This window comes from Helianthus annuus, chromosome 12 (assembly GCF_002127325.2).
Source record: "Helianthus annuus cultivar XRQ/B chromosome 12, HanXRQr2.0-SUNRISE, whole genome shotgun sequence".
Taxonomy (NCBI): domain Eukaryota; kingdom Viridiplantae; phylum Streptophyta; class Magnoliopsida; order Asterales; family Asteraceae; genus Helianthus; species Helianthus annuus.
Window position 1 is genome coordinate 76,124,132 of NC_035444.2, and position 72,089 is coordinate 76,196,220.

General features: G+C 38.0%; 1 protein-coding gene and 1 long non-coding RNA gene across 12 annotated transcripts; one reads left to right on the forward strand and one right to left on the reverse strand.

Annotated features, from left to right (window-relative positions):
* The first annotated feature begins 1,785 nt into the window (after positions 1-1,785).
* On the forward strand, positions 1,786-6,219 carry LOC110895318. 11 transcript variants are annotated; one of them, XR_004874239.1, is made up of 11 exons: positions 1,786-1,927; positions 2,035-2,369; positions 2,470-2,740; positions 2,830-2,930; positions 3,050-3,199; positions 3,301-4,062; positions 4,225-4,244; positions 4,610-4,789; positions 4,895-4,972; positions 5,419-5,567; positions 5,978-6,219. It is a non-coding gene; the product is annotated as an uncharacterized LOC110895318 (long non-coding RNA). The 11 variants fall into 11 exon arrangements; XR_004874238.1 differs by having other exon boundaries at positions 2,022-2,369; positions 3,301-4,244; XR_004874232.1 differs by having other exon boundaries at positions 2,448-2,740; positions 3,301-4,244.
* A 20,717-nt stretch (positions 6,220-26,936) lies between these two features.
* Positions 26,937-30,283, reverse strand: LOC110895317 (cytokinin riboside 5'-monophosphate phosphoribohydrolase LOG5). Its single transcript, XM_022142603.2, has 7 exons — positions 30,104-30,283; positions 29,443-29,540; positions 29,289-29,319; positions 29,115-29,214; positions 28,961-29,031; positions 28,413-28,556; positions 26,937-27,323 (listed from the first exon to the last, which is right to left on the reverse strand). Exons 1-7 carry the CDS (start codon positions 30,221-30,223, stop codon positions 27,222-27,224), a joined length of 666 nt encoding a protein of 221 aa, XP_021998295.1. The 5' UTR covers positions 30,224-30,283; the 3' UTR covers positions 26,937-27,221.
* Between the last annotated feature and the right edge of the window lie 41,806 nt (positions 30,284-72,089).

Consider the following 72,089-nt stretch of genomic DNA (forward strand, 5'->3'; position numbering starts at 1 on the left):
TTTAATATTGTTAATTTTATATGCTATGTATATTTATTACTATCCTAGTATTTTTCTTATTTTTAACTCTTTTAATGCTTATAATTAATTTAGGATATAAATTTTGTTCAATGCTAGCTAGGGGTGTGCACGGTTCGGTTCGGTTCGGTTTTTGGGCAAAACTAAAACCGAAACCGAAATGTCGGTTTTTGGTTTTTGAAAACCGTTCGGTTTTGGTTTTTTTCGGTTTCGGGTTTTTCGGTTTTTACACCGGTTCGGTTTGGTTTTTTGGTTATTTCGGTTTTTGAAACAAAATTATGTAAGATTAAAAAATAAAGGGTAAATTACTTTTTGAGTCCCTGTGTTTTATGGCTTTTAACTAGTTGAGTCCAAAAGCAAAAAGTTTAACAACCTGAGTCCCCATAAGCATTTTCTTTAACCATTTGAGTCCAAATTTCTAACTCCATCTACCAAGTCTGTTAACTAACAGGGTAATTTGGTCATTTACACACAAAGTACAAGTCTTATTTGCACAAAAATATAAGGAACAATTCTTTAATGCATAAACTTTTAATATATAATATATATAAAAATAATTACATATATCTAATAAAACACACACACCAGCACACACACCTACACTTCAACTTCACCATCACCACCACTCCACCACCACACCTGCCACTACTATCATGACCCATCCTCACTACACACCATCACCATTAAAACACCGCATCTGAACCATCTCCGAACCACCATCCTGATCCAAACCCTCAAAACCACATTCAATTCCCAAATAACATATTCATTCAATTCCCAAATAACTTCTTCAAAAGAGTGGCAGCGTTGATGACGCTAGGGTTCCAGCGAATGAATCTGTGTGTGTATGTGAGAATCGAACCTGCAACAACTTCTTATGTGTGTGTGTGTGTGACAATCGAACCTGCAACAACTTCTTCAAAAGAGTGGCGTAGAATTGAACCCCAAATCAGCAAACATCACCGTGAATCGAACCTGCAACAACATCGATGTGTGGCGACGTTGATGACGCTAGGGTTCCGGCGAATGATGTGTGGCGGCGTTGATGAACATCGCCCCCCAAATCAGCTCTGAAAACAAGTAAGCAAATCCACTTAAACTCACCTGCAAATCAAATATCAAACACAATGCCTAAATCTTTGCAATAAAAATCAAATCTTTCATACAAGAAATAGAAAAACAGAACCATTCTAAAACCCTAATCAATTTTGTATTTAACGGTGACATAATTTGATTCAACGTTGGAATTTTGGGTTGAAATGAATATGGATGAAAGATGAATATATGAAGATCTGGTATAAATGAGAGAGATTATAAGAGAGAGAAAGAGATAACAAAAAATAAATTTGTTTTTATTTATTTTTTAATTATAGGGGTAATTTGGTCATTTAACACATTTTAACAAAATAATTCTAACAGTGTTAGATAATTGGACTCAAATGGTTAAAGAAAATGCTTATGGGGGACTCAGGTCGTTAAACTTTTTGCTTTTGGACTCAACTAGTTAAAAGTCATAAAACACAGGGACTCAAAAAGTAATTTACCCAAAAATAAAAGATATAATTTCAAATTTAAAGATCTTTCTTATATATTTACATCTAAGTTATTATATTTAGCCTTTTTAATTAATAATCTATATATATATAATAAAGCAAACCATTGGAGGACACATGTCACCCTATGGTTGATGCCAAATAATCAGCCACATCAGCATACACGTGGCATAGCTAAAAATCAAGGATTGGGAAGCTTATTTGGTACGTTTCTTAATCTCTCTCTCTTTAGATCTCTCAATCGTTCCTCTTCTATAACAAAACCCTAGATCAAAATTCGTCTGCCTCTTTAGGTCTCTCAACCGTCTGCGACAATTTTCAATCGATCTTCAAATCACAATCCTCTACAATTGACGGTAATTTTTGCTTTCGTTGATCTTCTTATAGTTTGATTCTGTGTTAATCGTTTTCTGTATTATGATTTCTTACAACCAATTTTCATGTTTCGAGTTCTTCGATTCAGATTTAAATCTTTTATTAGGGTTTTCACCTCTTCGCCACAATCCAATCGGAAGATTTTTACTCCGTCACCGGAACATGAACGGAATGGATTCCGGTGTGAAGGTACTGAAGCCGGAAGAGATGAGTGCGAAAGAAGATTGGAAGAGATGAGTGCGAAAGAAGATTGGTTTTAGAACTAGGGTTTAATGTGGTTTTGAGTTTTTTTTTAATTCCGTTAAGTTTGTTTCAGAATAATCTCTGATTCGGTTTTTGATGCTACAGAGTTTTATATTTTCTGGTATTATGGATAACCTATGTTTGATGATTCGATTCGTATTCTGATGTTAATTGTTCCAGGTATATTCTTAAAGGGATATTTGTAATGTTGCTTATTCCTGTCATGTGTTTGTCTTTCTTATTTAATAAAGTTAACAGTTTGGTTGATTTGTTTTGGAAGATGGTTCCAGAGATCACATTTGGAAACCATACGCGGGTTGCATTAGATGTTGGATGTGTGGTGGCAAGTTTTCGTGCTAATTTGTTTTCAAGAAACGTACTCACTATGTCTGTAGCTCCAAAAGATGTAAATGAGAACCAGATTCAATTTGCACTAGAACGTGGTGTGCCTGCAATGGTTGCAACATTTGCAACAAGGAGACTCTTATACCCGAGCCAAGCTTTTGACTTAATTCATTGCTCAAGATGTAGAGTCAACTCGACTCGTGATGGTAAGTGACATGTTATTTAGCTACTTGTAATTCGTATTTGGGCAACACTCTAATTTTCCTTAAATCTTTTTACACGTATCATGATGAAGATGAGATTTTGCTACTTGAGGTCAACAGATTCCTAAGAGCAGGAGGGTATTTTGCCTGGGCAGCACAACAAGTTTACAAGCACGAACCACTGCTCGAAGAAGTTAGATATTCCAAACCCTAAACGTTACCATCCTCCTGTCTTTCTTTTTCCATCATACATACAAACCTTTTAAAGCCTGACTTCACTAAAGTTTCACTTTTATTTCTTTTTCTTTTTAGAGCGATGAACGAAAATGGTCAGGAATTGGAATTCGGGTCCGTCCATGTTGGTGGGTTTGTACAGTGGAGATGGTGGTGATATGTTACGGTGGTTAGTGGTGATGGTTTCCGGTGATGTGGTTACTGTTGTTGATGTGGTTCAAGAATAAGGTTAGTTTTGAGATCATAAGTAGATGAATTGGATCAGGGGGTTTAGTCTTATTTAGATCAAGCTTTTGTCATATTAATCTTACAGACCATTGTTTTTGCAGGTATGATGTTTCTAGAGCTTTGTGATTTCCTTTTGCTTTTGTTGAGGTATATATATAGAGATATGTGTGTGTGTGTGTTTTCTGGCTGCTTTACTTTTGATTTTTTTTTTGAGAAAAATGGGTTGTTTGACTATAAAAGTCAAATGTTGATTTGGTTCTATATGTTTTATTTGAATGGTGTTATTTGATACCAGATGAGGAATTAGGTGATAGAAATGCATCAAATGATGTTCAATCAGTCTTCAATAGTGTTTCATTAGTTATATTTCAGGGGGTATTTCATTATTTTGTTTATATGTCATGGGTATTCCATTATTTTGTTTTTAGGTGATATAGATTTTCGCTTTAGTTTCTGATTCTTGGAACCGAATTGTAGCAATCAGTTAGATAGCTTATTAACATGCATAATTTACATATACTTCTTTCATGTCAGCAGATATAATAATCTTGATAACATGTATATTTTCCCATAGTTCTTTCATTTGTAGAAGGACAATCTGTTGCTATTACTATAGTCGTTTCAGTCAAAGGAGTCTTGCCAGCTCTATCTTCTTTTGGGTGTGATCATTTTGGAAATTCATCCTATAGATGGATATTTGGATCATTTGCTATCCCTGCTACAAGTTTTCATCTTTTTTTTCTATTTTTATTAACTAAACAAATTATCTGGTGTAGAATTCTTTTTTGGAAGTTTGTGCATTAGGATTTCACGATTTCACTGAAACTACTTGTGAACTCTTTTAATTTCTTAACAGCATACAGGTAAATTATCTAGAGGCGTATACAGCGCAAATATTATATTCTTTTACCTTTTTTGTGATTGATTATTGTAAAGCATGACACTCTTTCTTTTGGTATATCTCTCAACCACGATGGATCTTTTTTGTGTGCATATGGAGCGCACGTTCATTGCTATCAAGTCAGATGGTGTGCAAAGAGGACTGGTAATTTAACCTCTGTTATTTATATGCATCTTGATAGACTTTTTGTGTTCTTGACACGGGTTACTGCAAATTTACAACAAAGGAAAACTTTGCACAAGCTGCAAGTGCACAAGCTGCCATTTATTGTATTCGAAGATGCAACATTTTTCCTTTTAGGACTATTTGAATTTAATCTATAGATTTTTAAATGATTTAATATATGTTTTAGTGGTGAATACCACAATTTTACGAGCTATGATATGTTTGTTGATTAAAGCTAGAGAACAAGTTTGTTTAGTCAAAGATTCAATTTTTCAAGTGGTTTTGCTTTTGTGATCATATTTAACTCATTTGCTACTTTTAACCCGTTTTACTTGAATATGCAGGTGGATACTGAAATGTCATGCTTGAAACAAGGTGATAATGGAGATTGGTAGAATTTTTTTCCAAGTTGTGGGAATGGATGAAACTTTAAAGGGAGACATACTGATATAAAGCACAGGAAAGGAATCATTGCGATGGGGTAAACACATGTCACCCGTATCTAAATCATATAGAAGGCCCAGGTACTTATTAGCTTATATATTTTCATGTGTATATTTGATTGTGTGTGTATATATTGTAACATGGTTAATTCCTAAATTTTCTGACTGAGTATTCCCGGTGTGCAGCTGGTACTCCGTATGAAAATGGCATTTTTCACATGAAACTGATCTTGTCCTATGAGTTTCCCCAGTCACTTCCTAAAGGTTTGTTAAAAATGTTAGATATGAAATCCATATTCTTACTATTTCTATTCTAACTTTGGTTTGTTGAAAAACCCCGTAAGAATTACACGAATCAAAAATAATTATTAAAGAGGTCTGGGGTTTTAGAAAACTAATAGTTCTATTTTAGAATTAAATTTACTTGTAGATTGTTACCTTTATGCTTTTAATCAATTATTTAAGCATGAATGTTTGTACTTTGAACGTTATATTTACTTTCTTTGTTAGATATCATGTTGTCTTTTGAAATTCGCCATGGCATCTTCGTTTCATAGCTTTCTTTCTTTTGAGCTAAACTGTTGTGTACAATTGTAACAATTATACCCAGCAAGTTTCGATATGAATGTGCCAATTTACTTAAAATAATTATTGTATAGTTAGTTAGCCCAACAATTTGGTGGTTAATTTTTTTTATTTTGTTGATACAGTGTCGGAAGGGTGGAGGCAAATCACAGCAAAACGAGCAGATGATGGATCTCACAGTTGAAATTGAAGGCAATATTGAGACTTTAGAAGAGGCTCTGGATAAATTGACATGTACCGAGATAGTGGATGGTGAAAACAAGTATAAATGAAGGTAGATTAGTTCAGAACTTACTTTATTAAATGCTTGATGCACGATAAATGCTATTTTGTATTGATTTTGTTATTATATAATGCCTTTTCAGGTGCACTTTTAGTATCAAGTTGGTTACAAATGATAACACATGTTGATTTTAATAAGTATTGAAAATTCAGCCTTTCACCTATTGGAGTTGCCTTTGTACTTTTGCAGTGAAAATTTGGTCCAAAATATAATTTTGGTTTGAAAGTAGTTTTTATATCACAGAGGAAAGTCATGGTAAATATAGTTATTTATCGACTACCACTGAACAATTTTTTTTTAACCCGCACTACCCCTCAACTTCTCTTCAAGATTCATAATATGATTATTATTGTATCCTACTAAGATTTTAGTTGTACCTAACTTGCTCTGATTTTGTGAAGCTAAGGGACGATATTCAAGAGTACGTACGTATATTGGTGGTGTGTGTCGGACTGCAGGTGGGTTAGGCTGTGAACTTCTCAAATGTAGTATACAAGGAAGTTTTTTTCGGCATTTGAATAGTTTTTTTGTTTTTTTTTCTTCCAATGTATGCGTTTGTACAAAATATTATATTTCAAAGTAAATAATATGGTTTTGGATGAAGCCGCGCATCGCGCGGGCATTAACCTAGTGTTTACATAAACCTAATCTTCTAATATATTTTTATGTTTCTCTAAAGTTTTTATTAAGACATTTTCTTTTATAATACTTTGAAGATTATTTAATTTTAATATTAAATTTTGTTATTTGTTGTAGGCAATAAATAAATCATCTCAATTATAAACAAACATGTTAATGTTTTTATTATAAATACTTAATATTCAAGAATAAAATTAATAATTTCTAGTAGCATGGGTTAAACACTTAAACAACTTAAACTTAAACGTAAAAATATATGTTTTTTTCGTTTCGGTTCGGTTTGGTTTCTTTCGGTTATTGAAAATAGTTACCCAAAAACCGAACCGAAATTTTCACTTATTAAAAATCCGAAATCCGAACTGTCGGTTTTTGTTTCGGTTCGGTTTTTCGGTTCGGTTTTTTCAGTTATTTCGGTTATTTCGGTTTTCTGCTCACCCTTAAATTGCTAACACACACTTTACATAGTCATGTTGTTTCTTTTTCAAGAGAAAGTAGACACAATCCAACTTATATAAAACTTTGAACCTAGATGTACAATTCCTTTTCAGTTTAAAATTAGATTAATTTGACATCTGATAATTGTAATTGCGATGGAAAATTTATTCGTGTCATTTTTAGAACCGGGTCAAAAATATGTCTTTAAACATAATTAGTTTATTAATCAAAGCTTTTTAGTATCTTACTACTTCGGTAGGTGACGGTTTTATATGGTTTTATTTTTGTTTGTTAAAAGTTTTTTTTTTCAAGTTTGCTTCAACTTTTCTTAACATTCCTTTTTACAACGTGGTTTTTTCATCATTTCTAAAATACTATCGCGACATGTTTTTTTTATCTACGTTTCGATGTTTAGAATCAAGTAATCGCAACGCGCGGTAATTAACGGTAGGTTAAAAAATTAAAATTAAATGATTAAAAAAAAACATATTTGGTATATTAAAAAAACAAATATAAAACTTAATTACTATTTAGTAATCTATTTTTTCAAGTTTAACCTTGGATAAATAGTCATTTTGAGAACAAGTAAATACTAAATAATAACCAGTTTTGTAAGTGTTTCATTTAAGTCTTTTGGTTAAAAAATTATAAAAAAAGTTACCATTTTTGTAAGTGTTTCATTTACGCCTTTTGGTTAAAAAAATATAGAAAACAAGTTACAATAATGGAACCGATCATTTAACGGATTTTTGCAACTGTTATGTAATAACTAGGACCTATTAGTAATGTATAGAAAAGAATGGGAGAATGAAAGATAGATTTCTTATTGATGTATATGTATGAAATACAAAGCCTCTATTTATAGGCTCAGCATTAACATAAGAGTAAATACAATGAGGAGTTAAGGATGTGGAGAGTCACTATAAATGATATATTCATAACACTCCCCCTTGACGATCCACATAATGAAATAGTACAGTATTCTTGTAATACGCTTGGTGATGCTGGCTCATTAAAAACCATGCTAGGAAAACTCAGTTGGACAAAACCTCAGCTAAGGGAAAAAGAGTGCAGCGCGTATTTTCTCCTCCTGATGCTTTTGGATCAGGTTTGTTGTCTCATTAAAAACCTTACTAAGAAAACCCAATGGGACAAAACTTAGTCAAGGGAAAAAGAGTGCAACTTGAATAAGTCTCCCCCTCATTTTAACATGTATTCCTTAGTGACGTGTGTCCATCTTCCTTGAAAGTCGAATAAAGCGTTTGTAGCGAATGATTTGTCGCTTGATCCCTTAATGTGCAATCATTTATGTTGAGCAATGTTGTATAATCTTCTAACGAGACTTTAGGTGCCTCCTTCCAAAAATTATCATATGTCTACGACTGTGTTTCGTTACATTCCTGCATCTACAATACTAACCAAACTTGTTTTGATGGGTTAGTAAAATATAATCAAATATCGTTTATACCTGAAATGTTTCTTTGAACCCATTCCAATGTCTCTTCGCTTGACAAAGGTTATATCATGACAATAAGCTCAAGTGAAAGATATTATAACTATACATAGGTAGCAAAACATAGTAATGCATTTATGCATTTAACGATGGTACTTCTAAAATGAGAATATCTACTTTGATAAGAGATGATAATAGGCATTTCTTATAACAAATGACTTAACAACCTTTAACGTACATTAAGGTTCAACTATGCCCATACTAAAATATCAAACATCATCTTCTAGATGTAATTGGGGGATTGGTAAAATATAATTACATATATACTCGAACTGCAGTTCGAGTAATAATTAGACCGTGCCAAGGTCATTCAAAAATTCTCCCTTTAAAAGCTCGACAATTTCTCTCGATGATGCCTAGACATCATCACTGTAAACTGCGATTATAGTGAACTTTTAAAAGTAGAACGTTGATAAAACATGGCTAATTTAATCAAACTTATATCCCTCTTTATGCAAATATCACGAATTGTATAACACTCAATCTAACTATTTTAGTCCATACATATTCTATGAACTTGATATAGTACGTTCTTGAGGTTTTGACATCATTAATGCTTCTAGCATTATCAATCCATGAGGGAGTTCTTTCCATCTTATCCAAATATGCATGTGTTTTCACTCTTTAGAAGTTTTGCTACATAAATTTGCCCATTTAACACATTGATATTTATATCATATGCAAAAATACCATAAACACTTGCTTTTATCTCCAAAACCCATATTGTACCATGCGTGTACACTATTTATTGAGATATCACAATCACCGGGTACAAGTTTTCTATGTATGTTTCTTGGTGGACAAGTATTACATCGTTAAGATGTTTCAATTAACCTTTTAAGCACTCAATTGCTTTAGAAACTCATCACGAGTTCCAATTATATCCGACATGTAAAATAATCATAACCTATTCAAATCCGAATATGTATAAAACCATCACATTGTTCTTGAGAACTTACTTTACATGACTTACATAATTTAATCCTTCGGGACTTTCATGTAAACTTTAAGTATCAAGTGATACACAACATTCATAAAACGCATATCAATTCTCTCTTTATATTACCAGACTAATAAAATATTGGAAAGTCAATGCATCCACCACTAGAGAATAAAGTTTCCTCATAATCAATCATAGGTCTTTGTGAAAATTCTTGTGCCACCAATTTTGACTTATATCACTTAATTTGATTTTCACATGATTCGCGTAAAAGACAAATTTGTATCCAACATATTTTACAACTTCAGTTGTATGGACCGTTGGTCCATAAACTTTCCATTTCATTAGAGAACTAAATTCTGCCTTATTTGCGTCTTTCTATTTTGGCCAATCATTTCTTAATATTCATTCATAGGCAGATCTTAAATCTTGATCCTCATCATCAATTTAAGCGCTACATTATATACAAAAGCATAACGACGTCGATTTTTATTTCGATTCCATACATATCTTAGACATGATATAACTTATCGAGATCTATTTATTTTCAGGTACCTGAGGTTCTTCTTGAACCATCATGTCTATTGTCTCTTCAGGAGATCTTATTACTATAACCTCGACTTGACCATCTTAATTAGTTGCTCCAATTTTCGAGGAATTTTATTATTGGAATCAACTAGTTTTTCACGCTTTAGGCGCGCAATAGACTCATTATAAAAATATGTGGTTGTCCTCTTGTGACACAAATATAACTGGAGCATAAGCAGTTGATTATGTGACTTACTTAGTCACTCTATTTAGGTCAGTGAACTTGTCTGGTAATTTGTTCTTTAATATTGGTAAATGAATTATACTTTAAATTTCTAGTTATAGTTTATAATCTGAGGATCAATATGACATGATAATTCATTTCACTTTTCACTTTCCAACTGCTTGTTATCTCCCCCTAATGTTGGGAACATTCATTCAGTAAAGTGAAAACCAATGAGCCATAAACGAATTTCTCACTAATGGCTTTAAGTATTTAATCATAGACGATTATTTATACCCAACATATTCTCAAACTATTTAGAAGTCACATCTTTATGCGGTGTGGTGGATGAGTTTCAATATATGTCGCACAACCAAAATCTTTGATGAGACATCTTTGGTTCCTGACCAAAAACCAACTGTATGGGGAGAACTATAACTTATTGGCTTGATGTGAATTGATGGTACTATATATAAAATTACATGTACCTAAATGAACTTTTACTCCTCTCATGATCATTGACTTTGTAAGCAATAATAATTTGGATTAATATGCTTGCTATCAAATTAGCTAAGCCACAATCACACAAGCTTCAAGTTGTGGATTTGATAACCATTTAGACGACGCATCGATTTTTAAAACACTAAATGGTATCATGTTTGTATATTTATTTCCATTATCATTTCCAGAATATTTAGGGATTCACACCCTACTTTTGTTGATCAATACTTAACTTCACTTGAGAGCAAACATGACATGTATAATTATTAAGACGAATCTTCTGTTTCTTCAATACTTTTCACATCATCATTCATGACTCGGTGTGGTCTAATCGGTCTTGCCAACTAACTAAATAATTATGATCCATAAACTTTTGGATTATGATCGCATATGTACTACTTGCATGTGTGTAATACATAATATAAGATACGAGAGAATGTATTATAACTTCAAAGTTTAAACCATCATGTTATATGGTCATTCCTTAGTTTTCCACTTTTGGTGGTCGATCTCAATATTAAAATGGTTGTCAACATGAGGATTATTACAATTTCCTCAGTTACCATGATCATGAGCTTTATAACGATCATTGTATAGTCATTGCACTATTAACATGGTTGATCTTATCACATGACCATCATAACAATTTCTTCAATTACCATCATCAAGAACTTTACACCAATTATTATATCATCACATTCTATTCAAGTAATAGATTATTCCCATACAACATTCATGGTGGCATCATTACAATTTTCTTAGTTATGTATATGATCATAACCTTTGAATTGATCATTATATCATCATATTCATATCAGGGAATGGATTAGAACCATAGAACTTTCATGCTTGTTGCTCAATGGATTATGATATATATTTTTCTCATCACATTCTCTTCAAGGAATGGGATAGAGTTACACAACTTTCATGGTGACTGTTTCAAACCATATATATCAAGAGCGCATTTGAGGTTTGACAAGTGGAAATTGTTTTATTCCACATGTATAACTAATCTTTTCACCATATAACATCATATTATAAATAAATCTTGATCACTATTCAATCATGTTTATAATGTGTGATCATATACACAACTTTAATTTAGCTGCTTCATTGAAGACTGTCTATATACATAAACAATGGCATGTTAATGTACAAAGTCAAATTGTACAATATATAATTGATATAAGATGCCTTCTCATCAAATACAATATAATAAAATACATATAATTCATGACTGAATATTAAAATATATCAAGAACACTATTAAAAAAGGTTTATGGTAATATGTAAAGGTGATGATTATACAATGCATCACTTTATATTATGTCACTATAAGAAATGACTTATGACACAACCTTATGAAATTAGATTTTTTCATCACTTGTAAGAAATATATAATTTTTTTTATTTAACATATCATCTAAATAAATTAAAGCATATAAAAGACGCAATAAATTGCTATAGTGATAACCTATTATTATAGGTTATGCTCTAATTTATTGACATCGTGTGCATTAGCTTTCAAATTAGTGGTGTTCCATAAAGGACAAAGTTGATATATGATGAAAGCCACAATAAAATCATACATCTTGATTAATAGTAAGATAACATTTATAAAGAAAGATGAGTAAATCAATATATGATTTTTTTACTACTAAAATATAGCTATAATTTGTCATCAAACAGATTAAAAATTATATGATAATATGTCATGTAATGTCATATAAAACATCAAATTTCTTATTCTTATATATCAAATAAGAACACTTTAAACATACACTTATCGTATTGTATTTCTAGTTAAATTGTTACGAACAATCACATTAAAATTTATATGTCAAATACAAGTATTACACATCAGAAATGAATGTACATGAACATAGTAAATACTAAACAGACTTTTTCATAGTATAATAATCTGTCAACTATTGTATACTAAAAATTCATCTCCATCAAACATTATTATGAAATACGATCAATGCATACATAACATATCTGAACAGTATAAACTATAAAGCCAATAAGTAAATCATCATCTCTTAAATTAAATTGTAAATCACCTAATTTTCTATAAAAATAGTATTATTGTGACTATCCATGTTTCTAACTCCATATAATTTAGTGTTATGAATATTGTGACTATTCATGTTCATAACTACATATCATTTAAGATTGTAATTAAATGGATATTAAAGATCATTTAAAGTAATAAGAATTAATCAAATTTCTAACGTAAAAATGAATTAAAATTAATAAAGAATGAATTAAACTACATGATGGGAAAAATGATATTTAATGATTTTAATTTCTAAGCATTAACCAACATGATGGAAACATGATATTTAATGATTTTAATTTTTAAGCATTAACCAACATCATATATATTAATAACAATAAAAGGCTATTTAACTACTAACCATAAAATATAATAAAAACAATTTATCCCACAAGTAATAGGTCGATTACAATTCAAAACCCAAAACTGATATACACCTTAATTTATTAGCCTTTACAAAGTTGCATAAACATGTATCCACTACGGCATATCATGGCATACCACATTCCCAATCTAAATAATTTCACATTTAATACATACCACACATAACTACATCTTCAAGGAGTTAGTTCACATACAAGTAGAATTATATTATTAAAATCTTTAGAGTAGTTTCAAAATGACCAACTGTGGAGATTTAAATATATATTGCATATTTGGGACAACTAAATTAAAGCATAAATTCACTAGATACTGTAACTTTTCAAACCGTTAATGAAACATACCTATTCAATTTAGTGTACCAAAACTTCCCTTGAAGTCCAATAAAATATTTAATGATAAAAGAGAGATAACCAAGAGGGATAAGAAATTAGTTACAATATTGTAAATAATCAATTAGAGAAACTAGAAAGATTTTTTTTCGTGATCGAAAACCATTGTGTTTCTAGTTTACTTTTGTTTTCTTTTCTTCACATCTCAATGTTTTTCATAGGTGTTTGTTTGTGAAAGAAAACTATTCAGATACGTTAACACATAGGAAAGTAAATAAAGAAGTAAAAATATTATGATCCTGGTTAAATAAGGATGATGTCAATGTTGCTCATGATGATTTTAATCTTAAATCATAATCAATAAAAAAATATCAAGAAAAGCGTAAGTTAATTTTCAAGTTTTATCATACCAACAATCGATAAGAAAAGAGGAAATAAAATTAAAACAATTAAGGGTTTTCATACCAGAGCAACAATTTTATCTTTTATCTCTTTCGCCAACGTTGATACGACATGGTGTCTTGTGTTGATACAATCCAACTTCAAAAGCAATTTGTGCTGGTAACGTGTTATGTAATAACTAGGACCTATTAGCAATGTATAGAAAAGAATGGGAGAATGAGAGATAGATTTCTTATTGATGTATATGTATGAAATACAAAGCCTCTATTTATAGGCTCAACATTAACATAAGAGTAAATACAATGAGGAGTTAAGGATGTTGAGAGTCACTATAAATGATATATTCATAACATAACTTTATTAAAACAAAAGTAAAATTAGATTATTAGATGATTGCGATAAATCTCCACCAACTGTCATATCAGATTTCAAATCTCATTTATATAGAGTTAAGTTCACGTAAAATTTACAAAGTGCCTTATCGTACAAAACGTATGAACGACATGAAAAAGCCAACAAATCGCGGTAACATTTTCGTAATTATTTACTCGTAGAATAATTATCAAAATTACTCTACAAATGATCTTGTAGAGTAATTTTGTAAAATGTTCCTGTAGGGTAATTTTGATCTTGTAGAGTAAGTGGAGTTAAACATTAATTTGGACGACGAGGATGAGGAAGTAGAGTTGGCCCGACCCCCCGATAGAAGAAGTGAGAAAAAAGGGAAGGGAAGAGTCGTTTTCGGCATATTTCGAATGAAGCAAGATTTCGAAGAGATGAACCGACGCCTACAAGACATACGCGACCTCGATCATAGGTGTTTGGAGGCAATGCAAGAAAGAAACACCGAAAACAAAAAGTTTGTCGTACTACAAGAATCGAGGCAAATGGAGAAAGATATAGAATTTTTGTCTAAACCGATCGATCACTTTGTAGGAGACGCGTTGATCATAGCGGAAATGCGTCGGCAACAAATTCGTGACAAATACGGACTTTAGATTTTATGTTTACTAGATTTTTGTTGTTTTTTTATTTTTAGTAATGTAATTTTTTATTTAATGAGATATTATTATTTTTAATTTTAAAAGGAAAACAAAAAAAATAATAATTGAGTAATCATTGGATGTGACATTATTAGGCATTATTGTCACACCCCCAATTTACCACCTAGGGCGTGTCCCTAATGGAGGTGTAACGATTCAACAGAGAGCCACCAATCATATCAAACACAAGTTATAATGTAATAAAATACCCAATTGAAAGAAATGTATCGTTTGAAAGTTAAACCAAAACCAAAGTATTGAGCGGAAGCATAAATGTATAAGTATGTAAATGTATCAAAACCAAATTAAAATCACTGTTTATTATAACCACAACCACTCCAGCAGCATCAGACAGCAAGCTCCCAAGTTCCTTCAATAATTACCTACAAGCATGTAAACAAGTGTGTCAGACTACGCTGGTGAGTTCAAGGTTTGTGTTTGTTTACCAAGTTGTGTTACCGATCAAGTGAGTAAAACAGTTTGCAAAATGATGTGTTGTTTGTTGTTATGATGTTTGACGTTTTGATGTTGCTCATGTTAGATACCCTAGGGAGTGTGCCCATAAGTATCCGGGGAGTGGGTACCCCTTAACGACCGTTTGCTATGTTGCCTTCGTTAGATACCCTAGGGAGAGTGCCCATATGTATCCGAGGAGTGTGCCTCTAACAACCATAGCCATACCCAGATAATTAGTTCACGCCTGTCCTTACGGCCCGGTGTGAGGTTTCCCACCTAATAGCGCTATCAACTAATCACCCCCATTGCCCTCCAGGCAATAACCAAAACCGATTAAGTTATTTACCCAATGTTTCCCTTCCAAATGTTTACCAGTTGTCCCAAACCACCGGGACGCATGCTTGAGAAAATGCAATGAACTCACCTTGGTTTGCTCGGTATAGATTAGTTACGTGTTTACCGTTGACCGACCAACCCTAGCATGGTTATCATTATTTATCAGTTTGTAGTTCCAAATCATACATCCTCTATATGCTATACAAATAACAATACATATGGCTAGCACATTCATTCATTCATGCAATACAACCTTTTAACATACATCATAGAATCCTAGAATAAACATGTAACTCACCCACTGTTCATCGACCACCCACTAATCCATGCAACTGTTCTTAATCATGCAATTATGTTTCACCAAAAGTCACAGCCCAATTCAATTTACCAATCCATATAACTCATTATGCGGCTCAATAACACTCCTCGGCTCAACATCATTGTGTAATTGGCCCGTTATGTTTTTGTTTAATGCGCGGCCCTCTAACTAAAACAAACTGAGGTATGTGGGATCTTCCTACTTAATCACGATCACAAATACTACCCAACCATATTACCCGGTCCAGCCCATATGTATTTCACTAGTACCCACAAGTGGGCTGTGGCCCGTTCGCCCCATACAAGCCCAGCCCAAAGGGACTGTACGGCTGCCCCCTTATCTAAACAGTGAGGTGGGCTCAACAAATTTTGGGGCGGCTTGCTAGGTGTATGGCTCAATAAACATGTGAATCCAACAGAATGTATATGTTACATATTAAAATCCATCGGCCCAAGCTAATATATTGTTATGTGAACTCAATTAATATATTTAAAATACATCGGCCCAACTAATCGTACAGCCCATTTTAAGTGTGTGACAGCCTGACCCCATGCAGCCCATTACTCTCGCAGTCAACCCAACCGTAACAATTCAAATAATCTACACAATTTCCTAGTTTATCATCATATGCACCAAGTTGGTTAATTACTCACAATCCCTAAGGGCCCTAATCCTTATCTTGTCATCAGTTTCAAGGGTTATCTTTTATCATTACTACTTATATCACTTTAGTTGACCACATAATTTATTTCAATAATTATATTACAAATCTATGTATAGTGAGTTCCCTATTACGAATCCATATCAAACGTCAAATGTCAGCCCACTAAGTCAATGGTTGCGGCCCAAGTTTTAATCTGTGATTACAGGAAGTTGTGATTCAGTTAACGTGCACCGAACAACATAGTCAATAAGATGCCAGGTGTCCTTTACCCAATGAGCACCCCATTTAATATTTTACCTATCTCATTGATCATTAATCTTCATTATCACTATATCATAAACATTATCAATATACAAGCATGCTCGATGTGTTCCAACTCAAGGTGTGGCCCTATTTCAAATACACAGTGTGCGGCTCATTTATTACCCGTCAACAAGTTGTTTCTTTCATGCAGGATATTACATTGCTTCATAGATTTTCATCCCAAATCAGACCGACTCGCGTTTACGTACGCATATCAAGTATCACTCGTGACAATCCTATAGTAACACACAAGTCGTAGGATTTCAAACATGTGCATAATCATAAATCAATTATCACAGCATACAAAATTATCAAAACACCTATCATTATGTCAAGATTATTGAAATCCATTATGTCGAGCACATCGCGGTTTGTCTAACGATTTACACGATCTCATACTAACCCCCAAGAATCCTATGATTATGCAAAAACTAACACATATAATATCATGTACAACCCTAATCGCTAGTAACGATCACGTATTGACACAACTGTGCATGGCAAGAGAGTTTGATTCGAACATAGCAAGATTACACTAACCGAGAGGATTAGGATGCAGGATGAACTCGAAGCAGAAGCCTCACGGAAGAGGAACGTTGCCGTCGCCAATCACAGGAGAGGTAGGGTTTCCACTCTCGTACGTAATTTATGGAGGAAGGTAGGGTTTGTTTGAGTTTGTGTTCTAAGTTTAATCCAAACAGGAAGCACATTACGTATACAAATAATGTGATATTTGGGCGGTTTGCATTATCAGCCGAAGTGGGCTCAAGCCCACTCACTTGGGCGCCACAATAATTTGCAAGCATAGTAGAGTTTAGGCTTGTATAATCAGCCAAGTGATAACCCAATTCCAAACGGTTAAACATATACTAGGCCCACTCAATGGTTAAACATGTATTAGGCCCAGTTCCAAGGTTTTCGAATACGGGTGATTGGTTTGGGCCTACGAGTGTGCGTGTGTGTGCGTTGGCCCAATTATACGAATATGTAAACTAACAGAGTTATAACCACGCAGCCCGTTGGAGAAAAACTATTAACGAGAAACTAAGATCACGGGATTAATGTTACAAACTTTGAAAGTTCGGGTTGTCACAATTATACTATTACACTCATTTTAAACAAATACCCCATAATGCACCAATGCTGACTAGACCGTCAGATGTCACTTCATGTCTAAAAATAGGGCATTTGTTTCAAGCTCCGCTACACATGTTCTAATCTCCACCTCAAAAACCATATCATCACCTAGTTCAACAATCAGTTTACTTTTTATCATAATTTAATTTGTTATATTTCACATGTATTTAAATAATCAAGTATAATTTAAATTATATTAAAATAAAACTTGAAAATAAAAAAAAACATTCATAATAGAGTAAACTACCAAAAAGATTTGATCACTTTTACCACTTTAGTTCAAAACTCAAACCTTTTGAATCTCGGCCCTTGTGGTTTTAATTTTGTTGCCATTTTCATTCAAAAGCAAAATTTGGTCAGATTTTTCAGTTAACATTCAGTTTTTTTTCCTCCCTTTTAATGAAGGGCAAAATGGTAAGATTTTTTTAATTTGTTATAATAAAACATTAAAAGACCATTTTACCCTTCATTAAAAGGGAGAAAAAAAATAAAAAAGCTAGATGTTAACTGAAAAATCTGACTAGATTTTGATTTTAGATTAAAATGACAACAAAATTGAAAACACAGGGACCCAGATTCAAAAGATTTGAATTTTAGATTAAAGTCAATGTTTTATAACCAGACTGGACATCGAATCAGACGTCTTGTCGGGCCACAAGTCGGACCGGTCAAACCGGAATAAGAACGGGAAGATGTAATTTTAGGACCGTCATGCACATAAAATACTTAAATAGTCCACTTTTATTTATGAAACTCAAATTTAGCCCATAACCAAGTTTACTATTTAATTTATGGCCCATTTAAATATATTTCTTGTAAGTTTCAAGAATTCCATTTAACATGGACTTCAAATGAAATTAATTACTTTAGACTTTTTCTTCTCCGCCATTAAGAAACATCTTTTCATGTCCATTTCATCATTTTCATCTGCATTTCAAAAATCTGCCTATAACCCTAAAATCATTTTCACCGCCGGACAAATTAACATCCACCTAGGCTCTCGTGTTTTGAATGGGAACGGTGAATGGATCTCAGATTTGAACGGGTCCTCGCAACCTGTTGTTTCAAAGCTGACGGTAGATATACCGTCACCGAACCGGTACCCCTCCGACCACCCACGGCGGCAACATCAACCACATCATCTTCTCTTCAGATTTACTTAATTATTAGACAAAAACTTCAACCGGTCCGACCATTACCGGCCACCGAATTTCCGGCCGAACCTCCGGCTAGCGGCCCGACCTCCGGTTCAGTGCAGAAACGGCCCAAACATGCTGGCCGACCCGTTATAGCTAGCGATCCCCGGTCTGACCGCCCGGTCTGATCCGGGTCTGAAAACATTGACTAAAGTAGTAAAAGTGACTAAAACTCAGAGACTATTTTAACAGTTTCCTTTTCGTAATATAAAAATACAAACTTACATCAACTAAAAATAAAAAGCATACATAAACCAATAGAGAAAATAAAAAATTACTTTCGACGATAATTATTATTTGACCAATCCGAATCTGACTCGGTCTTCTCATAAATCACAACGTGCATGATCCCTTTTATTATAATACCAACAGGGTCCATTATAATGTGGATTTTCCTTTTCCCTAACTCTTTACCACCTTTGATGTTACTGGTCGTGTAAAAACTGTCACGATTCACTTTTCATTTAATATTTCACAAATATGACTTTTTGCATTGTGTTCTCTTTTTTTTTTCCAAATTCTTTTCTGCCCTTCATGTTACCGGCTGTGTAAAAAATGTAACTCACACGTCTAAATTAGGAACTAAGATTTACATTGGAGCCTTATTCTATATAAAATAGAGAGAAGAATAGAGGAAACAACAAAAATATCACTACATTGGAATCTTTATATTAGAGAAAATATATAGAAAATAAGACGCAACTCTATATTTAGAGGTTTATATTTAACTCTTTATATTTTTATTTCTAGTATGTAGGAAAGAGAAAAATTTAATCCAATAAATGTTTGTGGATAGGAAATAATACAAATAGAGAGTCTAATGTGAGTTATTTTTTAAAACTAACAAAATTTAAAGAAAATTTTGTTTTTATATAGACGGAGATGGAGGCTCTGTAAATGCTCTAATCGTAAAATACACTTTTATTTAGAGTAAATTACAAGTTTTGTCCTTTATGTTTACACCAATTGTAGGCGATGTCCTTTAGCGCAAAAGTTGACGAGTTATGTACTTAGTGTTTCAAAATCCTGCACGTCATGTCATTTAGCCCTAGTCTAGTTAGATTTTTTGGTTAAGTATGATTATGTGCCTTGCACATGAGGACATTCTTGTCATTTCACCTTCTGAGGGTCTATTTTGTAAAGATCTCTTATTCAAGGACTATTTTGAACAATACTAAATAATAAAAAAGATATAAAAACTCCTTTTTTCACCACCCACCATCTCCCTCACTACCTTCTGCCACCATCTTCTACAACCGTCTTCTACCACCAACTTGCTACCACCACCCAACAAGAACCACCTACCACCTTCTACCACCATCTTCTACCACCCACCTGCTATCACAACCCAAGAAGCATCCTACCATCTGACCCAGAACAAGCCGCTTCACCTTGTGTCCCCTCTCCGACCCTCAGACATGTTGCCACCACATGATTTTCCGGCGACTATTACAGTTGCCATACCAGCATATATTGACTAGATGAAACTCAATTTCAACAAGAACTATGCATTCTGACTCGATTTCAACTCAGACCCAGACTCAACCCAACTCCATTGCAGCCGTTCGATTGGAAGTCCTTCTCTTTCTCTCTAGATTCTCTTTCTAAACCCGAAAATCACTCTCACTCCACCATCAACTGTTTGGTTCACTTCATGAAGATCTCGTTATCCGGTAATTTAATTGATACCCTCACACTACTAGAAAACTGGGTTTTTGCAACCACCTTTACGGTCGCAAAACAGTCGCAATTGCCGTGTTGCGACTGTTTTGCGACTGAAAGTGTAGTCGGAAAAACACACGTCGTAATTGCCCTATTGCAACCAATTTGCAACCGCTGCTACATTTTTTGCGACCTGTTTTGCAACCTTAAGCACGGTCGCAAATTCTGTGACCGTTATGATTCAATGACATTTTTTTTGTATTTTTGCGACTATTTTGCGCCCGCTTAAACCATTGTTTATTTGCAACCGTTTCGCGACCACCTGCCATTTACAAACTTGCGACCGCCGTTTTGCGGTCGCAAAATTTATGGTTTTTTTCTAATTTTCAGCTAGTTTCTTTTTTAAACCTGCTAATAATGTCCATATTTTCAAAAGTTACGCATTTATTGAGTTTGCAAAATATTTAATAACATTCCACTTGAGTTACATATTCAAACATCCAATACTCGAGTTATCCTAGCATAATTCAATCATTTTTCGGGCTTTACCATCAACATCATTCTTTGCCTGTTTATATTACCAAAACACAACACGATCAATAGTGACCATCATGTTTAGATGGATCATAGAAGAGGTTGTAGTGCACATGAGAACTCCCCCTGAAGCACGCATATCATCTAAATACATCTACAAGCATCCACGTGCGTCTAATACACCATGTTGTTCTCTTTCCTTCTCACTGAAATTTAACAAACACAAGTTCTACGGTTAATAACTATTGGTGTAGCCAGAATATAGTTGAGACTTAGGGGAGGTAGTTCCTAACACAAAATAAATGGGTTAGGGTTGAGGCTAAGGGAAACGGGTCATAACCTGCCAACCTTTGTGATAAATGGATCATGCCTAGGTTGACCTAACTAGACCCGTCTCCAGGGGTACGAATCGATAGGCTTGATCTAATTTTGTAACCCGAATCGACCTATTCTAGCAAACATTTGAGTCTGCACGAGAGAGAGAGAGAGAAAGAGAGAGAGAGAGAGAGAGAGGGATAGAGATACCTAAAACAGCTAAGCTTCAGGATCTTGAACTGAGACTAGGGGTCGGATCTGGATCTATGTTTGTGCTGAAAAAGAAACAAAGAAGTCTTATGCGCAAAGAACCAAACAGCGAGTGTTACATTTGATAACCAAATAACATCAAACTAAACCCGTGGATTAACCTACAACATATATTATATGTGGTAAAATTGCCTAGCCTTAGACTGCAGGTCATTTGCAGATGATATACGTATGTGCTTTAGATGGCTAGCTAGTGCTCTTTCTTTCCCAATATTCACCAACTAACAAATAAAGAAGTAACGACCTATAAGACAATAATCACAGTATAATATAATGAAAGATATGCAAGATAACAAGCAACATTTATTAAAAACTATATTGTATAAACAAATGATGTAGGATTGTAGGAAGACTGGTGGCATCATAAACAGCCCATGTGCGCAGGAATAATGCATGATATGTGGAATGTCGGCCACTTAAATTCTAGCACCATGATGATAACCTTTGATCTGTGTATTGTTGTTACAAAACTAAAGTGGCAGATTTATCCCCAAAGTGTTATGCTCATTTAATGATTTGATAAATAGTCCTTTTGTTATTAGAAACAAAAAGATGTTTAAAAATTAATTATCTTTGGTTGTATGATCTTTTAAAGATTTGATAAGTAGAAAATAAACCTTTTGTTTATTTAAAAAAATGTTCCAAATTGTCAACATTAATTATGCTGAGATGATGATTGTGTGAGCATTTACCTGTAGTTACAATGAGCACCAGTCCTGAGCACCAGCCATGTTCGAGTCCCGTTCGAGTCGCCCTGTTCAAGATTTCATCTTTAATACGCGATACATACATAGTTTACATGACTAAAACTCAAAAAGTTAAAACAAAACTGACCGGGATCAGCTTGGGTCAAATGAAACCACCACTCCAGCAACCTTGGGAATCATCTGAACAAAACAAAAGCCTGATGTCAGAATTTCAAGATTCTTAACCGCAGTATGTATCAAGAAATCTAAAACAAAGAGTTCAATGCATGCGGAGATACCTACGACAAGGCCGAACTTGAAATTCCCACTGTGTACCAACAAAGTGGAGTTTTATATGGTTGCAAATGAGAAAAGGGGAGTCAGGTTCAGGTCAAAACTGGACTGAATTAACTGCCCGGGCATAACCTCACCATGGAACCTCCTTCTTGACTTCCGGATTGCTGAAGATCTTGACATCAGCACACCTCTTGTTAGTCGAGATTGGCTCACCGTCCGGAGTGTAAGCATCACACATCACCTGAAACACATTCATTTTATGAAATCTGGTCAGATAGTTAAGAACACCAAGCTATGATTTTAAGTATCGTAATTGATTGCTGAACAGACAGGATCTCTAAACATTTAACACGTTGCACAAAAAGACTTTCTAAAATATATACACAGGATTTCACCATAGACGCAAGCTGAGGTCAAGATTGATTGGATTTGACACATCAAACTGTTTGTTAGTAATCAACCCAAAAATATAAAGTTAAATGACACAAAACAAACAAAGTAATAATTCAATTGTAGATTATTTAACATATTGAAAAAGGATGGATTGAAGTAGAGATAATGAATCACTTACGCCAAGCATCACATAAACAGGCCCATATGCAGTCCCTATGAAGTGAAACTCATGATCAATATTGTGGCCTTCTTTAATAAGCTACAATGATCAATTAGTTATTCTTAGAATCAAATGTCAACACCAACCTAATCAGTCTCTAGAAGATGCAAGAGAAGCTATATGTTTCAGCATATTGACGAAAAACTGAAAACTACATTGATTTTTTTATCAGCAAAACAGAGATCAAATTCACTGAAAACATAAACGTGACTTCAAAATGAGATGAACATGCTTTTCACATACAATTACAACATTCTATATGTGTTCAACTATGAGAACATCAACAAATCAGTGCTAGAATGTCAATCGCTAAATAAAAATAGATTTAAAAATCAGAAAACAATAAACGAAACGAGCATTAGAAATACCTAGTGGCTACATTATATACGTATAACATAACCGATTTAGCACTGTTAGTGCATTAATGTCTATCGCCTCCGTCAATTCAAAACCGAAGCTGAAACTGTTTAATTCTAGGCTTTACATTGTAATATCTTATTAGTAAAGGCAAGGTGGCATTCTTGTAAATAAGGAAAGATTCCTTATTGCCTTGGCCTATAAATAGGAGGCTTATGCCTTAGTTTAAGAACTTTTTGCCATTTTGGAGATTTAGAGCTTTGGAGCTAGAGAGAGAAGCTAGAGAGAGAAAGTAGAGAGAGAAAGGCAAAAGGTGATTCGTGTTGCTTGTACACTTTCATACGTTTCTATAGAATCACAGATTGAGTACGTCTCGTGTGTTTCGGTCATTCACGTTCACGGATTCCGCACGTCGAACGTGTCATACGTAATCGTTTCGGAGTCAAACCAAGAGGGAGTCTGTATTTGCTGAAAGCGTGATAAATCTTCAAGAAGACCCAAAGAGAAAAAGATTGACAAGTCGCTACGAGCTTGACTACGGATTGACTACGGCAATATCCAAGGGGGAGTCTGTTAGTGCATTAATGTCTATCGCCTCCGTCAATTCAAAACCGTAGCTGAAACTGTTTAATTCTAAGCTTTACATTGTAATATCTTATTAGTAAAGGCAAGGTGGCATTCTTGTAAATAAGGAAAGATTCCTTATTGCCTTGGCCTATAAATAGGAGGCTTATGCCTTAGTTTAAGAACTTTTTGCCATTTTGGAGATTTAGAGCTTTGTAGCTAGAGAGAGAAGCTATAGAGAGAAAGTAGAGAGAGAAAGGCAAAATGTGATTCATGTTGCTTGTACACTTTCATACGTTTCTATAGAATCACAGATTGAGTACGTCTCGTGTGTTTCGGTCATTCACGTTCACGGATTCCGCACGTCGAACGTGTCATACGCATCGTTTCGGAGTCAAACCGGTCCTAACAAGCACAAATTCCTCCATCAATTAAGAAAAACAACAACAAACATTTAAGAAATTTATAATTCAGATCCAGAACTATATGTTTTAACCTCTTGAAAGAAAAATGACAACTATATTAATTTCTAGCAATAAAACAGATATCAATTTCATCGAAAACATAGATGTGACTTCAAATCGAGATAAACACGTTCTTCACTTACAATTACAATACTGTATACGTATTCGACTATGATAACATCAACAAATCAGTGCTGAAACATCTATCGCTAAACAAAAACAGTTTTAAAAACGATTATTTATGATATCTACTGGCTACAGTAGGTCTACATAGCATAATATAACCGATTTAACAAAAAATTCATGTGAGAATCAGTCAATCAACATAATAAATCAATTCGAACCTTGTACAACGCTTCTGGAGCTTCGCAGACAATTCGTTCGCCAAGACGGCCGAACTTAGACCTCAATCTCACAAAACCAGACGAATTATTGATGTTTAACTTTGAGCCTCTGGATTCCGGCATAAAGTTCCGACGATTGGAGTTAGCGAAGCCACTGGAAATCTGGTGCCGGGAGGAACGGTTAGGGTTTCGATGTAATTGAGTTTTATTTGACGATTAGGGGAGGAGTGTGGGTGTGTGAAAAAGAAAACACGTGGGTTTGTTTCTAACCAATTTAATTGAGTTTTATTTAATTACCAATTAGTCCCTCAAGTTACATATTGGTTCTATTTACACCTAAAAATTTCTTATCTTGGATTGTCCAAGTTAAGTTTAGCAGGTTTGGATAGAAGTGCAACTATTTCACACAAATACTTGATGGACTCTTATCGTGAATACTAGGTGAAGATCCCACAAAAATAATATATGTAGGCCACTAACTAATTTTATTTATAACTTGAACAGTTATATCAGTTTGACATACTTGAATAAAAAATATTAATGAATATTAGGTATATGCTTCAAAATTACCACCGTGATTCCATTAATTGTGTTGACAAAAAATTGTAAAAAAAATATTTTATAAATTTCTCGTATTTGTGACTGTCTTAGACGGTCGTAACTTTTTCTTCGTTTATAAATTTCTCAAAAGCGGTCGCAACTTTTTACTTTATTAGTTTTCGTGTATCTGCGACCGTTTTCCGACCACTATTCATTGATTTGCGACGGGTAAAATGCGGTCACCAAATTTGTGACCGAATCTAGGTTGGTCTTTAATTTTGCGACTGTTTTGATTTTGGTCGCAAACCAGTCGCTAGTTTTGCGACCGCTTTATGTGGGTCGCAAATTTTGATCGCAATTGCCTAGTTTTCTAGTAGTGTCAACTTTGACTTTGCGAATTTTTGTTGTTTAGTTAACCTTTCTGAACCACTCATTGAACCGAATGGTTATTTGGGTGAATTTGCACGGAGGCGCACCGACCACCAAAGCTTGGAGCAGGGTCGCCAAAGGTTTTGTTGAAAATGGTGAGCATTTTGAGGGTTTGGGTGCTATTTTTGAGTGGGGATTTTAGTAAGATTTTGTTTAATGTATGTTTGAGTGAGGATCGATAATATTTTTTTATTCAAGTTTGACCTACTTGAATAAAAAAATATTAATGAATATTAGGTATATGCTTCAAAATTACCACCGTGATTCCATTAATTGTGTTGACAAAAAACTGTAAAAAAATATTTTATAAATTTCTCGTATTTGCGACTGTCTTAGACGGTCGCAACTTTTTCTTCGTTTATAAATTTCTCGTATTTGCAACCGCTTTTGACGGTCGCAACTTTTTATTTTATTAGTTTTCGTGTATCTGCGACCGTTTTCCGGCCACTATTCATTGATTTGTGACGGGTAAAATGCGGTCACAAAATTTGTGACTGTTTTGCGACCGAATCTAGGTTGGTCTTTAATTTTGCGACTGTCTTGATTTTGGTCGCAAACCAGTCGCTAGTTTTGTGACCGCTTTATGTGTGTCCCAAATTTTGATCACAAACCAGTCGCTAGTTTTGGAACATTAAGCACAAAACTTGTCGACTTTTGCATTAAAGAACAACGCTTACAATTTGATGTAAACATAAAAGACAAAACTTGTAATTTACTCCATTTATTTAACATTTCACAAATAGGACTTTATGCATTGGATTTTCTTATTTCCAAACTCTTTTCCACCTTTAATTTGATGTTACCGGTCATGTAAGAAATGTAACGAGTAGGAGCTAAACGTAAGATACACTTTTCATTTAAGATTTCACAAAATACAATACTTGAAAACGTGATCTTCTATCAGGAGATCATACGGTTCAATCTAATTATAGGGTAAAACCAAACCCATAACCATTTACAAAAGGCAAGCTTCTAACTTCAAATGACACAAAATACAAACGCATCAAGTATTCATACCGTACAACCCTTAATTACGTTACTCGGTTGTACCATACAACAACTCGATGCATCCGAAATCAAAACATATATATACTTAGTAACGAGAACTAAACTTCCATAAACCCCAAGTTACACTAAGAGACCCGACGACTCGACTGGATCGCCTACAAAGCTATTTCAGCATGTAAAGCATTGAACCCAACTGGCTTCTGTTCCACCTCCCACTTGGCCTGAGGAATCACTCCATCTTTTACAGGGATGTACTCCTGGTCCCCCCAAGTTTGCAAATTTACAAAAAAGCACCACAAAAAGTTTTATTATGACAATTAGATACAGACAAGATAGGTTAAAGGGATTGCAAAGATTCTGGTAAACCCTGTCCACACATCTTATTCATAGTTTCACTTGGACCCTACATAATTCCTATTTTTTTATTGTGATCCCTTCAACTTTGCAAAATGGTCTATGTTATGAATTATTATTAACATAGGATATGATGGCCAAAAGCCAAAACAAATGAGGGGATGTAATATGCTATATGCCATCCTATAATTTGAGAAAAAGTATGGGGTATGTTTTTTTTTTTTTATTTTTTTTTTTAGAAATTATATTGATGAAGATAAGGATTCTAATGTGAATGCTTAGGGTTGTATTTATAAATCCTTAAAATTAACCTACAAACCTTTTGAGATTATATAGTTCGGGTTCGACAGTTTACTAGTCTTGATGACGGTTTAAAACTTAAAATCAGCTATGTAAACCAAACAGAAATAAACAAAAGATTGTTTATCCTTTCATTATTATTTTTTTAATTTTGAAATGTACAATTATGTAAATGTTATATTCATAAACTATTTTTTATCGTTTTAAAAATTTTAATACAAACTTACACTTAAAAAACACGGTTAATTTAAATCCTTAAAGTGCCAACAGTGGCGGATCCAGGGGTGTTTTGGGGGTTCCCGAGAATCCCCTCGGTTTGGAAAAATGAGAAAAATAAGGGAAATTTTATATGATTTAAAAAAAATTGTGAGGATTAATGAAAATCTACCAAAAGGAACCCAGTGAAAAAAATTTCTGGATCCGCCACTGAGTGCCAAACCCATTAAACCGGCCGGTCATACAACCCAGCCGGTTTGTTCGACCTAGAACCATAAACACTTGTTACTCTTATTAGTTAACATTATTACTTTGTACTTAGGATTGATATTGATGCTAAAACCTGCTGATTTCAGTCATACGAATACAGATTTCAATCGACATGACCACATTAAACTACTTATCTACCTAAAAGAGTTGTACTACTGATTAAACATGACATGCATGATCCATGATCATCATAATCACACACGAACCTCGAGTTTCTGAACAAGTTCTTTGGCATTTGGTGCAGAGACAAAGATGTGACGTTGAGAAGGTTTGATAAATCCATCATCTACTGCTTTATCGATGAATGTGAGCAGATAATTGTAGAACCCATCAACGTTCAGCAGCCCAACCTACACAAAAATCATTCATTCATTCCCCACAAAAAAAAAAATTTCAAAAACTTTGCAAACCCTTTTCAGCACTAAAACAGCCCATACCCAGAAAGAGTACAAGTTTTCAGCATAAAGTACAAGTAATCATTGCATGGTTGTTCTGGATTTGGCAAGTTTACTCTACAAGAGTGTATAAAGACTCAAACCCACAAATAAAAATCAAAACTTTATCATTTTTAACAAGTTGTAAATTTGTAATCATGTAGTTGTTGTTGGTTCCGGCCCGGATTTCGGGTTCGGCGGTGTTAATGAAGTTTAACTTTCAAAAAAAAATCATTTTTAACAAGTTTGTAAGTAAGGTTGATCAAAGTACAAGTCATTATTGCAGAGATAGTAGAAAGGTGAAAAGTCAAGGGTTTTACAGGTTTGTCATGGATTCCAAGCTGAGCCCAGGTGATGACTTCAAGTAACTCTTCAAGGGTACCATACCCACCTGCAAGAATCAAGATACAATCAGTTGTCTTAAACTTGTGCATTGAAGAGTTGTACAATGATGATGGTTGGAGAAGAGAGGACCTGGTAGAGCAATGAAACAATCGGAGTGGCGGGCCATCTCAGCTTTCCTTTCATGCATGTCAGCAACAGCTTTAACTTCACCTATGCTTTCACCAGTTTTCTGTAAATTAAATAATATTTTTATATTAAATAATAATATTATAAAAAAAAGTGTACTTGGTATTGTATAGTTACCTCCTTCCCCATTAAGGCCCTTGGTATGATCCTGCAAATACACTTTTTAGAATCTTTTTCATGTTTCTTGAAGAACATACAATGTATCAAAGATTCAAAAGTAATAAGTTTGACTTTGTACTTTGTTTAGTTTATTTAAAGTTTTTAAAAATACCCAAGAACATGGCCACCACCACAGTGAACAGCTTGAGAAACCAAACCCATCAAACCAATGCTTCCTCCTCCATAGACAAGATCAAGCCTCCTTGCTACCTTTAATATCATAAAGAACAAAAAGAAATAAAATCAACAATGAAAGGGCATTTAGTCTATGTGAATAACAGTTCATAATTATCCTTCTTCTATCTTTATTCCAGTACATAATATTTTAGTGATCATACTTAAGTACATATGTACCAAAGGGCATTTAGTCTAGTGATATCTTTGCGTGTAATATACATACTTTTTTAAGCTAAATGTGAATTTTCAATAAAAACTTGACAACACTTCTTAAAGAGGCTAAATAGTAAATTATTCATCTTTTTCTTTAAACATACACATTCAAGTGAATTCTGCTTGTATATGTTAAAGATTTTCTTTTTAATCATTATTTCATGATCAAACCATTTAAAAATTTAAAAACCAATGTGAATGAAAACGCAAGTCCCCATTAGGGTTTTGGAGTAGAAGTATAAAAGTCAGATTTTATATAAACTAATACGAATAAAAGAAACCATGTATATTAATCATTATCATCATCATCATCATCTTTATCAGGCAAAGTGTTTGTTTATCAACTGGGAGTTTGTGTTCGTGCATGAATAAAGTAATCATACCAGTTCTTGAGCCAACTCAATGGCGGCATCACCATAGATATCTCTTTTACCAGAACTGCTTCCACAAAACACACAAACCCTTTTGAATCTTGAATTCTTTTGTTCCTTTTCACTCTCCATGTTTTGTGTTTGACTTGTTGGGAGCTTATCTTTTTTACTTGAAATCACCGTAACCACTCAACATTGATACTTTTGCGAGTGTACGTGGTATATATAGTCCCCTCAATAAGAAATTCGTTTTTTATTGCATAATAATTATAACCTTTATTTATAATGTATTTTATATAATAATATAATATAATATAATATAATATAATATAATATAATATAATATAATATAATTTTTTTTAAAGATGTGAATTCTTCGCTAACGTCGGGAGGTCTAACATACGTTGTTTTAGCTGGGTCCGCGCTAGAAAGTCCCCTTGCACAATAGATCCTCAATTTAAACCCCTTAATGAGAAACCCCTATCACCCAGACTCGAACTTGAGACCTGGAGGGGAAAACTCACCCGGACCCACCATAGATGAAACTTAAATACCCGTGGCCACCACTAAAGCACTAGTAATGGTTAATAATATAATAATTGATAAATTAGGCTGTGGGGCGTGCTCCCCATCTCTATGTCATCATCCCCTCCACTTTCAAGCTTCAAATCCACAAAATTCAGTCGTTGAGCTCGGGGGAAATCATCGTTTGCACTGAAATTCAATCGGGTGAGTTGGGTTGGGGGTGGGGGTGTTCTCGTCGTCCTAGACCCACCACATCAGCTCTCCGTCCCCTCATCCCTTAGCCTAGGGTTGTTCATGAGCGGAACCAAGCCAAGACAAGCTCGGGCTCGACTTAATTATAAACCGACCTGGCTCGGATTTGAACCGAGCTGAAAATCTAAGCTCGGCTTGGTTTAACTCGATTAAAAATTTAATACATGGCTCTCAAAATTCAGCAGTATAAAATGTTATTCAATAGTTTAAAATGTAAATATCTGGGGAAAACCCCTACAATTGAGAAAACTTGGGAAACCTGAATTGTGTTAACAAGATTCATCCACATCATCTATTAAAAACACATGTGTAAAGGAAATTTTGTCATTTTGTTCAACCCATCACCTCACCCTTCCCCATCCTATCATTTTCTTTATGTCACATCACTATCTCTCTCTCTCTCTCTCATATATCTCTTTTATATTTTCATTAGACGTTATCTTTTTATCCATTTGAACCTGCATATCCTATTCTCTCTCTCTCTCTCTCTCTCTCATTCCTTTCTTCCTCAAACACAACTCAAACTTGCATATCCTCTTCTCCGTCGAAGCCACGAGATCTGAATATTGAAGATCAAAGTCACCAGATCTGAATAATCCATTTCTCAAAGCCACCATCGAAGCCACGGGATCTGAAGATTGAAGATCGAAGCCACCAGATCTGAAGATCGAAGATCGAAGCCACCATGTGTTCATGTACTCATCCCTTTCTTTTGAAGCCACCAGATCTGAAGATTGAAGCCACCATTGAAGCTCTCAAAGAAAAGTAGTAAGGTGTTGCTCTCATCACATATTTGTTTCTATTTTTAGAGAGAGAGAGAGCTGATTTTTTAAGAGAGAAACTACAATCTTCATCTTGTTCATCTTGACACCAAGAACACACGCACAAGTGTGTGAGAGAGAAACAAGTTTAAAGATCTAAATTTTGTTATTTATGTATTTTGTTTAGATTTATACTTTTTATGATGTTTGATAGATTTAAAATCAACGCTTAGTTTGTTTATTTCAAATTTTTTAAAAATCAAGACCAGGAAGAAATTTGTGTGTGCCTAATTTCTCTCTTCAAAGTATATTGATATTCCTTTTACGAAGATTAATGTTGAATTTTTAAACTGTTTGTTCATCGATTTGGAGTTGATGATTGTTTTTAGTTGGATTTTATTTGGGGGGATATACTTTTTATGATCTCATTTATATTACAAATAAAAAGCCATGGTTTTTTGCTGGCATAATTAGCTACGTGTGTTACATTTCTGCCAGTTGCATTCTAAAATGTTTGTCCTATATCTTGTAACATGTGTTACACTTCGAGGTAATATATGTTGTTACAGGGTGTTAAACATATATACTTAACGTAAAAGTGATTTTAAATGCAAAAATATTTTTTAGATGGACTTCACTGGGATAACACATTTTCATTACCTTTAGAAACTTCATAATTTATTTGGAATATCTTGTTTATTTTACAAATAAAAAAAGTTACTTATATGTAGTAACAACGTTACATATGTTACTTATAGTTACCCCCAACCCCTTTTTTGGACACAAAGGGGGCTGCACATATGTAACACATGTATAGCCACGTTACACATCTTACATATAGTTGTTATATGTGTTATAGCAAAACTTTACACATATACACATGTTACATAGCAGATTAATAAGTTTAACTACAAGAGATTAATAGTGATGTACTTGTTTTGTTCATAGGTGAATGGATGTTTTGTGCTCAAGATGAAGATGATTATCAAGAAGCGAAGCATAGTTAGATTTTTGTTAACTTATGATAGTTTTTGGATATTTTTATATATTTAAGTTCATATAAAACACTTATATTATGTTTAAGTTTATTTGTAATGTTTCTTTTATAATATATACAATCTATTTATCCCTTTATTTTGTTACATGTGTTACATCTTCTGCCAGCTACATATGTTACATTTTTTACAGATACATATTTTAACTTGTTTTTTGACAACTACATATGCAACAACCCATTGTTAAATATGTAACGACCAGCTAGGTGTCATCTTTGTTTTCAATGTTACAAACCTGGACAAAAGGAATGATGTGACCAACATTTTGAGTTAATCAGGTTTATAATTACTGTATATCCAGGTTACACATGTTACATAGAGTCGTTGCATATTCATACCAGATGATAGCTCATGTATATCCAGGTTACACATGTTACATAGAGTCATTGCATATTCTATACTAGAGGATAGCACATGTATATCCAGGTTACACGTGTTACATGTATGTGTAACTCATGTAACATACATTTACATACATGGAGTTCATGTCTTACATAAGTGGTAACATATGTATACTCATGATCACATTACACCCTTATGTTAGACACGTGACCAACATTTTGAGTTAATCAGGTTTATAATTACTGTATATCCAGGTTACACATGTTACATAGAGTCGTTGCATATTCATACCAGATGATAGCTCATGTATATCCAGGTTACACATGTTACATAGAGTCATTGCATATTCTATACTAGAGGATAGCACATGTATATCCAGGTTACACGTGTTACATGTATGTGTAACTCATGTAACATACATTTACATACATGGAGTTCATGTCTTACATAAGTGGTAACATATGTATACTCATGATCACATTACACCCTTATGTTAGACACATGTTACATAGGGTCATTGCATATTCTATACTAGAGGATAGCACATGTATATCCAGGTTACACGTGTTACATGTATGTGTAACTCATGTAACATGCATTTACATACATGGAGTTCATGTCTTACATAAGTGGTAACATATGTATACTCATGATATACACGTTACTCCTTTATGTTAGAGACTCTGGCCTACAACCTGAGTATACACGTGTTAATGTGTTTTTTAACCTCTAACATGTCTACTTTTCTACAGATGATCAACAACAGCCCCAAACCACGAAATACTGGATACCTATTGTTGGCAAGTAATTCCATCCTATACACCTATTGTTGACAAGAAGATTCATCCTCTTCTTGCCATGTATAATGGCACACCCCAACCGATGGCGGAATCATCAGGGCGTGGCACTAGGCGAATCAGATTGCTCAAGAGAATCCATAACAACTACATTGCGACAGTATTTAATGCGTTCATTATCTCATACCAATAAACAATTACAATCACATGAGCTGTCAAGAATTTCATGTTCTCCCAAACAATACAAATCCGACAACCTAGATTTTAGGTGTGTTTTTAGACTTCCTAGCTTGATTTGATGTAGACTGCGACTATACCTGCAACATACGTTAAAACAACGTCAATACAAAAGTATTGGCGAGTATACAAGTTTTGATAGTGTAGCGTAAGTAGATAAAAGTGGTGTGAATTACCAAATACATAAATGAGATACCTCAACATACATGCATATAAGACAGATACTACCAGCTAAGTCACTCGAGCTGCGATTGCGATTGCTATTCATCCTAACTAGACCGCGTCGGGTTCTATAGTACTATACTAGTAAAGGCGGGACCTCGCGAGTATAAGTCCTAACACATATGTAACTAGCATCACGTGTAAATATGCATAACAGTTATTCGCAAGTGATAAGCAGTTTTGATTGAATAATTCGTTTTGATAAATTTGATTTAATAGGAACGTATGTTACACCCAAAATGCGATAAAAAGGGTTCGAGTATACTCACAGTCGGTGTTCAGCAAGTAAACACAACTTGGTTGGATTGAAGGGAGCGCGTCTGAGATTAGCCTGATTACAAATTGATAGCATAAGCGTCGAACAGTGCGTTAAACGGTGGCGAGTGAACCAGGTGTCGAATGGTAATCCGATTGGATGGTCAGTCGTTCGGGTGGTAATCCGTTCAGATGGTCATCCGATCGGATGGGCATTCGATTGGATTGTCACCTTGCTTGGTGAAGGTGTGTTTGAGTGTGGAACTAAGTGCAATCCGATCGGACGACACTTGATTATTTTTGAAGGTTTTACATTTTTTGTTCGAGACGGTGTTATGACGTGCTAAACAACAGAAACCCCATCTCGAACCAAGTGACCCGATCGGACAGGAAACACCCAAATCTGACCGGTTTACTGGTTCGTGGCGGCCGTTCTTGGTTAACCCGAAATCGGTTGTCTATTTGATAGAAACTAGATCTTGAACCAGCACGACACTAAGAATGAGTAGAAAGTCGGTACAAGCTCTGATTCTCTCAGTTTTGAGTGCATTAAGTGTAAAAGAGTTGAAAGAAAGCTGGAAAACCATCTTTCAATCCTTTTAACCCTGAATACGTGTAGATATATGCGAGTAAATTGTTTAATCATGTGGAAATTCTTCATATCTGAGTTGTTCTTGGTGGAATGAGGCCAAAGCTTGAAGTTCATAAGAACTCCATGATGACATCATCCTAGAATCACCTCAAATCCACTGATCTCACGGTTCAAAGTTAAGATTCAACGGTGAAAAAGATGAAGAAGTGTGCTTAGATTATAGAAGTACAATATTTAGGTTGAAAACTTACAAGAATCGCGAGAAATCGAGAGAAAATAGCCTCAAAGCGTGCTGGTCGAGTGAGAGCTCCACATCAAGGCAATTGATGTGAGAGTGGGGGTATTTATAGGCAAGAGAGGAGAGGAGGTGGTGCAGTGAGTCGGACCGGATGGCAGTCGGATCGGATGGCAGTCCGATCGGATGGCCATGCGATCGAATTGTCATTCGATCAAATGCCTCCGGCGAGTTGAGTTTTGGCGTTTCGTTTCGATCGTTAAGCGTTGCGATAGTTTGGTTACACATTTTCATCCTCATTTTTGTATGTTTATTATAATTAGTCACATGGGGTCGTATATACATATCCATTTTCCAACCTTGCTATAATCGAGTTACGCGTGCCTGCGAGTGCATTTTTGAGTATTGTTTTACATTGCGACATATCACGGCTATCAAGGAGGATAGGATTGGTCCTCGCTCGACATCATCATGGTTGTCAACAAGTGCATTATAGTGTGATAGCGATAGAGTATGCGTAATATGCGAAAATACTGCGATTTAGCGATATATTCAATATTGCTACATTATGATCCGAATCTCTGGTGCTAGGCGTAACGAGTATAATGAGTAGTAACAACGCACGCATGAACGTGCGGATTGTTACAGTCTCCCCTGCATTAGGAAATTTCATCCCAAAATTAATCCACGAGAAGGGTTGCGAGGATTGATGCGAGTGGGAGTAGCGATTAAAATGCGTCAAAATAAGCGAGCGATCGATTGAAATTCGACGAGCGAGAGTGTTGCGATGACTAGCGATGGTAGCTTGTAAGGCGATTCGTATACAAAAGATGGTAACACACAAAAAGCGATCCAAAAGTGTTTTGAATTCTCGAAAAGTTGACTAATTTGAAAAGGTTTTGAAGAAACTTGTTTATGAAAAATCTTCCCACAGCGTGGTGTTAAACCGTTTCGATGTTCACACCAGTGCTATGAGTGGGGTTTTATTAGGTTACTAAAAGATTTCATGGTGTTTAAAACTCGTTTTGCGAAATTTTCTCGTCACGCGACAGTAACTTAAGTCGATTGTCACACCATCGTTACAAGATAATCTCGTTTTGTACAAAGTTTTTGATCAAATTCTAGAAAAAGTTTTGTAGGAAAAGGGTCGGTTTAAACTTTATGTAAACAAAGCTTGTTAATAATAATACCAAAAATTTAATTTTTAAGGTCGGCCCCGCGTGGCACTTTTCCACGAAAGTTCGACAATATGGCTAAAACGCTTATATATAGGAAGTACCAGTGGCGTATCCACCACGTTTTAACCATATGGCTTCCGTCTCGTGAGGCAGTGTCATACGTGTCGACATAGTACGGACAGATTGCGATGACTCGATCCAAACGAAAAAGGGTTGGATCAAGTCTGGGAAGGCGAACTGAGTGCTGAGGTCGTTTTCGAACTCAGTTTAGTGACACGAGCGAGTGCGACAAGCGATAAGTGGTACGCGAAAACTTGATAGCACAACACAACATAATAAGCGACGGCGACAAGCGATGAGCGATAGCGACAACCGTCGAGCGATAGGCGACGATCGGTGCGTTGCAAATGATGGGAATATGCGATTTGATTAGACTAGACAACACCACAAATTTTAACTAACATTAAGCCCCACATGGCCTTTTTCCACGAAAGTCTGCTGATATGGCTAAAACACTTATATATAGGAAGTACCAGCGGCGTATCCACCATGTTTTATCCTTATCAGTTTCGTCTCGTGAAGCGAGGTCATGTGTGCTAACATAACACAGATAACGGTAAGCGACAACGATGGCGATAAACGTTAAGCGATATACGACGAGCGATGGAGCAATACACAAGCGTTAGAGCGATACACAAATGATAGAGCGATACCCACGATATGGGATAGCACGATGCACATAATAAGCGACTGAGCGAACACACTGTAAGCGATTGAGTTTGCGAGATAGATTCTGGTGATAATGTGATTGCGAGCATGTTGACTTACGAAAAGTCTAGTGATTACACGCTTTGAGTTGCGATTGAGATTGTTACGCCTTGCGATGTAGTGTAGTTTGTTGAATATAGAATTAAATAGTATACTTGGTCTAATAACGTTCAACTTGTATGGCACTTTCTTCACAAGACATTGGTTGGCATGACGAAGCACTTATATATAGGAAGTACCAGCGGCGTATCCACCATGCTTCAACCACACGCCTCTGCCCCGTGAATAGGTGTCACACTGTGTCGACATGGTTAAGACGCTTATATATAGGAAGTACGAGCGGCGTATCCACCACGCTTAACCATGCTTTTAACGTTATGGCATTATTGAAACTTATTACGATCCCCGTGCACAGCCCAACATATGCCCGTGTGCACCCGTGATTAAGTTGTCCCTTGCACGTTTATCGCAACTCGCTTCAAGAACGCATAGTAGGGGAAAAACACATTATATAGTATATAGTGCTAGTATATAGTTCGTGCGCGAGTGCGAGGGGGAGCGAGGGATAAATAGAGTCCACATTGCGTCGGGAAATCTAACAAGTTCAACATACAAAAGAAATTAACGGTGAGAATCGTATCATTACAACATTGGAAGCATAACTAATGTTGTTGTGGAGGGCTCCTGCGGAGACTGCGATTGTTGCTGAAATTCCTCAAGTCTGCGGCCCCGTGCGACAGTGCTGGGTAAGATGACCATACCAGTTGCAATTTGTGCAAAAGTGACAGTTAACTTCTGGTGGGTGATGATACGTGTCACAGCCCCAAAATCCACACGCGGGGTATCACCGCTTGGAGGCGTGACTGACCAGGATCAAGCCACCAATCATATTGAACATTGTAAGTAATAAATAAAATTCAATCCAACAATACGAAAGGTGTTCAAAACAAAACATAGTTAAGTGTTTAGCAGAAGCATAAATGTGAAAACCCAAACATAAATATTAAGTTCGAAAATGTTATAATGTTTTTAACATGGCATCCACTGTCCATGTCCCACAACGACCGCGCCTCCCTGTGCAAGCTCCATGAGTACCTATCGACCTGCAAGGCATGTAACAACGAGTCAACAACAAAGTTGAGCGAGTTCACAGTGATTGTTCAGTATTTGAGTTCGTTTCAGAAATCGTAATTTGTTTCAGAATCATGTGTTACCCAGTATCCTTGTTTCCCAAACCTTTACGATGTGTAGTGGGGGCTTCCCATGTTGTATGTTGCTAGACTAGTTGTATCTATAGGTGTCCTTTCCAATCCGAGGACAGTAGTAAGTATGAAATTACGTAGGTTTTACGTAAGTGCCTTTCCCAACCCAATGACAGTGGTAAGTATGAAGTTACGTAGGTTTTACGTAAGTGCCCTTCCCAATCCGAGGACAGTGGTACGTAGCGAGTACGTAGGTTTAGTGCTGGCGCCCATCCCAACCCGAGGACAATAGTACATAGGTTTTATGTAGGTTTTAGCACTGGCGTCCTTCCCAATCCGAGGACGGTGGTAAGTAGTCTAGTAGTAATGAAAGTACGGGTAGTCATACAATCCCATTCCCAACCCATCGGGAATCCCATGCCTTGGAGAGAGTGTGAACTCACCTTGGTTTGCTCTGTATGCTTAACTACTCGTTTTCCAATTAATCAGTCAAAGCCTATGGTTTGCACGTACACACAATCAGTTGACATTCACAAGTTCGACTAACAAGGAAGATCATCACGTACATGCAAGTAGCAACTAATACATAGCATTCATCAGTTATACAAGTTCATGCAAGTCATGCTTATCATTTAACAACAACTAACTAACCTAGTTAATCCCTTTACAGACTCAAACTTAGTTACTGTTCCAATTTCTAATTCGACGAAACTCCCTAGTTTCGTCGTGATCCCCCTTCGACGAAACACCTCTGTTTCGTCGTGCATGCCTTCGGCGAAACACCCTCCTGTTTCGTCGTGATTACTCTCGGCGAAACACACCCGTTTCGTCGACATCGGCGTTTTGTCCCATATGTCAGTTACGTCGCATAAATTTCCCAGAAACCCTAATTACCTTTAAGCAGTTGATCGACAACATCTAATCTAGTCACGAATCATATGTTATCAAATCATAGACAGGTACATAACGGTGACACATATTCATTCAATATTCAACAACGTGATTTACATCCTCATACCGATCATGAATGGTGGCATAAACAATTGAAATCATAAACATCAGCTCTAATCTGAACGATTTATAACAGGACATCAACCCTATCTATTTACTGGTTCATCAACAAGCAATCCAAACTCGACACACGAAACTGTAACCGACAAACTAGATCCTATTATAATCAATTCATCATCTAAACATGAACATAAGCATTACTTAGCATCAATCCCCAATGATTTCAATTAAACAGTTAACGATGATATCAATCAAACAATCATGCAAGGGTTAAACACTAACCGCGATGAACAGAACAATATCTTGATCGATTCAGAGAGTTCCGAGGACACACAGTCGCCGTCAATAGGGAGAGGGAGGGCTCTAGGGTTTCGATTTGGTCAAATGTTTCACGAATGTAACAGTGTGCGTAATATATGCACTCGTAACTGAATTGGGCCCTTAATGGGCTTCGGCGAAACAATGGGCTGGCGAAACGCCTTGTTTCGTCGTGGTGTTTATGACGAAACATAAGTTGTTTCGTCAAGTTGGTTGGCGGCGAAACTCCCCTCAGTTTCATCGCATATATACATAAAATAATAATAACACGAATAGCACATCAACAAATATCCAACACCACATTGTTTATCGATTAATCTAATCCATAATATGTGAAATAGTAATACCCAACATGAACCATTACAAAGCAACAAGTTATGCAACATAGTTGTGAACAATTAACGTGTAGAGGAAAGGCCTTGGAAACTCGAGTTGTCACATTATCCCCAACTTGAAAGAAATTTCGTCCCGAAATTTAGCATGCGGTTACTGAGGAAGCTAGTTAAGTTGCGTGGTTTACTGGTTTTCCTGCGGTGTCACATCATCCCCCCGTTGACTTAGAATTTCGTCCCGAAATTCTGTAGTAGCTTCAGCCTCAGTAGTGTTTGCATTGTTCCCGAACAACTGGGGATATTTGAGTTTCATTTGGTCTTCCCGTTCCCAGGTAAACTCTGGGCCACGACGGGAGTTCCAACGAAATCGAACAAGAGGTATTCTGGTGTGCTTGAGGACCTTAACGTCTTGGTCCGTGATTTCAACTGGTTCCTCGACGAATCGCAAATGATCGTCGATAGTGAGCTCCTTCAAAGGAACTATGAGGGTCTCATCTGACAGACACTTCTTCAGATTTGACACGTGGAAAACGTTGTGAACTCCACTGAGTTCTGTGGGTAGGTTTAGCTTGTAGGCCACCTTGCCTATTTTCTCGATGATTTCGAACGGTCCTGTTATTATACGAAAACTCCACCAAAGGGAGGTGTTTTTCCCAGCTGTTGCCAAAATCGATTACACATGCACGTAGCATGTCTTCTAGAGTTTGGATGGTGCGTTCAGACTGCCCATCTGTTTGCGGGTGATAAGCTGTGCTCATGTCTAATCGAGAGCCAAAAGATTTGTGCATTGCTTGCCACAGTTCAGAAGTAAAACGCGCATCACGATCGGAAATAATGGAGGTTGGCACCCCGTGCCTCGAAACAACTTCCTTAAGATAGACGTCTGCTAGGGTGGAGAACTTATCCGTTTCCTTGATAGCCAAGAAGTGTGAAGACTTAGTTAATCGATCCACTATCACCCAAATAGTGTCATTTCGACGTTGAGATCTAGGCAGGCCAGTGACAAAATCCATGGAAATTTGTTCCCATTTCCACTGTGGTATCTCTGGTTGTTGTAGTAAGCCTGATGGTTTCTGATATTCCGACTTGACTCTCGCACAAGTCAAACATTTGCTAACGTAAGTTGCTATGTGGGCTTTCATACTAGGCCACCAATACGTAGTTCTGAGATCGTGGTACATCTTATCTGAACCAGGATGTACTGAGTAACGAGACTTATGTGCTTCATCCATCACCAGCTCGCGTAAGATTCCATAATATGGGACCCAAATGCGCCCTGTAACATAGTAAGCGTCGTCTTCCTTTTGTTCTAACCGCTGCCTTGAGCGGCGTAGGGCTTCAGCCCTGACGTTTTCTGGTTTCAATGCTTCTACCTGAGCATCGCGTATCTGAGCAGGAAGACTAGACTGAATGGTGAGTTGTAATGCTCACACACGCCTAGGTGTAGTATCCTTTCGACTGAGGGCGTCGGCCACAACATTTGCTTTGCCCGGATGGTACTTGATGGCACATTCGTAATCATTCAATAGCTCGACCCATCGACGTTGTCGCATGTTCAATTCCTTCTGTTTGAAGATATGCTCGAGACTCCTGTGATCGGTGTAGATGGTGCACTTGGTACCGTACAGGTAATGCCTCCATATCTTAAGTGCGAAAATAACAGCTTCCAGCTCCAAGTCGTGTGTGGTGTAATTTCTTTCGTGAACTTTAAGTTGGCGTGACGCATAAGCGATGACTTTATCCCGTTGCATCAACACGCAACCCAGACCCTGAATTGACGCGTCGCAATAAACCACAAAATCATCTGTGCCCTCTGGCAATGAAAGGATCGGTGCGCTACAAAGTCTATCCTTTAGGTGCTGAAATGCAGGTTCTTGCGTCTCACCCCAACAGTAGGTGACTCCTTTCTGAGTTAGTAAAGTGAGAGGTTGCGGAATCTTGGAAAAATCCTTGATGAACCTTCTGTAGTAACATGCCAAACCCAAGAACTGTCGTATTTCCGTTGGTCTACGAGGTGCAGGCCAGTTCTTGATTGAGTCTACCTTGGATGGATCAACATGAATTCCATCCTTGTTTACCACGTGGCCTAGAAAATGGAATTCACGAAGCCAGAAGTCGCATTTGGAAAACTTAGCATAAAGTTGTTTTGTTCGAAGAAGTTCCAAGATAAGTCGTAAGTGTTGCTCGTGCTCTTCCTGACTCTTGGAATAGATCAGGATGTCGTCAATAAATACGATAACGAACTTATCCAAGTAAGGCTTGCACACTCTGTTCATAAGATCCATGAAAACCGCAGGTGTGTTTGTTAACCCGAATGGCATGACCAGAAACTCGTAGTGGACATAGCGTGTTCTGAATGCTGTTTTGGAGACGTCCTCGTCCCGGACTCTCAGTTGATGGTAGCCTGACCTCAGGTCAATCTTCGAGTAGTAGCTCGACCCTTGCAGCTGATCGAACAATTCATCAATGCGTGGAAGAGGATAGCGATTCTTCACGGTCACCTTGTTGAGTTCACGGTAATTGATACACATTCTGAAGGTACCGTCTTTCTTCTTCACAAATAACACTGGAGCTCCCCAGGGCGAAGAGCTAGGACGAGTAAAACCTTTATCCAAGAGCTCTTGTAGTTGCGTGGATAGTTCTTCCAATTCTGATGGAGCTAGGCGATACGGTGCACGAGCTATTGGTGCTGCTCCAGGAGCTAGCTTGATTTGGAATTCGACCTGGCGATGAGGCGGTAGCCCAGGTAAATCTTCAGGAAACACTTGAGTAAAGTCGCGCACTACTGGGATATCCTCTATTCTCTTCTTTTTCATTGATGCGTTAGTAACAAGTGCTAAAATAGCGGTGTGGCCCTTTCGCAAACACCTCTGGGCCTTAAGAAAGGAGATGATGCCCACCACGGCACCACTCTTGTCGCCTTGAATTTCGAAAAGTTCTTTACCAGAACGGGGAATACGAACAATCTTCTCTTTGCATAGGATCTCTGCTTGTTGTTGGGATAACCAATCCATCCCAATGACGATGTCGAAACTACCCAGAACTATAGGAATAAGATCAATGGTGAAGGTCTGACCTGCTAAAACTAGATTACAACTCTTAATTACGTGTGTGGCCTCTAAACTTTTACCATTTGCTAACTCTACTATATGCTTGGTGTTCAAAAGTGTTGGTGTGCGCTTGAGCATTTGGCTAACTTTTAGAGACACATAACTGGTATCGGCACCCGAATCAAATAAAACAGTAACATAAAAGTCGTCGAGAAGGAACTTACCCATCACCACGTTAGGATCATTCCTTGCTTCACCCTGACCCAGCACGAACACTCGACCCCTGGCACCGTTCTTAGCATTGTTTCCCCCATTGTTGTTCCCTTGGTTGTTGTTCTGATTCTCATTCTGATTTAACTGTGGGCAGTATCTCTTGAAGTGACCTTCAGCGCCACACTGAAAACATCCTTTGTTGCCCTGTTGTCTTTGCTGATTCTGCGGTGCTTGCTGTTGCTGCTGACGATTCTGATTTGCAGGTCGTGAGCTCCTGCAATCCTTGGCATCATGACCCATCTTGAGACACCTCTGACAACGTCCCTTGTTGCACTGACCACTGTGGTGTCTGTTGCATTTGTTGCACTTTGGGTGATTTCCTTGATATCCACCCTGCCCTTGACTACCAGAAGATTGCTGACCAGGACTCTGGTAGTCATCAGTCTTTCGCTGCTGTGCCTGGGACTGAACTATAGTTGAACCCTTGCTGGAGTCTCCATCCCATTTTCGCTTGTTGTCATTGGGAATAGCAGAATAGTAGTAGTGGTAGTAGCACCGATACGCTTAGGCAGCCTGTTCTGTTCCACTGCCTGGTCTGTGAGACGATGAGCAAGATGAGTAACATCCTGGATGGTAGCAAGATTAGTGGAGGTCACATGGCTTTGAATCTCTGGTACTAAGCCTTTAAGGTACAGCTCGATACGCTTGATGGGAGGATCCACCATGGTTGGGCATAACAATGCCAGTTCATTAGATCGCTTCGTATACGCCTCTATCTCTGACCCCGTCATCTCAGGTAAAAGAACTCCACTTCCAGTTTGCGGATGTCATCACGAGTACAGTATTCTCACTTGATCAGTTCCTTGAAGTCGTTCCACGGGGTGGCATTAGCAGCTGCCAGCCCTAACATTTGAACTTACGCGTTCCACCAAGTTAACGCAACGCCTTCGAGAGTACCCGTGGCATACTTAACCCTACGAGCCTCAGGGAATTCACACATCTCGAAAACAGACTCGAGCTTCTCGAACCAGCGGAGGAGTCCAACGGCCCCTTCAGTGCCATTGAAAGTACTAGGACGACAGTCCATAAAAGTCTTGAATGTGCATACAGGTGGCTGAGCGTTCTGACCTGTTGTGTATAAGAACAGGACAAGGTTAAACACAAGAGTTGGTTTATGAGGGTAGGATCTAAGGATCCTAGAGTGAGTTGCGACTGCAGGATATACCTCCTGCTTAAGCGGCTGCAAATGCCGCAGCAACTTGCTGGTTAATCAAAGCCGTCAACTGGGCTTGAGTCATGTTGACACGTCCACTCATGATCTTCATATAAAAAGGGAAACATGAGTGAGAGAGGTTCGCGAAAGTGCGATGACAGAAGAGAGTAAGCACACATGTGTTTTCAAACAGTAGTTGTTACGTTCATCTAAGCATATCATGAGCAAAATTTCTATGTAACTAGCAAGTAGGTAACACAAGCATAAACCATAGCACCTATAGTGTTGAGCCTTGCACGTGGAGCGAAGCGTCGTTGTGGATCGTTGAGCACTGTTCTCTTTATAGTCTGGTTTTATCCAAAAGTTTTTCCCTTTTTAAAACCAAGTTCACTATAACCAATGGCTCTGAAACCAATCTTTCACACCCCCAAAATCCACACGCGGGGTATCACCGCTTGGAGGCGTGACTAACCAGGATCAAGCCACCAATCATATTGAACATTGTAAGTAATAAATAAAATTCAATCCAACAATACGAAAGGTGTTCAAAACAAAACATAGTTAAGTGTTTAGTGGAAGCATAAATGTGAAAACCTAAACATAAGTGTTAAGTTCGAAAATGTTATAATGTTTTTAACATGGCATCCACTGTCCATGTCCCACAACGACCGCGCCTCCCTGTGCAAGCTCCATGAGTACCTATCGACCTGCAAGGCATGTAACAACGAGTCAATAACAAAGTTGAGCGAGTTCAAAGTGATTGTTCAGTTATAGAGTTCGTTTCAGAAATCGTAATTTGTTTCAGAATCATGTGTTACCCAGTATCCTTGTTTCCCAAACCTTTACGATGTGTAGTGGGGGCTTCCCATGTTGTATGTTGCTAGACTAGTTGTATCTATAGGTGTCCTTCCCAATCCGAGGATAGTAGTAAGTATGAGATTACGTTGGTTTTACGTAAGTTCCCTTCCCAACCCAAGGACAGTGGTAAGTATGAAGTTACGTAGGTTTTACGTAAGTGCCCTTCCCAATCCGAGGACAGTGGTACGTAGCGAGTACGTAGGTTTAGCGCTGGCGTCCTTCCCAACCTGAGGACAATAGTACATAGGTTTTACGTAGGTTTTAGCACTGGCGTCCTTCCCAATCCGAGGACGGTGGTAAGTAGTCTAGTAGTAATGAAAGTACGGGTAGTCATACAATCCCATTCCCAACCCACCGGGAATCCCATGCCTTGGAGAGAGTGTGAACTCACCTTGGTTTGCTCGGTATGCTTAACTACTCGTTTTCCAATTAATCAGTCAAAGCCTATGGTTTGCACGTACACACAATCAGTTGACATTCACAAGTTCGACTAACAAGCAAGATCATCACGTACATGCAAGTAGTAACTGACACATAGCATTCATCAGTTATACAAGTTCATGCAAGCCATGCTTATCATTTAACAACAGCTAACTAACCCAGTTAATCCCTTAACAGACTCAAACTTAGTTACTGTTCCAATTTCTAATTCGACGAAACTCCCTAGTTTCGTCGTGATCCCCCTTCGACGAAACACCTCTGTTTCGTCGTGCATGCCTTCGGCGAAACACCCTCCTGTTTCGTCGTGATTACTCTCGGCGAAACACACCCGTTTCGTCGACATCGGCGTTTCGTCCCATATGTCAGTTACGTCGTGTAAATTTCCAAGAAACCCGAATTACCATTAAGCAGTTGATCGACAACATCTAATCTAGTCACGAATCATATGTTATCAAATCATAGACAGGTACATAACGGCGACACATATTCATTCAATATTCAACAACATGATTTACATCCTCATAGCGATCATGAACAGTGGCATAAACAATTGAAATCATAAACATCAGCTCTAATCTGAACGATTTATTACAGGACATCAACCCTATCTATTTACTGGTTCATCAACAAGCAATCCAAACTCGACACACGAAACTGTAACCGATAAACTAGATCCTATTATAATCAATTCATCATCTAAACATGAACATAAGCATTACTTAGCATCAATCCCCAATGATTTCAATTAATTAGTTAACGATGATATCAATCAAACAATCATGCAAGGGTTAAACACTAACCGCGATGAACAGAACAATATCTTGATCGATTAAGAGAGTTCCAAGGACACACAGTCGCCGTCAATAGGGAGAGGGAGGGCTCTAGGGTTTCGATTTGGTCAAATGTTTCACGAATGTAACAGTGTGCGTAATATATGCACTCGTAACTGAACTGCGCCCTTAATGGGCTTCGGCGAAACAATGGGCCGGCGAAACGCCTTGTTTCGTCATGGTGTTTATGACGAAACATAAGTTGTTTCGTCGAGTTGGTTGGCGGCGAAACTCCCCTCAGTTTCGTTGCATATATACGTAAAATAATAATAACACAAATAGCACATCAACATATGTCCAACACCACATTGTTTATCGATTAATCTACTCCATAATATGTCAAACAGTAATACCCAACATGAACCATTACAAAGCAACAAGTTATGCAACATAGTTGTGAACAATTAACGTGTAGAGGAAAGGCCTTGGAAACTCGAGTTGTCACAATACGTACACGCGAGACACAGGGGATGAGTTCCGTTGTAGTCGTGCTTCGAGTGAACTAGAATTGCTTGGAGAGGTTCTTACTGCAAAGTTCAGTTGTTGAAGAGTTTGGGCTCATGGTCTTTCGTTTGCGGCTGGACTGAGCTTCCCGTAGCGATGTGTCATCATCGGAGGATTCGTCTGAGGACTCATCTGAAGAATCATCAGAGGAATCGTTAGAAGAATCGTCGGGAGAGTCGATGACGATTGCTTGATGAGCTTGTTTGACAGGATTCTTAGAGAAAAATCCGTCCAGGACTCGTTTGTCGTTGATTTCTGTGGCCAAGCGATAGGTTTCTTCGATGGTAGCGGGTCTTGCAGCTTCAACAAAATCGCCCACATATTCAGGTAAGCCGCGAATGTACTTCGTGATGGCTTTTTTCTGAGGTGTTGACTTGACTTGGGCAGATGATGCCAAGCTGTTAAAACCTTGCGATGTAGCCAGTATTGTCACCTTCGACTTGCTTGATTTTCCAAAATTCGTCTTCTAGTTTCTAGACTTCGTGGGGAGGGCAGTACTGCTTTTTCATGAGCTCTTTCAGCTCTTCCCAAGGGAGGGCATAAGCTGCGGAGATCCCACGTTTGTTACGTTCGGCTGTCCACCAGTCGAGTGCTCACGATTGGAATGCTCCGGTAGCGCAAGTAGTACGAAAACCATCGGGACACCCACTCCGACGAAGGGTAACTTCGATAGAATCGAAGCGCTGGAGTAGTTGGGACACACCTTCTTCACCCGTGAACTCCATCGGGTCATAGGCTTTGAAGTGTTTGTAGAGGAAAGTAGATTGTGGCGCTTCCGTCTTAGAGTCTTCCGGGGTTCGAGAGTTGCTGAGAGAGTGCACTTGAGCGACAATTTGAGGAATAACCTTGGCCACTTCCCTGGACACAAGCGAGGCAATCCTCTTCTCGGCGCTTCGTTTGGCTCTTCTCCTAGCTGTTTGTCTCGAGGTAGAGTTGTTTGAAGACATCTAGACAGAGAGAGAGTTGGAGTGAGATTTGATCATAATGGTTTTTGAGTTTTGTGATGCGATTGGGCGCGATCCAAACTTGTTGTAGGTAGTATAATAGATTTCACATAGGAGCCACATAGGAGACACGAGATACCTAAGTTCCCACACAATTGATTTGCTTGGATATAAAATTAGTTGTAGCTTATACTTGCACACATACATGTCGGTATAGAATGCACGAGGACGCTGCAGAGAGAGATAGAGCGAGAGCGAGAAATTAGACATTAGTTTTGTTGCGAACATTCGGTTTTTCGTTTTAGATTGCGATGGTTGTGCGAGTTGTGCGGTTGCAAAAGCAGGGAGCGAAAATTGATAAATCGAAAAATCGATAAAGCGTAAAGTTTTAAATCATAAACACATAAGCGTAAATGGGTTCCATAAAGCGTAAAATCGGCGATTCGTATGTTTAGAAAAATAGATAGAGTACCTCGGGTGTTTAGGCGTCAACTGCCCAAGGTAATCCAACTATACCCAACAAGTTCGTGCACGCGCATTGCCCTAGAAGGCTTATGCTTCCACTGGGATGCAGCTCATGGCACTCGTCTTCCTGGTCATCGCGTGGCTCGAGTTATCGTTATAGTCGAGTCCTTGGTGAGAGCTTTTGTAAACCATTTTTATAGAGAGCGGAACGGTTTATTAAGATACGGGTTTCACCCCTGACTTAATAACTTCGCTCCTAGCTGTGGTTGTGCTCTTCGAATTAATTCGGGAGTTCCACTAGATTTTGAAATAGAGACTTTCGTTGAGATATGGATGTCACTCCTAGCTTCAACGGAAAGTTCTCGTGCTAGAAAATGCGTTGGGTGAGCGATCTTGTCGAGAGTTCTTGGTTTTCACGCCTGATCTCGACTGGACCACTCGGTTGTGTTACGCGAATATTTTCGAAAACGTGTGTATTGGGTTGGCCTTAGGAAAGGCTAAGTAATATTCTGGCCTTAGGAAAGGCTCTTCGCGTGAAATTGTAGTATGCGGTGTTCACGCGAAGTTGTAGTTTTAGCGGATTCGAAAGTAGGCTCGTGCAAATCCTACTGGGTTCGCATGTGTCGGCATGTTGGTACCTAAACTATAGACTAGGTTGTTTCTAAGACTTTGACCCGGATTAGGTCAAGTCTAGCCTAATTCCCTATAGTTATGGCTCTGATACCAGTCTGTCACACCCCAACCGATGGCGGAATCATCGGGGCGCGGCACTAGGTGTCACACCCCCAAAATCCACCATGCGGAGTACCACTGCTTGGAGGCGTGACGTGACCAGGATCGAGCCACCAATCATATTGAACAATGTAATTTAGTAATTGAAATAAACCACAATACGATTGATGACCAAAGCTAGTTAACTAAGTTTAGTTTAAACAGCGGAAGCATAAACGTAAATCCAAAAACATAAGTCCATAGTTTATAAGTTAAAGTTCAAAACGCAAGTTTAATAAGTTCATAAGGATTTAAACATTAAGCACGGAACATAACAGTCCGTACACCACAACGACTCCTTCCTCGTGCAAGCTCCAAGCATTTAGCTACCTGTAAGGCATGTAACAACGAGTCAACAACAAAGTTGAGTGAGTTCATGTTTGGTTGATTAGTTTTAAGTTGTTTATGAAAACGTGGTTTGTCTTTCGTTGGCGTAATTGCCGTGGGGGTTACCCCGTAGTTGAAAGGAAATTTAACCAGTTCGTTCTTTAATACCCATACCCTGTCCATGATTAGTGGGGGCTTCCCCATGTGAACTACTAGACCGTATGATATCGACTGCTATGCAAGTAAGTTGTGCCCTACATCAGTGTCTATCATCAGTGATGGTTTGCCATAGTCCTTTAGTACACGCCCGTCCGACTGGCACGGTGAGAGGTTTGTTAAACCTAATAGCGCTTTTAACTAGTGACCCGCTCGCCATTGGCCTCGGCGATTAAGTCAATATAAAATGAGGGACTTATGATAGAGTTTTGTCTAGTAAGTTTTAAGGTTGTTGTCATACCCAAGGAGGACGAACGTACGTAGTTCTCCCAAAGAGAATACGCAGGATTAATACTGGCATCCTACCCGAGGAGGATGGCCGTACATATCCTACCCAAGTAAGATATGTAGATTCCGTTTTAATTCTTTAACCCATTCCCAAACCACCGGGAATTCCATGCCTTAGAAAGTGTGTGAACTCACCTCGGTTTGCTCGGTTAGATTCTCAAATATAGCTAACAGTCAAAGTCGGTCAATCACGTCCTAATAGGATTACCACTTAGTTTATTAGTGACTTCAAATAAGCACAAAAATTCCTACACGCATCTAACACATAACATGCATCACTTTTAACGGTTTATGCCCATATAAGCTTCCCAACTATTCCCCACTCATAAACAAACATACAACATTGCATATAACACTTTTATCGACACATAACATGTTAGATCATTCACAGATAACATACTCGACATTTAGACATGCAAATCACTACCTATGTCGTTTCAGCTTTATATTCAAAACTGGGCTGTTTTCGGGGATTTTAATAAAATAGTTAACTTGTTCAAAAAATTCCCAACTTTTTACAGATGGTGCTAAACGATCCAACTATTATTGTGTAAAAATCTCGGGATCCGATTCATTACCAATATTTTAATAAAAATCATTTTCTGGACTGCATTCAGAATCATTACTTTCTGACTGCAGTCCACGGAATAATTCACTAAAATTTCGTTGTAAGTCGGATTGACAAAATTCCAATGGGACAATTACTATGACATCAGTGTCCATCTACAGTACCAATTTCACGACCTAGTTCTACTCAGGTTTCAAGTTATGACTAAAAATATAACACCCATTTACTGCTGTAAAAACTCGGCTTTAGCAGCTGTTACAATTCGACACTTTAAAAATAGTAAACGGAGTCCAAAAATTATGATTCCAGTGTCATTAGAACCGTATTTCATAATACATAAATCTATACTTCAGAAAATACATTTTTCGTTAAGTTACAGTCCTGTTACAGCCAACTGAAGTTGGCTGTAATCACCAAACAGCCTACTGTTTCAGTTTTTTTTTAACTTTCTAACTTGTGTTCGATTGATTACTTTAACATCTTAAGTGATTTCAACAACATCAAACATCAATATTACCAGCAAATCATCAGAAAATCAATCAAGAATCATAACAGCATCATTCTAACATCATTTCATCACTAGATTAGTTTATGTTCAAGACTTGTTTAAGGTTCTTTAGAGTTTCATGGATTCTCATCATCAAATAACTATTAACCACTTAAATAACATGAAAAATGAACGGATCTAAGTTCTTACCAGTAGCTCAAGGCTAGGGAAGTTCGAGTGTAGAAAAGTGGTGGATAAAAGAAGATGAGAGTGGTCCTTCAACTTCCGAACACACCAAGCTTCGGTGTATGCCTTCTAACACTTTTGTAGCACCTTGGAATAGGAGAACAAAGCTTGAAAATGGAGGGGTTGTGGTTGTGGATGGCAGCCGTGAGCAAGACAAGGGGAGGGAGAGGGGTTGTGTTAGTGAAATGTTGAAGATGATGGTTTACTTATAATCTCCATTAGGCTTTTAACCAAAGGTTAATGTGCCCCCATAGTACACAACATATCCTAAATAAATCTCTAGAGAATCAAGTATAATATCAATGAGATTTGGTGGAGATTTGGTGTGATCTTATGGTGGGCCAAAAGTGACCGTAAGTATAGGGGGGAAAGGGGGTTAAATTGTAAGTTAAATGGTAAAAGGTAATTTAGTGGAAGTTAAGATGTAAAAATCTAGTGTTTATATGTAGGGTGTTTTATGCAGTGTGTTAGGGTGTCCAGGGACCCTAACTAGCTTAGAAAAATAAAAACAATGCCTCTAGCATTATTTTGGTGTTCCGGGTAAAGTCCGGTTGTTCGGTTTGATACTGCTCCGTTAAAGTGCTTCATTAATTCGTAAAGTGTTATATATATATTTTTGTAATCATTTTAATTCTCAACACTCAGGAAAACATACCAGACTCTTTAGTAACTTTTCTGTACACTACTGGTATGTTAATAAGCACATGCAAGTATAACACAGAAATCAGAAAGTAGTTAAATGATTCAGCATAGTCATCAAGCACTTTAATTATCATTAATAAATTGTACGGAATACATGGAATTTTGAGGGTTGTCACATTCTCCCCCTGTTAAGAAAATTTTGTCCCGAAATTTAGCACGTGGTTACTGAGGAAGCTAGTTATGTTGCATTGGTTTCCTGATTTTTTCGAGGTGTCACATCATCCCACTGTTGATTTGGAATTTCATCCCGAAATTCTGTGGTAGCTTCAGCCTCAGTAGTGGTTGCATTTTTCTTAAACAGCTGGGGATATTTGAGTTTCATTTGGTCTTCTCGTTCCCAGGTGTACTCTTGGCCACGACGGGAATTCCAACAAACTCAGACGAGAGGTATTCTAGTGTGCTTGAGAATCTTAACGTCTTGATCCGTAATCTCTACTGGTTCTTCGACGAATCGCAGCTGGTCGTCGATAGTGAGTTCCTTGAGGGGAACTATGAAGGTCTCGTCTGACAGACACTTCTTCAGATTTGACACGTGGAATACGTTGTGAACTCCGCTGAGTTCTTCAGGTAGATTCAACCTGTAGGCCACCTTGCCGATTTTCTCAATGATCTCGAACGGTCCGACATAACGCGGATTGAGTTTGCCTCGTTTGCCAAAACGAACTACACCTTTCCAAGATGAGACTTTGAGTAGCACTCGATCCCCAACCTGGAACTCGAGTGGCTTTCTTCGCTTATCAGCATAGCTTTTCTGACGGTCACGAGCTGGCGCCATTCGTTGTCATAACTGAGCAATTTTCTCGGTCGTATCTACTACGAGTTCTGGGCCAGTGATTTGGCTGTCACCAACTTCTGCCCAACAGAGAGGTGATCGGCACTTGCGTCCATACAATGCCTCGAACGGAGCGGTCTGGATGCTGGTGTGGTAGCTGTTGTTATATGAAAACTCCACTAACGGGAGATGCTTTTCCCAGCCGTTACAAAAATCGATTACACATGCCCTAAGCATGTCTTCAAGGGTTTGGATGGTACGTTCAAATTGCCCATCCGTCTGTGGGTGATAAGCGGTGCTCATATCTAAACGTGAGCCAAAAGACTTGTGCATAGCTTGCCATAGTTCAGAGGTAAAACGCGTGTCACGATCACAAATGATGGAGGTTGGCACTCCGTGCCTTGATACCACTTCCTTTAGGTAGATGTCTGCTAGAGTAGAAAACTTATCCGTTTCCTTGATGGCTAGAAAATGTGCAGACTTGGTCAGTCGATCCACGATCACCCAAATGGTCTCGTTTCCGCGTTGAGATCTGGGCAGGCCAGTAACGAAATCCATGGAAATTTGCTCCCATTTCCATTTAGGTATCTCTGGTTGTTGAAGTGGGCTGATGGTTTCTGGTATTCGACCTTGACCCTAGCACAAGTCAAGCATTTACTGACGTAGGTTGCTATGCTGGCTTTCATACCAGGCCACCAGTATGTAGTCTTTAGGTCGTGGTACATCTTATCCTAACCAAGATGTACTGAATAACGAGACTTATGTGCTTCATCCATCACAAGCTCGCGTAAGTCTCCATAAAGTGGAACCCAGATGCGTCCGTTAACATAGTAGGCGTCGTTTTCCTTTTGTTCAAGTCGTTGCCTCGATCCTCGTAAGGACTCAGCCCTGACGTTCTCTGCCTTCAATGCTTCAACTTGAGCATCGCGAATCTGAGTGGGAAGGTTAGATTGGATGGTAAGCTGTAACGCACGTACACGCCTAGGTATAGTATCCTTTCGGCTGAGGGCGTCGGCCACAACATTGGCCTTGCCTGGATGGTACTTGATAGCACATTAATAATCGTTCAAGAGTTCTACCCATCGGCGTTGTCGCATATTCAATTCCTTTTGCTTGAAGATATGCTCGAGACTCCTGTGATCGGTATAAATGGTGCACTTGGTACCGTACAGGTAATGTCTCCATATCTTAAGCGCGAAAACAACTGCTCCCAATTCCAAGTCGTGTATAGTGTAATTCCTTTCGTGAACCTTAAGTTGACGTGATGCGTAGGCAATGACCTTGTCACGTTGCATCAACACACAACCAAGTCCTTGGATGGAAGCGTCGCAGTAAACCACAAAATCATCTGTGCCTTCAGGCAATGAGAGGATAGGTGCGCTACAAAGTCTCTCCTTTAAGTGCTGAAATGCGGACTCCTGTGCATCACCCCAATGATAGGTGACACCTTTCTGAGTCAGTGAAGTGAGAGGTTGTGCAATCTTGGAGAAATCCTTGATAAACCTTCTGTAATATCCTGCCAAACCCAAGAATTGGCGGATTTCTGTTGGTCTGCGGGGTGCAGGCCAGTTCTTGATCGAATCAACTTTAGATGGATCCACGTGAATCCCATCCTTGTTCACTACGTGGCCTAGAAAATGGACTTCGCGAAGCCAGAAGTCACATTTCGAAAACTTGGCATACAACTGCTCTTTTCGAAGAAGTTCCAGAATAAGCCTCAGATGTTGCTAGTTTTCCTCTTGACTCTTAGAATAGATCAGGATGTCGTCGATGAACACTATGACAAACTTATCCAGGTAAGGCTTGCACACCCGGTTCATGAGATCCATGAAAACCGCAGGTGCATTCGTCAGCCTGAAAGGCATAACCAGGAAATCGTAATGGCCGTAACGAGTTCTGAATGCTGTTTTGGAGACGTCCTCCTCTCGGACTCTCAGCTGATGGTATCCCGATCTCAAATCAATCTTAGAGTAATAACTCGACCCTTGCAACTGGTCGAACAAGTCATCAATGCGTGGAAGAGGATAACGATTCTTCACGGTCACCTTGTTGAGTTCGCGATAGTCGATACACATTCTGAAGGTACCGTCCTTCTTCTACACGAATAACACTGGAGCTCCCCAAGGCGAAAAGCTAGGATGTATGAAACCCTTTTCCAAGAGTTCTTGTAGTTGCGTGGACAGTTCTTCAAGCTCTGATGGGGCTAGACGATAGGGTACTCGAGCTATGGGCGCTGCTCCAGGTGCTAGCTCGATTTGAAACTCGACTTGGCGATGAGGCGGAAGACCAGGTAATTCTTCAGGAAATACCTTAGGAAAGTAGTGCACAATAGGAATGTCTTCTATCTTCTTTTCTTCTGAGGATGCATCAGAATCGAGGGCTAGAATACCTGTGTGGCCTTTTCGCAAACACTTCTGGGCTTGAAGGAAAGAGATGATGCCTACAACAGCACCACTCTTGTCGTCACGAATCACGAGGGGTTCTTTACCAGAACGGGAGATACGGACGCTTTTCTCCTTGCAAATAATCTCCGCTTGGTGTTGAGATAACCAATCCATCCCAATGATGACGTCAAAACTACCCAGAACGATAGGAATGAGGTCGATAGAAAAGGTCTGATCAGCAAAGACAAGCTTGCAACCCTTAACTACATGTGTAGCCTCTTAACTTTTACCATTTGCTAACTCTACGATGTGCTTAGTGTTCAAAAGTGTTGGAGTACGCTTAAGCATTTGGCTAACTTTTAAGGACACGTAGCTAGTATCGGCACCCGAATCAAATAAAACAGTAACAAAGAAATCATCCAGAAGAAACTTACCCATCACAACGTTGGGATCGTTCCTTGCTTCACCCTGACCAATCACGAACACCCGACCTTGGGCACCATTGCCATTGTTGTTACCTCCGTTGTTGCCTCCATTGTTGTTCCCATTGTGGTTCCCATTTCTTTGGTTGTTGTTCTGGTTTTGGTTCAGCTGGGGGCAGTTCCTCTTAAAGTGGCCTTCAGCGCCACACTGAAAGCATCCTATATTTCCCTGCTGATGCTGCTGGTGGTGGTTCTGTGGGACTTGTTGTTGTTGGCGATTCTGATTCGCAGGACGCGGGCTCCTGCAATCCTTAGCTTCGTGACCTAACTTGTGACATCTCTGACAACGGCCCTTGTTGCACTGCCCGCTGTGATGCATATTACATCGATTACACTTAGGGTGATTTCCCTTGTACCCACCTTGACCTTGATTCCCAGAGGACTGCTGACCGGGGCTCCTGTACTCGTATGTCTTTCTCTGCTGGGATTGATCTGAAGCAGAACCCTTGCCCAAATTTCCATCCCACTTGCGCTTATTATCATTGGGAGCATCAGAAGTAGTAGCGCTAATACGCTTAGGCAGCCTGTTCTGCTCAACTGCCTGACCGGTGAGACGATGAGCCAACTTGACGATTTGCTGAATGGTGCCGAGATTAGCCGAGGTTACATGGCTTTGAATCTCTGGTACAAGACCCTTGAGGTACAGCTCGATTCGCTTGATGGGAGGGTCCACCATTGTAGGACACAAGATGGCTAGCTCGTTTGACCTCTTCGTGTATGCCTCGATCTCAGACCCCGTCATTTTCAAATTGAAAAATTCCACTTCCAGCTTATGGATGTCGTCATGACTGCAGTACTCTTCTTTAATCAGTTCTTTAAAACCATTCCATGGGGTGGCATTAGCAACCGCCAACCCAAGCAGTTGAACCTGTGCCTTCCACCAGGTTAATGCAGCACCTTCGAGCGTTCCAGTAGCATATTTCACCCTACGATCTTTAGGGCATTCACACATCTCAAAAATAGACTCGAGCTTCTCGAACCAGTGAAGAAGGCCTACAGCTCCTTCTGTGCCGCTGAAAGTACTAGGTCGGCAATCCATGGAGGTTTTGAACGTGCACACAGGAGGCTGTGCAGGTTGACATGTGGTGTGAGAATAAAAGACAAGGTTAAGAACGAGGGTTGGTTTGCGAAGGTAGGATCTAAACGTCCTAAGATGGGTTGAAGTAGCAGGTTATACCTCATGCAGGAACAGCTGCGAGTGCCTCAGCAACTCGTTCATTGATCAAAGTTGTCAGCTGGGCTTGAGTTAGGTTGATACGTCCTCCGCGTCCGCTCATGATCTTCATCACGAAGCAACGTAAGTGAGAAAAGTGTCGCGAAAGTGTGTAAGTGTGGGACGACAGCAGAGAGTGAGCACACGAGGTTCAAATAGCAATTAACACGTTATCTAATGCACAGTGTAACTATCTAACCGACAATATATCATAGATCATACCACCTATTGTGTCGAGTCTTGCACGTGGAGCGAAGCGTCGTTGTGGATCGTTGAGCACTGTACAGGTTATAGTCTGGTTTTATCAAAAGCTTTTCCCTTTTTAAAACCAAGTTCACTATAACCAATGGCTCTGATACCAATCTGTCACACCCCCAAAATCCACCATGCGGAGTACCACCGCTTGGAGGCGTGACGTGACCAGGATCGAGCCACCAATCATATTGAACAATGTAATTTAGTAATTGAAATAAACCACAATACGATTGATGACCAAAGCTAGTTAACTAAGTTTAGTTTAAACAGCGGAAGCATAAACGTAAATACAAAAACATAAGTCCATAGTTAATAAGTTAAAGTTCAAAACGCAAGTTTAATAAGTTCATAAGGATTTAAACATTAAGCACGGAATATAACAGTCCGTACACCACAACGACTGCTTCCTCGTGCAAGCTCCAAGCATTTAGCGACCTGTAAGGCATGTAACAACGAGTCAACAACAAAGTTGAGTGAGTTCAAGTTTGGTCGATTAGTTTTAAGTTGTTTATGAAAACGTGGTTTGTCTTTCGTTGGCGTAATTGCCGTGGGGGTTACCCCGTAGTTGAAAGGAAATTTAACCAGTTCGTTCTTTAATACCCATACCCTGTCCATGATTAGTGGGGGCTTCCCCATGTGAACTACTAGACCGTATGATATCGACTGCTATGCAAGTAAGTTATGCCCTACATCAGTGTCTATCATCAGTGATGGTTTGCCATAGTCCACTAGTAGACGCCCGTCCGACTGGCACCGTGTGAGGTTTGTTAAACCTAATAGCGCTATTAACTAATGACCCGCTCGCCATTGGCCTCGGCGATTAAGTCGATACAAAATGAGGGACTTATGATAGAGTTTTGTCTAGTAAGTTTTAAGGTTGTTGTCATACCCAAGGAGGACGAACGTACGTAGTTCACCCAAAGAGAATACGCAGGATTAATACTGGCATCCTACCCGAGGAGGATGGCCGTACATATCCTACCCAAGTAAGATATGTAGATTCCGTTTTAATTCTTTAACCCATTCCCAAACCACCGGGAATCCCATGCCTTAGAAAGTGTGTGAACTCACCTCGGTTTGCTCGGTTAGATTCTCAAATATAGCTAACAGTCAAAGTCGGTCAATCACGTCCTAATAGGATTACCACTTAGTTTATTAGTGACTTCAAATAAGCACAAAAATTCCTACACGCATCTAACACATAACATGCATCACTTTTAACGGTTTATGCCCATATAAGCTTCCCAACTATTCCCCACTCATAAACAAATATACGACATTGCACATAACACTTTTATTGACACATAACATGTTAGATCATTCACAGATAACATATTCGACATTTAGACACGCAAATCACTACCTATGTCGTTTCAGCTTTATATTCAAAACTGGGCTGTTTTCGGGGATTTTATTAAAATAGTTAACTTGTTCCATAAATTCCCAACTTTTTACAGATGGTGCTAAACGATACAACTATTATTGTGTAAAAATCTCGGGATCCGATTCATTACCAATATTTTAATAAAAATCATTTTCCGGACTGTATTCAGAATCATTACTTTCTGACTGCAGTCCACGGAATAATTCACTAAAAATTCGTTGTAAGTCGGATTGACGAAATTCCAGTGGGACAATTACTAAGACATCAGTGTCCATCTACAGTACCAAGTTCATGACCTAGTTCTACTCAGGTTTCAAGTTATGACTAAAAATATAACACCCATTTACTGCTGTAAAAACTCAGCTTTAGCTGCTGAAACAAATCGACACTTTAAAAATAGTAAACGGAGTCCAAAAATTATGATTCCAGTGCCATTAGAACCGTATTTCATAATACATAAATCTAGACTTCAGAAAATACATTTTTCGTTAAGTTACAGTCCTATTACAGCCAACTGAAGTTGGCTGTAATCACTAAACAACCTACTGTTTCAGTTTTTTTAACTTTCTAACTGGTGTTCGATAGATTCCGTTAACATGTTAAGTGATTTCAACAACATCAAACATCAATATTACTAGCAAATCATCAGAAAGTCAATCAAGAATCATAACAACATCATTCTAACATCATTTCATCACTAGATTAGTTTATGTTCAAGACTTGTTTAAGGTTCTTTAGAGTTTCATGGATTCTCATCATCAAATAACTATTAAACACTTAAATAACATGAAAAATGAACGGGTCTAAGTTCTTACCACTATCTCAAGGCTAGGGAAGTTCGAGTGTAGAAAAGTGGTGGATAAAAGAAGATGAGAGTGGTCCTTCAACTTCCGAACACACCAAGCTTCGTTGTATGCCTTCTAACACTTTTGTAGCACCTTGGAATAGGAGAACAAAGCTTGAAAATGGAGGGGTTGTGGTTGTGGGTGGCAGCCGTGAGCAAGACAAGGGGAGGGAGAGGGGTTGTGTTGGTGAAATGTTGAAGATGATGGTTTACTTATAATCTCTATTAGGCTTTTAACCAAAGGTTCATGTGCCCCCATAGTACACAACATATCCTAAATAAATCTCTAGAGAATCAAGTATAATATCAATGAGATTTAGTGGAGATTTGGTGTGATCTTATGGTGGGCCAAAAGTGACCGTAAGTATAGGGGGAAAGGGGGTTAAATTGTAAGTTAAATGGTAAAAGGTAATTTAGTGGAAGTTAAGATGTAAAAATCTAGTGTTTGTATGTAGGGTGTTTTATGCGGTGTGTTAGGGTGCCCAGGGACCCTAACTAGCTTAGAAAAATAAAAACAATGCCTCTAGCATTATTTTGGTGTTTCGGGTAAAGTCCGGTTGTTTTGTTTGATACTGCTCCGTTAAAGTGCTTAATCGTAAAGTGTTATATATATATTTTTGTAATCATTTTAATTCTCAACACTCAGGAAAACATACCGGACTCTTTAGTAACTTTTCTGTACACTACTGGTATGTTAATAAGCACATGTAAGTATAACACAGAAATCAGAAAGCAGTTAAATGATTCAGCACAGTCATCAAGCACTTTAATTATCATTAATAAATTGTACGGAATACATGGAATTTTGAGGGTTGTCACACTAGGCGAATCAGATTGCTCAAGAGAATCCATAACAACTACATTGCGACAGTATTTAATGCGTTCGTTATCCCATACCTATAAACAATTACAATCACGTGAGCTGTCAAGAATTTCATGTTCTCCCAAACAACACAAATCCGACAACCTAGATTTTAGGTGTGTTTCTAGACTTCCTAGCTTGATTTAACGTAGACTGCGACTAAACCTGCAACATACGTTAAAACAACATCAATACAAAAGTATTAGCGAGTATACAAGTTTTGATAGTGTAGCGTAAGTAGATAAAAGTGCTGCAAATTACCAAATACATAAACGAGATATCTCAACATACATGCATATAAGACAGATACTACCAGCTAAGTCACTCGAGCTGCGATTGCGATTGCTATTCTTCCTAACTAGACCCCGTCGGGTTCTATAGTACTATACTGGTTAAGGCGGGACCTCGCGAGTATAAGTCCTAACACATATGTAACTAGCATCACGTGTAAATTTTCATAACATTTATTCGCAAGTGATAAGCAGATCTGATTGAATAATTCGTTTTGATAAATTCGATTTAATAGGAACGTATGTTACACCCAAAATGCGATAAAAAGGGTTCGAATATACTCACAGCCGGTGTTCAGTAAGTAAACACAACTTGGTTGGATTGAAGGGAGCGCATCTGAGATTAGCCTGATTACAGATTAATAGCGTAAGCGTCGAACAGTGCGTTAAACGATGGCGAGTGAACCAAGTGTCGGATGGCAATCCGATCGGATGGCAATCCGATCGGATGGCAGTCGTTCGGGTGGCAATCCGTTCGGATGGTCATCCGATCGGATGGCCATTCGATTAGATTGTCACCTTGCTTGGTGGAGGTGTGTTTGAGTGTGGAACTAAGTGCAATCCGATCGGATGGTTGTCCGATCGGATGGCTGTCCGAACGGATGGTTGTCCGATCGGATGGCAGTCCGATCGGACAGCACTTGATTATTTTTGAAGGTTTTACAGTTTTTGATCGAGACGGTGTTATGACGTGCTAAACAACAGAAACCCCATCTCGAACCAAGTGACCCGATCGGATAGGAATCACTCAAATCCGGTTTACTGGTTCGTGACGGTTGTTCTTGGTTAACCTGAAATCGGTTGTCTATTTGATAGAAACCAGATCTTGAACCAGCATGACACTAAGAATGAGTAGAAGGTCGGTACAAGCTCCGATTCTATCGGTTTTGAGTGTATTAAGTGTAAAAGAGTTGAAAGAAAACTGGAAAACCATCTTTCAATCCTTTTAACCATGAATACGTGTAGATCTACGCGAGTAAATTGTTTAATCATGTGGAAATTCTTCAGATCTGTGTTGTTCTTGGTGGAATGAGGCCAAAGCTTGAAGTTCAAAAGAACTCCATGATGACATCATCCTAGAATCACCTCAAATCCATTGATTTCACGGTTCAAAGTTAAGATTCAACGGTGAAAAAGATGAAGAAGTGAGCTTATATTATAGAAGTACAAGATTTAGGTTGAAAACTTACAAGAATCGCGAGAAATTGAGAGAAAATAGCCTCAAAGCGTGCTGGTCGAGTGAGAGCTCCACATCAAGGCAATTGATGTGAGAGTGGGGGTATTTATAGGCAAGAGAGGAGAGGAGGTGGTGCAATGAGTCAGATCGGATGGCTGTCCAATCGGATAGTTGTCCGATCGGATGGCACTCTGATCGGATGGCAATCCGATCGGATTGCCATTCGATCGAATTGCCATTCGATCAAATGCCTCCGGCGAGTTGAGTTTTGGCGTTTCGTTTTGATCGTTAAGCGTTACGATAGTTTGGTTACACATTTTCATCCTCATTTTCGTATGTTTATTTTAATTAGTCACATGGGGTCGTATATACATATCCATTTTCCAACCTTGCGATAATCGAGTTACGCGTGCCTGCGAGTGCGTTTTTGAGTGTTGTTTTACATTGCGACACATCACGGCTATCAAGAGGGTAGGATTGGTCCTCGCTCGACATCATCGTGGTTGTCAGCAAGTGCATTATGATGTGATAGCGATAGAGTATGCGTAATATGCGAAAATACTGCGATTTAGCGATATATTTGATATAGCTACATTATGATCCGAATCTCTGGTGCTAGGTGTAACGAGTATAGCGAGTAGTAACAATGCACGAACGTGCGTGTTGATACATATAAAACTTTCAGTGATCAAGCAAGTTTTTCAGTCAAAAATTCGCAAAACAAAAGTGTGATCTTTTACATGTCTGGACTGTGTAATAGAATCAGTTATTTTGAAGTGTTTGCACCCTTATAACTTTCCCTTTTTCCATCTGTTTATGTGTTATATTAGGAAGCATCAGTTTTACTATATTTTTTCATTGTGTTATATTAGGAAGCTACACGTAACACAAGTTACATTTGAAGTGTTTGCACCTTTATAAATTTTCCTTTTCCATTTGTTTATGTGTTATATTAGAAAGTTAAACGTAACACAAGTACATTTGACACTCATAACACAAGTTACATTTATTAAACGGTGGGATTATAGTAGGGGTGAGCAAATTAACCACCATAACTGATAACCGAACCATAACCGACATAACTGAACCACTAATAACCGATAACCAATATAACCAATGGTTATGGTTATGAAACTTTGTATAACCGCTCAATCAGTTATGGTTATGGTTATAAAGCTTTGGTTAACCGATATAACCGAAACCGAACCGAACTTGTGATGTTAACTTTATATAGTGGATTTGTGTTTTACAAAACTATAATGAGGGTTTTTACTAAGATAAAAGTATGTTAGTAACAAAATGAACTTGATGTACATGCCATTTAATTTGATAAAGAACTAAGGTGTTATGGCCATAATTGTTTTTGTGTGAGAATTACCTTATTAAAAAGAACCCTAAATTGGTAGTTTAACCAACAAGTTTAGTTTTCGTTATCTTATAAAATAGGATCAAGCTAAGTTCAAATCGTGCACAACCCTATTAATTTCAAACCTTGCTTGGTTACTTAACCGAAATTAATCAAAACCGAACCATAACCGACTTCATAACCGATTAACCGTAACCGAAGTTTGGTTATGGTTAATAGTAAAAACCGAACCAAACCGACCCATGCACACACCTAGATTATAGCACAAGTTAGATATCCTGATCTTCTTACACCTTCATGTTTTCTTACTCCATAAATGACATAATATTGTTGGACTGTATGACACTTTATACTCCTAATACATGCAACGCTGCTTGGAACATCTATTACATGGTTATATATTGGGATCTTTGTTCCACCCTCATTTTACAAAGGTTTAAACATATCAGAACCCACAACATATTGGTTTAACTTATGTGACAACATATTTCACCATTTTTAACTAGTATATTTGTTGTATATGCTACAAGGGTTCCCCTATGCTACAATTTTTTACTGTGTATAAATTGTCACAGTTAGCCTTACCCTACGTAATCATCGCTCCTACCATTTATATACATCAATTGAGTAATGAGTATGGTGACTTGTCATTACCTCCACGTACCAATCAAGGTCAAAACATTTCCACATATGGGCTCATATGTTCATGAAGGTTTTGATTGGATACTATCTTTTTATTAATTTCCATGTTTTGCATGTGTTACTCCCAAGTGGATAACACATTTACAACCAAGTTACATATGTTACATTGTGTAGTTACGTGATCTACCCAGAGGCCATCACTTGTATAGCCAGGTTACAGGTGTTATCTTTTATTTGTAACATATTTTTAGATAACACAGGATGTTACATGTGTTACACATGTTACATAGAGTAGTTGCATGTTCTACACCAGAGGCTAGCACTTGTATAGCCACGTTACACATGTTACCACATGTTATCTTATTTAGAGAAAACACGATGTAGCATGTGTAACACATGTTACATAAAGTAGTTGCATAGGGATGTAGCATTGTAACACATGTTACCTGGAAAACCAGGTAACACATGTAACAAACTAAAAAGAGATCAAATTAAGTTGCACAAGCAAAATGACATATGCTAAACGTTCGAATAATACAAAATATGGAGTACAATGCTAAAATGGATACAACATATCAATTTCACCTGCCTTTTTTCACCTAGACAATTAATACATTCAATTCCATTCATCATTGTTTTCTTATCCTTTTTTCACTTGCCACATTGACCCAAAAAATAATATCCCACAAAACAACCGATTAGCCACTGATTGAAATCATATCCCACAAAAATAACCGATTAGCCACTAATCGAAGGTGGTATCAGCAATCACAACATTCGATTGGTCGCTGCAACATTTAACGACAATGGTTGTTGGAAGAAGACGATTTTGTTTAAAGTATACTAGGTGGTTTCACTTACTGATTGGCGGCTACAAGGTTTAACGATAGCGGTTTCACTTACCGCCGGCAAGGTAGAGGACGGTTATGTTAGTGGCTGTTGGCGGTGTTACCAAATCCGGTTTCACTTAACGTCGACAAGGAAGAAGACGGTTGTGTTAGTGGTTGTTGGTTGTTGGAAGAAGTCGGTTGCTGGTACGTGATGTTTCAAGATCTGAAAATTTGTCACCATAGCTTCAGGTCTGAAAATCAGTCACCATGATGTGAAACCAGAAAAATGATGAGAGAAGTGGTTGGACGCCCTACCTTATTTGTCTCTCTTTATACAATTCATGTCTCCCCTTTATTTTGTTATACCAGTCTCACATATTAACTAGTTACATATGTAGCAATTACTAGTATAACTACGAATAAAAAAAATCTCATCATAATAAAAACGAATTTATTTAATCTGAAATTTAAAATTGATTTGAATGAAAAACAAATTTGTAGATAAAGTAAGAGAGAGAATGTTGGTGAGAGAAAAACGTAGAGAGAATGTTGGTGAAAGAAAAGGTGGATAAAGAATGTTGGTGAGAGAAAAAGGTGGAGAGAGAGTGTTAGTGAAATGAAAGGTGGAAAGAGAATGTTATTAAATATTATTTCTTAGGGTGTAGGGAGTATTTAGACAGTTGAAAGTGGTAAACTTCAAAATTAACAAATGAGAGTGTGCCATGTCAAAGTGGTAAACTATACTCAAAAGTGTTGGCAATGGCTAGACACTTCATGAATTGGTAAACTATTTAAAAAAAGGAAAAAAGGTGTGATTGGTTGAGATGGCATGGACCCCACCCCCCGCACCCCCTCTCTCTCTCCTCCCCTCCCTCTCCCCGCATCGGCAAACCCCTCACCGATTTCTTCCCCAAAATCGGTAAACCTTGTGCGGTATAGGGGTTGGCTTTGGTTGCCGATCGGTGCCGAACCATTTTGCCGACTCCACTCCGGACGGCCTTATGTACTTGTGTGCAATATGTCTTGACCAAAATACCCGTCCAACCACTTAAATGGTATTAGATTTAAATCAAAATACTATCTAATAATCTCAACCATTGGATCATGTTGATCGGTGGTTATAAATATGGTTTCTTAGGTTTTCTTACCACAAATAAGTTTTCTATATATCCTTACCCATAGTTTAAATGAACATATACAAAATAAGTTCAACAAATTTCAACGAAATACAATATTAGTTCATTATCATGGTAATCAACCTTCAAATATGTCATAGATATCAATCAAACTATACTGCTATATACCATTTTTGTAATATATTATAACATATATAAAAATAAAAATATTACAAGTAAAATAATCCGAGCTACCAAGCGAGCCAGTCTGGCTCGTTACTGTCACACCCCCAAAATACCACATGCGGGATCACCACGGGACGTGTGACGTACCAGGATCCAAGCCACCAATCACATTGAACTACGTATAGCATTTAGATAAAACATTCCATTCAATTCCAAAATATAAATCTAAACCATAAGTTAAACCAAGTTAAGTATTCAGCGGAAGCATATTGTATATAGTAATTCAAATGTTTCAAATCATATGTTCATAATCAATAAAGCGAGTATCCAAGGATTTCGATCCATGACCACTCCAGTGCTCCCAGATAGCAAGACCATGATCAACATTCTAACGACCTGCAAGCATGCAGCCAAGTGTGTCAGACGACGCTGGTGAGTTCAAAGTTTTGTTAACGCATTTAGTTACCAGATGTTTGTTTAGAACAGTTCAACGTTATGTTTTGATAATGTTATTAACTCGATTACTGTATGTGGCTACTAGATGTGTTTGCCCAAACCCCAATGCCTCTATCAAAGCATTGGTCAAGTGGTCAAGGTAAATAGTTCACGCCCGTCCATTCCGGCCCGGTGTGAGGGTGCCAATCCTAATAGCGCTATCAACTAAATACCTCATTGCCTTCCCAGCAACACGGTAGATGTAAGGGGTCTTATATGATAGATATGGAGTTTAATAACCAACATCCCAGTTTAACATTTTACCCAGCATTCCTTCCCGGAACGTTTACCAGATGTCCCAAACCACCAGGACGCATGCTTAGAAAAGAGCAGTGAACTCACCTTGGTTTGCTCGGTTTGTTTAATTACTTGCTCACACTCAAACAGTCACAACCTATGGTTTTTACGTACGCAATGTTAGTTTACACTCATGAGGTGCACATATAATTAACAGTACGCATTTCAAACAGTGATCCCCGCATAGCACATAACAGTTACATAACTCATTTGAATTCACAGTTCATGTATATGTTCTGCATTAATAATTAACTTATACGTACTGTACTAGGTGCACAAACCAAATTATGTTTCTTGTTCATGCACAAACTTTGTTAACAGTAACCCTTATCACAAATAGGTATCATTAACGATAGGCATTATTAACAGTAGTCATCATAGCTTAATTAACATAATCAAAATCATGCATCCCAACAGTTAACCTAGTTCATAGCTCATGTGCACCATTAACATAATCTACTGTTCCAACTACTTTCCTCAGCCGGCGAAACATCTAATTTAACCTCTAGTTCCTTGTGACGAAACACTTGAGGTGTTTCGTCGATGATGAGGATGACGAAACTCAGGTGTTTCGTCGGCTGTGTACATGTCGAAACCCGGCCGTTTCGTCGACAATGATGACAGTTTCATACCCTAGCAATTATCACGTTACTCAACCCTAATCATGTTCTCCGATCGTTCACCATTATCACTTAATCCTAAGCATTCTAGCAAATCATCACATCATACAATTGATATTATTCAATCAGTTCAATCATAACAGTTATGGTGAAACCCTAGCCTTCTACTTCATATGCAATCATCATGTTAAGGCAAATAACTCATCAGTACAACACAGACATCATACAAAGAAACGTCAACTGATAGGGTTTTCTAATACCACAACACTGACTACTCAAAACATCTGACCATCCACCGCGCTATGTCGATACGAGCCCTATACTCACATTCGATTAACACATAGTTATGCCACAGATTAACACGATGATTACTAACCGATGATTACGAGATGATAAATCCGATCAAGCTGCTAAGCCTCGTGCACTAAGGTAGTCGTCGTTCACAAACAGGGGAATAAGTTCTAGGGTTTGCCAACTAAACTTATGCTTAGTTACGTATGATTTAATATATAAAAAGTAGTGTTGGCCAAACATGGGCCGAATCTACCTGGGCCTGAAGCCCATGTGACGAAACATGTTAGTTTCGTGGGGGAAGTGATGGCGAAACGCCATAGTTTCGTCGGCTAGGACTTGTGATGAAACATCCAGTTTCGTTGAGTGGTGTCATGTCAGTTCCTAAGTTTATTGACAAGTTTATGATATTTAAACAATTCGATACAACTCATGCATAAGCAACAAACAATAAACAGTAATTAATCAATCAGTAAGACAATTTATACATCATCTAGCAAAGTGCACACAATATAACATAACAGATTCTGAAAACACAGTACATCATCTAGTAACGTGTCGGGGAAAGGCCTTGGAAAGTCAGGTTGTCACATCATCCCCAACTTGAAAGAAATTTCGTCCCGAAATTTGATAAGCAATCCAAAATAGCAGGGCGGTAACTCAGGATGACTGTGGATTTTTCGCGGGTGCCACATTTACGAGCCGAGCTGAGCTAGGCTCACTTTCTAACCTAGCTGAGCCACCTCAGCTCGGTTTCAAATTGAGCCATATCGAGTGAGCCTTTTCCGTGTGAGCTCCGAGCCGTGAGCTTTTTGGATAGCCTTACCTTAGCCTTAGTTATACCAACCGTTGTGGTTTAATAGCATTTACATTGGATTATCCTTTTATCCATATCCATATAATTACACTAAAAAAACATTACTTTTTCTCTCCCATTTTCAATTAAATAATGTTTTTTTATAATTTTATCTACCTTTTCTACCTCATACATGCATAATTCCCATATATTTCATTTCTCCTCCTCAAAACCCCTCACACTCATTCCTTATAATATAACTAACCACTCATATAAATCAATTGTGAATGCTCTAACAAGAAAGTACACAAAATATAACCTCATGTCACATAGACAATGAATTTTAACTATCTAATTGATATTTAAATAAAAGAAAATAAAAAACAGATGAGTGTATAAATGTGATTGGTGGAGAGAAATGGACCCAAACCACAAAGTGTGTGATGAGATGGGGTGGGTGAGGTAGGGATTTAAGACCATGCATAGTGGGAGGAGGAAGACCCTTAAACATTTTGTGTCATGCGGCGGTCCAGTCAACATGTGAAATCATCAATTAATACTTAAAAAAGCCCTTAAAATTTCACAAAACCCTCCCCTTCCCAATCGCCATAGTCTTTAAAGAAACAAACATATAAAAAATGACACTCCCCAAATCGAACCTTTTTTTCATGGTTTTAAAGAAACAAACAACACTGATAGTGTAACAAGTTTATGAGTATATTCGTTGTTGGTGCATTTCATCTGTTGACTTCGTCTTGGATCGAGTCATAGTATTAGAATGTTAAATCAGGGCACGTTGTACGAGAAAATAGAAGATTGTATAGGTTTTTAGGAGTAGGTTTGCTCATTTGGACTTGTGTGGTTCGCTTATTTGTCAAAGAGTGTGGTCCGCTTATACGTCCAAGGTTGGTCCGCTTATTCGGACATGGTACCTTGGAGCGGACCAGCTTGCCTATATATAGTCATATGAGCGGTTCATTTGTAACGATTTGTCGAAACTCGTACCGAGGTGCTGCCGGATCGAGATTGTAACAGAATCTGTTATATATCAATAGAAAAGGTGTTTAAAGTGATATTCAAGCTGTTCCTAAATCAAATACTTGTTTTCCGCACCTGTATTTGATAGAATTACCTCTGATCGACTCGTTCGGGTCGCAGAACGATCCTACAATTGGTATCAGAGCTTCAGGACGAGGAGTTCTACAGAGAATAGCTGAGTTTCTTCAACATTTCTGTCTTCTACACCTTCTTTTTCTGTTTTAGACACTTCCAACGGTCAGAATTAGCTCAAAATCTCAGGGATTGTGCGCAATAGTACAGAGACAAACCCTTGAAAGTTTGGTGTCAAAACTCAAAGAAAAAATGGGTCAAAATGATGTCTGAAGTAGGTCCGCTTTTCTGAACAGGTCATAGGTCCGCTCCTGTGAACCCCACTGGTCCGCTCAAAGTGACAGTTTCAATCAGGTTCGCTCGAAAAGTTGTGTCTGGTCCGCTCTTGGGTACAACTTTCAGTAGATCCGCTCTAAAACTTCTGCTGGTCCGCTTTTGTGTCCAAGCTTCAATCTGGTCCGCTTATAGTTTCTGCTGGTCCGCTCTTGTGACCATTTGAAAGTCTGGTTCGCTCGTTTGAACGTTACTGGTCCGCTTCAACAGACAATAAATAAACTGGTTCGCTCATTTGTCTTCTGATAGATCCGCTCAAGTGAACTTGTTTGGTTCGCTTTTCTGACAATTTCATAGAATCGCTTTTGTGTACTGTTCAAGATACTCGGTTCGCTTTTAAGGCTGTGATAAAGTTTCATAAAATTTTTGAAAATGGACGAGGAATTCTTCAACGCGTTTGCTACCCCGGTTACCCCAATCACTTTGGCGCAAAATACGATGCTCGAGAACGAAACGGGCACAATGCAAAAACCACCGAGACTTATGAATATCGAAGAATATAAGGGTTGGGAAGGTCGGTTCGAGACTTGGGTGCAAGCGAATTATCTTGACGCTTGGGAATGCGTAGAAACGAAGTATGTTCGACCATTGAACGATGATGAAGAACCCGTTCCAATCAAAAATCTTTCTGCTGATGCTAGGAAGTGTTGGTGCACTACATCTGTTGATTCCGTCTAGGTGTCTAGGATCAGATCTTATTTCGAATTGTATAGCATAGGGCTCGAAATACGAGAAAACAGGAGTTTGTATAGATTTTAGGAGTGTGGGTCGCTTTTAGGGTCTCATGTGTCTTGGATCGCTCATACGACACTTTGTGGGTCGCTGTTGTGACATGCCTTGATCGCTCATGTGTCATTTGACCACATGAGCGGCCCCAGAACCCTATATATAGGTCTTGAGCGATCCTCATTAGGAATGACCTTGTTTTCCATGCCGAAGTTCTGCCGGTGTGACGTTTGAGCTGTAAATCGTTTCTAATCAATACAAAAGATAGTTAGAAGGAAGAACGAGCTATATCTACTTGCTATTCTTATTATTCCGCATCTGAATTGCAAGAGTTAACCTCTGAACGACTCATTCGGGTCAGCATACGATCCTACAAGTGGTATCAGAGCTTGGGAGGAGGTTTTCTGCAGATTATAGCTGGATTTCAGTATTTCTTCTCACTTCTACACTTTCTTTTCTCATTTCCAGGAGATTTCACGGTTGAATTTCGTTCAAAAGCTCACAGATTGTTCATTATCATACCGAGATAAACCCTTGGAAGTTTCAGTTCGAAAATCAGCTCAAAAACTATTCAAAACAGGTTCGAAATGTGGACCGCTCGAGATGACATCATTGTGAATCGCTCATAGACAATCTTTGGACCGCTCGAAATTATAGTTCTGGACCGCTCCAAAGAACGTTGAGTGGATCGCTCATTTGGTTAATTGCTGAACCGCTCGAACAAACAATTTAGAACCGCTCGAACTAACTTTTCTTGAACCGCTTTTAGAACCATTCTTGGACCGCTCGAGTGAAGAAGTTTTGGATCGCTCCAAATACATTGTCTGGATCGCATTTAAGGATTTCTTTGGACCGCTTTTCTGTCAGTTGCCTTGAAAAACGTGTTAAGTCATCATGAATTCTGAGTTTTACAACGCCTTTGCTACATCGACTACTCCAGCCGCGATTGCTCAAGCTATGAACCTAGAAAATGAGACTGGAACCACTCAGAAACCCCCGAAACTGATGAGTATTGAAGAATACTATGGGTGGAAAGATCGCTTTGAAAACTGGGTTCAGGCAAATCATCTCAGATCATGGGAATGCATATTGGAAAAGTACACATTGCCTCGAACAGAATTGCAAGTCATTAAACAGATATCTGAATTCTCAGAACAAGAACGTGCAATGTACAGAGCAGAGAAAATGATGATCAGTTTGTTACAGCAGGCGATTAAAGAAGATATATTCATTCTGCTACAACACGACAAAACTGCAAAGTCAATTTGGGATGCTCTTAAAGTAAAATTCGAGGGTAGTGAAAGTATGATCAAAAGCAAGAAG

Coding starts and splice junctions, on each gene's coding strand:
- LOC110895317 (XM_022142603.2), bottom strand. CDS start 30,223: ATGGAGAGTGAAAAGGAACAAAAGAATTCAAGATTCAAAAGGGTTTGT. Junction 29,541..30,103: donor TTGAGTTGGCTCAAGAACTG/GTATGATTACTT, acceptor ATGATATTAAAG/GTAGCAAGGAGGCTTGATCT. Junction 29,320..29,442: donor GGTGGTGGCCATGTTCTTGG/GTATTTTTAAAA, acceptor GTGTATTTGCAG/GATCATACCAAGGGCCTTAA.